This window comes from Myotis myotis, unplaced genomic scaffold, assembly GCF_014108235.1.
Source record: "Myotis myotis isolate mMyoMyo1 unplaced genomic scaffold, mMyoMyo1.p scaffold_m19_p_3, whole genome shotgun sequence".
Taxonomy (NCBI): domain Eukaryota; kingdom Metazoa; phylum Chordata; class Mammalia; order Chiroptera; family Vespertilionidae; genus Myotis; species Myotis myotis.
In genome coordinates this window covers 71,247,495-71,319,583 of record NW_023416335.1, presented here as the reverse complement: position 1 = coordinate 71,319,583, position 72,089 = coordinate 71,247,495, and the positions used below count along the sequence as shown (strand labels likewise).

The following is a 72,089-nucleotide window of genomic DNA, read 5'->3' as shown; positions in this document are numbered from 1 at the left end:
CAAACCGCTCTTTGGCCCCTTGAGTGTGTCTCTTCCACAAAATACCATGTGTGGGCGCGCACATACAGGGAACATTGTGGAGTGAAAGAAGATGTAGTGTCGAGGATTGAGAAAGGTATGTTGAGATGGTTTGGACATATAGAGAGGATGAACGAAAGGAGATAGACAAAACAAGTACGTATACAAGATGAGTGTGGATGGGAGAGTTGGAAGGGGTCGACCTCAGCAAATGTACCTCAATCAGATTGAGGATGTTTTTAGCAAAGGCCAGTTTAGGAGTACCCTAATTAAGTTAATAACAATGTACCTACCTATATAGTTTAAGTTTAAAGAGTTTGGCTCTCAAAAGAAATTTCAATGGTTGTACTGTTGATATTTGGCTCTGTTGACTAATGAGTTTGCTGACCACTGGTCTAGGTTCTTGGCTAACACCCTCTCCCCCCCATAATAAAAAGACAAATTAACAGGAAGAAAACAAAAGTTTAATAACATTATATCTCTGTATACACGGGAGAAACTCAGGAAAATGGAATCACTCCCTGAACTGGCCCACACCACCACCTTAAATACCATCTGCCACTGAAGGTCAATGAAGGGAGATTACCAGGAAAAGCACAGTAAACAAGCACAAGGTTGTTATGCAGATTTAAGTCATTGCCTTCTCCACTAATAAGAGTTTCTAGGGATATAGTTATCCTTCTTCTCCTGGTGCAGGGAGGAGATACCCTTAAGAATAGAGATTTCCCTTATAAATGTAAACATCTCTTACAAAAGGCTAATAACTTCTATTTGACTTTCAGAACCTTTTCTATATCTGCTGTGTTTTAAAAAATGAACAGCTCAAAATAATCCTTATGCCAAAAAAACATATTTCAAGGTGGCAAACCTTACTTCCTTTTACCTGCTTGTTTGACATAGCTGATAAAACTATGTAGGGCCTTTGCCTACTTTTATTGATTAGAACATTTAAAAAAAATTTTTCTAATGGGAACCAGAAGCATGGGTTTATTTGTTTGTTAAAACCAAACTGATTTTTTAAAAAATGATTCATGATATAAGAAATCTTTACTTGATATAATAAATATTAACAAGATGTCAATAAGATAAACTGTCAAGAAAAAAGAATCACTACTGTTAATTTCTGCTTAGGAACACTTTTTTTCTTCCGAAGGTAATTTTTTTGTATATACACACACCCTTGCAAACACAGGCATTTGTTATATTATTATTTTTATATTATGGTGTAAGTCAGTAATCTTACATTTTAGTTAGTTGCTATTCTTGGAAATTCCTCTGTGCAGAAGGACTTTGAAGAGAAATGAACATTTGAATGGAACTAAAACTGTAAAATCCCAATATGGTAAGACAAATTGAGGTAGAGCATAAATGAGGATGAAAAAGAAGGATCTGTCTGGGTTAATATTTTCATTTCCATGTAGTCAGTAAATGTGGGCAGGTGGTTAAGGGATGTTAACAGCAACTGACCAAGAGTGCCTTAACATTCCCCTCAGTTTGACTAAACTTTCAACAGGTCCCTGGCCTCTCTTTTCTTAGAGCACTTACTTTAGAAAACTAGTAATTGTAAATTTTTTCCCTTGCCTTTGTTCATATATGTAAATATTCTTTTAAAGACTCTTGTTAATTTTACAAGCCAGGAGTGTCTTTCTCAAGAACCTAGAAGCCATCCCATCAAAAGTAATCATCAAGGAAAACTACCATCTCCTAGTCTAACTTTAATGGGAGCCAATTAGCAAACACAGATGGCCTATCAGAGAAAACCGTTTGCAAACTCCACAATAACACAAAATGTTCAGCATATCCCATTGATCAACCTCCTCCTCCTAACATCTTTCTATTGCTGGCGCTTAAAACCCCTCTCACTTTTTGTTTTAGAGGAGTTAAGCTCAGGATGAGTAATGTCCTCTTTCCCCTGTTGTTATAGACTTGTGTCTTAGCTCATGCTATTACCAGAAAAGGGGCCTGGCCCATAGTGGGTCTGCCTAGGGCGAGTGGGTTCTTGACTTTATGCAGGAAAGATTTCACAATATGAGTTCAGGTGATTTTGAGGGTATTTTAAAGATGGGAACAGTGAAGCAGGAAGAAGTGCCTCGGATAGAAGGAGCAACAGGAGAGGGCCTAGGCAGGGCAGCTTCAGCTTTCTAGAAGTGTAATAGGGAAGAAATGAGCTCAGCTGAGGCTGCTTTAATTCACTGGGAAGTGGAAGAGAGGGGGCCTTGGAAACAGGTTCAGGGTGTTAGCCCGGGATGAGCTGCCGATGCCATTACTCTCCTGATTGCAAGTCTTGTGGGGTCCCTTAGAGTTTCGGAGATGTATGCCTATGGGGAAAGAAGAGGGGGAAGGGAAAGGTGGGGGTGAGCTCTCAGTACAAAAGGCTAATAATCTGCTGGGACCTTTGTTTTAAGGGTTTTTAAAGGCTGAGCGTTGAAGGGAGGTGGTAGGGGAGGATCTTAATAGAATATTCATCAACTTTATGCTGATGTCCCAAAATGAGATTTATTCTCTTAATTTGTCTGTCTTTGGGTATGGTTGGCACAAATGGCACTAATTAGATTTCTGCTGCCTATCTCCCTGAGGAGGGTGATTTAAGCTATTTACCTTCTGGTTGTGGAGAAGTGTAAACCATTTATTTGTAAGTGTCCTTGGTTTAGGAAAGATAGGATTTACTAAATGGCTGTAAACTGCTTGACCATTTAACTGTCTGTCACAGTTTTCCTTTTCTACTTGCCAAGGAATTTTCCTTGCTCCTTACTATCCTGCCTCAATGCCACCGTAACAAAATAACATAGACTAGGCAGCTTACATAGCATAAATTTATTTTTTATGTTTCTAGAGCCCAGGAAGTCCAAAATTAGGGTACCATCATAAGGGCTTTAGTCCTAGTTTGCAGATGCTGCCTTCTCACACGGCAGAAAAAGAGAGGGAGTAAGCAAGCTATGTTAGGTCTCCTTTTATGAAAAGGCTCCCTCATTAGGGCCCCTCCCTCAAGACTTCATCTAAATCTAATACCTACCAAAGTACCCATCTCCAAATATCATTACATTGGGGATTAGAGCTTCAATATAGAATTTGGGGGTAGGGGGAAAGAACACAATTCAGTTCATGGCACCTTGAATAAAATTTTTCTTTGACTGTTTAACTTTTTCTGGTGCAGTTTTTGCTTTGATAAAACCAACTGGCAAGAAAGAGTGATTTCATGGATGAAAATAATGTTTCACTCTCTGTTCTTGATGTCACATTGGGATAAGAGTAGGCAAAGGAAAGATGCACTGTGCTTTTTTCAGGCATTTTATATTTTCCATAGGTAAGGCGATTCTTGATAAAATTATGAAGAATAACTTTCTTTTGTGCCTATCCATCTCTTTTCTCTTTTATTCTACTTCTCTCATGTATTCAGTTCAGGGGAAAGGAGATGAGAAGTCATGGAAGGCCTGGAAATGATGACATTTGAGTATAATGGAAGAACAGGATACATCATATAGCAGCAGTTATGAGGGAAGAATCTGCTGAAATAAGGAAGATGGGTGAACTAATAATGATAATAGCAATAGAAAATATTTATAACATTTATTTAACATCTGCTATTACTACACTAATGGGTTATGTTTGCCTGGGCACATCAAAATGCAATCAAATACAAACAGGAGTTTGCAACCAAGAAAGTAAAAGTTTATTAGTTGAGGAAATGGCACCCAGCCTGGAGTCACAGGTAAACTAGTACTCAAACCCTGTATCCCTATGGGTTCTAGTGGATGGGTCATATAGGGGAAAAATCATTAATCATGGTGGCTGAAGGAGCTGGAGTCATGGGTTCTAATGATTGATTGGGGCTGGGTGGGGAGTAGTTAGTTGATCATTGTATCAGGTCCTGATGTCAACCATGGTGGTCCATAGGATCATTCTGCTTTCATGGGCCTGATGCTGAAACACAAGTGAAGTTAAGATGTTATCTTTAGTTAGACCAAAACTCTGTTTCTGTGGTCAACAGATCTGAGACTTTGTTCTCAAAAGAGTTTGTTACTGACAAAAATCTGATGTGCCCAGGGCTTAATGATTAAGAAAGGGAGTGGACGGACAGAAAGGAGAAAAGATCATGTTAAAGAAATGACTTTCTACATGGTTACACTACTATGTGCCAGCCTCTGTTCTAAACACTTACTGTGTATTAATTCATTTCATCATCAGAGCAACCCTATGAGGTAGATACTATAATTATATCCATTTTACACATAAAGACATTTAAGTGTAGAGAAGTTAACAAATTTGCTGCAGGTTGGAAAGCTAATAAATGACAAAGCTAAAATTTAAATCTAGGCCTTATTGTCCCAGCACCTATGCATTTAATCTTAAAACAGCACTGTTACTAAATATATTTCATCTCTCTATGGATATACATATTTAACCTTGGATGGTGGAACTTTGACCATGAGTTCAAGTTAATAAGGGAAAATTGTTTTTGGCAGGAGTGGGGGTTAAATTAGTCTTTCAAATTATAGAATATTGTAACTACCTGTTAATTTTGAAGGAAAGATCAGTGCTCATAGGAAAATTCATAATAAAATACATACTGGTTATATAGTGCTTTAATCTGTATATTTTCTCTAAGAGTTTATCAGTGACTGAAGAAGTTACTGTGACTTCTGAAGAGGTTATGTGACTTTTCAAAGATAATGAAACCATTGTAATTTAACCTACTTATGAGTAACTGGAAAGGAGCAAAGGGAAGGTCATATATTATGGGCATGCCACCTGTGCAGCTTTGCCAGGAAGCTACAGTTTAGACACATGCCCAATAAAGTCCAGGTGACATAGGGAAGGTACTTGTCTGTCAGTCACACCTGGGAGCAGGTTATTGGCCAGAGTAGGCATGTCCATTGCAAGCATGGGAAATTTGAGATATTTCATTTCCTAAACAAAGGAGTTTTCTCTCTTGCTTCTTTTGTTACAGAATTTACCAGACGGCTGAAAAATACACAGGGAGTACTCGGAGATTCAGGAAAAACTCATTTATTTTCAGATGTACTAGCACAGTGACTCAGGGGAGCCTGTTTCCAAATCCTGAGTGAGTGAATATGGAGGAAGCTTTCCCTTTATACACCTTGGTTTCTTTGTCCCCCAAATATGGATCAGGCTTCTGGACCTTCCATGGGCTTTGTTAAAAGTCCCTTGTGTTGGGATGGGGGACGTGAGACCACACCCAAAATCCTGGCCTGGCACCAGTGCTGATAACCCCTCCAGGGTTTGTGTATGGTTCATGTTTATGGCCTCTGTAAAATGGAAGTATTCTGGGAAACAGGTTCTGCAAGACAGGACAGGCATCAATGGAATAAATTATTGGCTAGCAAGAGTGTGTGTTAGAAGGCAGGTTATTGGCATAGATTTAGATTGCTAGCCCCACAAAAAATGTCTTATATTTCCCATCACTTTCTCTTGCTCCCTTGCTCTCTTGGGACTTTTGTTGCAGTAGATACACTCTCCTGGCTCCCCTGAATTCGTCCACATTGCCCAAAATGATGTGGACCCCACACCCAATGGACTAATGGACTGTAAATAGCCTAATGCTATTACCAGTCATAGCTCTGCCATGGAATGGAAACTGTGGACACTTGCTTTGCTTCTAACTCTACTGAATCCCCAGCTGTACATCTTCAAGGACTGGATTAAAGAAAATGGGACTTTGGAAACCCAAGGATATAATTTCACAAAAATAAATCTTTCCACCACATCTCATTCTCCAAAGGGGGCCTCTGTAAATGTTTATTTCAGCAATACCCCAATAATCCTACTCCCACTAACAACAGAGAAAGACCATCCATGTATTTCTCTGATAACAATATAACAGCTAATTAGGATGTAATTCAAGATTTGAACATAGACTTCCTGATGATGTCTAATGACTTAAAGTTTTCACTAGCTCATTTCAATAGAGATTAGATATAAATGTAGTTGGAAAAAAATGAGACTTGAAGGTTAGAAGAAAGTGGTTAAAATATACAAATATATATACCTACTATTTTTAATATATCTTTATTGATTTCAGAGAGGAAGGGAGAAGAGAGATAGAAATATCAATAATGATAGAGAATCATCGACTGGCTGCCTCCTGTATGTCCTCCACTGGGGATCAAGCCTGCAACCTGGGCATGTACCCTTGACCAGAATTGAACCTGAGACCCTTCAGTCCACCTGTGGACTGAAGGGTCTCAGGTTGACACTCTATCCACTGAGCCAAACCAGCTAGGGCTACCTAATACTTTTGAAAACACATATTACTTACTATTCAATATAAGACCTGTAATTGTGTTACTGAAATTTGTTTTTGGAAAATTCCAGTCAACAAATTAATTACGTCAAACCACAAGTGTAATTGCTAATCAAAGGATATTCTGGGAAAAGACCCAGCCACTTGTATTTTAATTAGGGACAATCAGCATGAAATCAAAGAAAAGAGATCATAACAAACATTTGAAGAAAACACATTTTAGAAGTAAGAAAATAGTCATGAATTGACTCCTATATTTTCAAAGCTCCATGAAGACTGCTGGCTCAACTGATATCCCTTGATATTGATGAAGTATTTTCTAGTTAAAATGTTTCTTTCTTGAAATTTAGAGATGAAAATACCTAAATTGAAACATTCAATTATAGGAAACAAATTATTGTGAGTGGACTTTTTTATTGTTATAGATAGAAATGTAAGACTAGAGGGTAGAATTAAATATTTAGTCAGCGTGGGAGGATTTCATAGCTAAGAAATGTGAGGCAAAAGAAATTTTTTTCTCCACTTTGCATATTGAAGACCTCCAGGAAAGAATGTGCTGTTTATTGATAAAGCACTTAGGGCAACAGTAGTTAAACTCACAACAGATAGCCCAAAGTAGTTTTGAAAAATACATGGCTGAGAACACTTTTGAATTTTAAAATATATGCAAATTTACAATGCATAGATTAATGACAGGAAGAGAGGGATCTGTAGACTTCCTCAAACTTCATTGGGGGGGGGGGGGTAACTATTTAAGAGAAAGCAAACTGCAAAGACCAAAGTTTTGCCACTCCCAACACGTGCCTTTTAAAATATTGATTTTAAGCTACTTATTAAGAAACAAAAGACTTAGAAAGAACCTTTGACACCCCCTGCCCCCCCCCCCCCCCCCACGTTTCCTGCCTAAGAGATTCAGATGGAAAGGCCTGCTTCAGGAAGGAAATCTTAGCCACATTTACCTTAAGGATTTCCACTTTAGCCTAATTTGAATTAAGTATGGTAGATAGGAAGTCTCCAAGCTGGGGCCTGTTAACTAAAATCCTCCTCGAGTCCCATTTTTCCTGGTTGTTTAGCAGGAATTTACCTGCCACTGGTGTTCAGTTTCTTTCTACATATCCATAAATTATCTATTTTCTCCTTCCACAATCCCATTGTTATCGGAGAATTGCATGGGTGAAATGGCTCCATTGCTAATGGGAGTGGGGTTCTTACAATATCTTGAGAAAAAGAATTTTCTAAAACTATCAGGGACGCCCTAACCGGTTTGGCTCAGTGGGTAGAGCGTTAGCCTGCAGACTGAAGTGTCCCAGGTTCGATTCCAGTCAAGGACATGTACCTTGGTAGCAGGCACATTCCCAGTAGGGAGTGTGCAGGAGGCAGCTGATCGATGTGTCTCTCTCATCGATGTTTCTAACTCTCTATCCCTCTCCCTTCCTCTCTGTAAAAAATCAATAAAATATATTTTTAAAAAATAAAACTAGCAGGGAGGATGTGTGATTTTTATTTGCATAGAGTTATATTCCTTGGTTTGCAAAGTTCCATTTCCCTACATCAGTCCTGAAAAAAGTGCAGGTGAGGCTTCAGAAGCAAAGCCATTGTCCAAAGTTTCCATTCCATTGTGGAGCTGAGTCTGGCAGAGTATTAGGCTACTTCCAGCCCATTAATCCATTGTGTAGGGTCCATATGCCTGTGGGCGAACACAGGGGAGTGCTCCCCCTGCAATAAGAGAGCTAGGAGTGCAGGAGGGCCAATGTCTGGTATTCGCTGGCACCCTGCCCCGGGGGCGAAAGGACCCCCTCCCTCTCTTGGGCTGGTGAGAAGCTGACCTGTCCACACTGACGTCTGGAAACCACCCCACCCCGGTGAAAAATCTCTGCTGGACAAACGGCTCCGGAAAATGACCAAACCGCAGGACAGACCGCAGGTTTCACCTGACCCTGGAAAGCCCCGACTGCCACCAGTTTCGGCCAGCAACAATTGCCTCAGAAAAGTATAAAACCTTGCCCCTGCCCAGGTTGGGTGCGGCTTCTCCTGCTCCCCTCTCTGAGCTGGTGAACCCGCCCGTGTGCTCCCAATAAAGCCTGTTTAATCTGGTCTCTGTTTGGACTCACGGTTTTTCCTTGCGGCGGCGTAAAACCTAAGAGCCAAGAGATGGAACTCCCTTTGTTTGGAGTTTATGTATCTCAGATTTTGCGCCCTTGCAGTAGCCATGCCTATTCTGGCCAATGTCCTGTTCCCAGGTGTGATCGACAGACAAACACCTTCCCACATCACCCAGACCTTACTGGGCATGCAACTATTGTCCAGCCCCTTTCCCTAGTGATCTGCACGGAGTAAACATGGAGAATGTTAAACTGCAGCTTTCTGGCACAAATGGCATGCCTTTATTACCTGGCCTTCCCTTTGTTCCTTTCTTGTAAATTAATAACTGAATTAAATATAACAGTATCACAATCACTTCTCCTTTTATCCTTTGTACATGTGGCATTTGGACCTCAACTGCCAATGCCTCTTTTGGTCTCATTATGGTACCTCTGAATATGCTTTCATATAATAAATTTTGGACATATTCTTCTGTTAATCTGTCTCTGTTAAATTGATTATTAGCTCAGCTAGAACTTCCAAGGTAGGAGGAAAATTATTATTTTTTGTTTGCCTTCTTTTAGTTTTCTAACCAATTCTCATCCTGTTAGACTGTAAATATGAAAAAAAAATACACATAAAATGTACAGCAAGACAATTTCTCTGCCTCTATCTTTGTTTCTCTCTCTCATTATCTCCCTTGCTTTCCCATTTGATTATCCCAAGTCTCTAAGAATGGTAATCTTTCCTAGGCCAGAAATAAAGAGGGCTTTGTTGTGTTCATTGCCAGGGAGGGCTGTAACCCAATAAGGTCAATGTGTATGAGGAGGCTAAAAAGGGCTAATTTCAATGTAACCCTGATATTTGGGGGGCTCTTAATCTGAATCCATGCCAGCCAGCCCAGTGTACATTCTTGATAACCTATAATTAAGTCACTATCTCTTTCCTAGAAACTGGTCTTGCAGAAACTGTTACAGAGGCCATAAAAATGTAAACAGTGCACTGCCCCAGAGGGAGGGTTATTAATGCTGGCGCCAGACCAGACCATCAGATATGGCCTGGAGACCCCCAACCCCTGGGGGCCTACTTGCAAGGCCTGCGAAAAGGACCAGAAGCATAATCCATATTTGCAGGACAAAGACCCCAGGAAGATATAAAAGAGAAGCCCCCTGCATGTTACTTTACTCAGATTTGGAAAGTTATTCCCTGGGTCCACTTGAGTAAATAAACAGTGTCACTCCTTTTCTCTAAAGCGTCACTTGGTTTTTCTCTGGTCTTCTGCAATATATCTATATCTATATCTATATATCTATATATCTATATATCTATATCTATATCTATATCTATATCTATATCTATATCTATCTATCTCTCTCCCCCTCCGTCTCCCTCTCCCTCTCCTCTTCTTCATCCCCTCCCTATAGAGCATGGTTCTCACCCTTGCCTGTAACAGAATCAAGATGGGAACTTTAAAAATTCCCAGTCTGTGTTCTAGGCCAATTCTGTCAGAATCTGTGATGGGGGAAGAGGGGTAATCAGTGATCCCATGATCCTGATAAGCAGCTAAGATTGAAAAAGCACTACTGTAGGGTAGCCAAGTCCAGCAATTCTTACCTTTTACCCTTTAAGAATTTACCTGGGAGAGAATGAAGGGAACAGTAATTAATCCAGTTTCCATTATAATAGAATTTAGCATTTTGATGAATAGCAGTGTGAATATAGGTAGTTAGCTAGTTATTAATAAAGAGGGGGTGCAAAGGGAATCAGAGTTTGAGCTTAATAAATTAGAGAGCTGAATCAAATATTAAGCTGAATAAACTGGGAAGCTGAATCAGATATTAGGACAGCATTCCATTAAGCTGACTAGGAAGCTATGGCATTTACAGACTAATTCACACACTCCAGGGAACTGCTGCAGAGGAGACAATTCTCCAGTTAGGCAGGAATGTCTCCTTGGGGTTGTTCCAGCCGGATACCAGATTATTGGAGGGAGGAGAGGGGACATTCCTCTGCTGGGTACATATAGACACTATTGTTCCACTTCGGGCATGTGCAATAGAAGTCAAGTTATGCAAGCAGAGGTGCTTCTATGTTTGTTTCCAGTGAAAAAGTGAGTTCCTTGCCATGTCTTGAGAAAAATTGATATGGGATTTTTGGACTGGAACACTCAGTGTTCCCCTGGGCAGGATGTCTTCCCTGGATTCTTTGTCCAAGGGAGTCCAAGAATGAAACCACAGATGGAAGATGGTATAGCAAAGGTGGAAATTTATATATTTTTAATATATTTCATTGATTTTTTACAGAGAGGAAGGGAGAAGGAGAGGGATAGAGAGTCAGAAGCATCGATGAGAGAGAAAGATTGATTCAGCTGCCTCCTGCACACTCCCTACTGGGGATGTGCCCGCAATCAAGGTACATGTCCTTGACCAGAATCGAACCTGGGATCCACTGAGCCAAACTGGTTAGGGTTGTGGAAATTTATTGAAGAACAAGTACAGACTCCCATGTGGAAAGGAAGAAAGAGTTCCACCAAGTTCCTTTTTCCCCCCAGTTTATAAAGGCTGCAGTTTTTTGTGCCTCGATATCCCCTCTGACTGGCCACTATTCCCCTTTGATTTGGTCACTATAGCAACTCCTGAGCTCAAGGTCAAACCTCATGGGATGTGTGAGGCCCTCCTTCTTTATTTTGTAAATATAGGCTTTGGCTACTCCCAGTTCCCTTGTCTTATGGAAATGTAATTTCTGCCCCCCTTGTCTTATGGAAATGTAACTTCTGCCTCCCCCAATTCCCTTATCTTAAGGAAATATAATTTTTGTAGCTCTGTAGCCTTTTGTTTCTTCCAGGGACCCCTTAATTTTAAAAATTCCCTAAACCTGCTTATTTCAACCCTAAAAATTTTTATTTCAAAATCATCTCCATAAAGGAGGATGTGGTTTGGTAGTAAAATTTATTTGGGTAAATAGAAGCAGCTGCTGAGCCGTAAATGTCTCATCTCTGTGTGTCCTCCCATGGAAAATCAGGGCCAGAAGTAGAGTCAATGTTCAAAAATTCTGTGCTATATTGAAATGTAGTCCTCTCTAGCCTTTCTCACCATCTGGCTAGCTTAGCTTGTATTCCCAGTTGTGATATGTTGCTGTTCCGTGGTACCCAGGCTGTTGCCATGCCTGGAGCCTGAATTTGGAGTTTGTGTGGCTCTGGGCACACAGCTGCTAAGGCCACATGGCTATGGAGAGTGCACTGGGTGAGCATTTGTTCCCAAGTGAGAGAGACAACTCTTTGGTCCCTGAGATTATATTATCTCAGGTTTGGATCGGAACAGGTGCTTTTTCAAAATAACCAATCAACTTCCCAAGCTTTCTCAGGCTTGTACTAAAGCTCAATCTAAAGCTTCCTTTTAAAATTCCAGCAAAGCCAATTTGAAAGAGCCTATAGGATCAATTGCTATTCTTGTGTGTATGAAAATAATTAGGCCAAATTAAAACAGGAGTTAATGCAGTCTCTTTGATCAAAATGAGGGTGATTTTAGGGAGAGAAAAATGTGTTTCAATGGAACTCACAATGCCCAATTCTGGATGTGGACTCTAGTGCAGTTTATTGTCGTCAAAGTTTAGTTTTATTTTCTCTTATGGACTGAACTGGTTCCTGGATTAGTCCAATTTTCTGCAACCCTCCAAACTAATGTTTTATTTTTCCTCCCATCTTTGGACTAGGAATTATTGGGAACTAAACTTTCTTGTAAGGATGTGTTTATTTGTGCCATACAGAATTTCTCTCAGCACCTGATTACATCACCAGAGATGTTCAAACTACAAGCAAAGAGAATCTATCAAATTGTCACAGCTTAATTTCATTCCAGCTACAGCCTTACATATGGAAGTTTCTCAACTGACAGTCTTGCAGACTCAGAAACTGCTATACTTTGCTGTGTTCATTAACCTTTGTGTTTTTCCTTCTGTTTTCATAGGGTGTATGCCTGTGACCTTATTTACCTGATTGCTTATTTATACCATATAGGCCTCACTTTAGAAAACCATCCGAATCACCACCTCCTGAAATGAGATTCAGTGGCTTGGCTGAATGACTTGTTGTCAAGACTAGGTGGTTGAGTTGGTGAAGTATGGAATAGTCTATTGGCTTCCCTTTGAACTATTTTTTCCTTTCTGTTCAAGTGGTTCAGACAGAAGAGGCCCAAAGGTCTTCAGGGGGAAAATCTTAGAATTTCATTTTCTCAAAAGGATAATCATATGCCCAGAAATTCCTCTATATATACATAATAATTAAATAAAAACATATATCCATGCAAAATTTATACTTGAGTGTTAATAGTAGCATTATTCATAGTAAGAAAGATGTTGAAAACAACCCAAATGTCCATCAGCTGATTTATATTCATACAAAGGAATATTATATCTATATTAATAATCTATACTAATAAAAAGGTAATATGCTAATTAGACCAGACATCTTCCTGACGACCATCCAGATGTCCTTCCGGACAAAGCCATGGTGGCAGGGCCGAGGCAGTTAGGGGTGATCAGGCTGGCAAAGGAGAGCAATTAGGGCAGTGGTCGGCAAACTGCGGCTCGCGAGCCACATGCAGCTCTTTGGCCCCTTGAGTGTGGCCATGAAGTTTCAATCACACTGTACGTGTGTGCCCACAGGTGTTATTTTGTGGAAGAGCCACACTCAAGGGGCCACAGTTTGCCGACCACTGAGTTAGGGGGATCAGGCTGGCAGAGGAGAGCAGTTAGGGCAATCAAGCTGGCAGGGGAGAGCGGTGAAGCAGGAATTTGGGGGGAACATAGGCAGGCTTAGGGATTTTATTAGAATTGGGGTCCATGGAAAAGCATGGGGCTGCAGACTGGGAGAAGGTACATTTCCATAACACAAGGAAGCCAGGTGCAGTTACATCTCCATAAAACAAGGGAGCAGCAACAGTTGCATTTACATAAGACAAGGGAACTGGAAGTAGCCAAGAAAGGTCTATATTTACAAGGAAGCCCTTCATTCAGATGGAAAAGAAGAAAGCCCAGTGGGAATAGGGGAATAATGGGGAAGGAGGGGGGAAAACCTCACATGTCCCATGTGAGGTTCAACCTTTGAGCCCAGAAATTACTATAGTAACCAACTAGAAGGGGAATATTGACCAATCAGAGGGGATATCAGGCACCAGGATCTGCAGCCTTTATAAGCCATAGAGAAAGGAACCCAGTGGGACTCTAACCCATACCTACATGGGAGTCAGTTCTATGGGACTCTTTCCCTCTCCCATGTGGGAGTCTATACTTGTTCTTCAATAAATTTCCACCCTTGCTATACCACTTTCCGTCCGTGGATTCATTCTTTGATTCCGGCAGACAAAGGATCTGGTTCCAGTCCAAAAATTCATTATCAGCAGTTAGGGTGATCAGTCCCAGCAGGGGAGAGCAGTTAGGGGTGATCAGGCAGGCAGGCAGAGGTGGTTAGGGGTGATCAGGCAGGCAGGCAGGTGAATGGTTAGGAGCCACCAGTCCCGGATTATGAGAGGGATGTTCGACTGCCAGTTTAGTCAGACATCCCCTGAGGGGTCCCGAATTGGAGAGAGTGTAGGCTGGGCTGAGGGACACTGCCCCCCCACCCCCGTGTATGAACCCCCATGTATGAATTTTGTGCACCAGGCCTCTAGTACAATATAAAAGCCTAAACCAGTGGTCAGCAAACTCATTAGTCAACAGAGCCAAATATCAACAGTACAATGATTGAAATTTCTTTTGAGAGCCAAATTTTTTAAACTTAAACTATATAGGTAGGTACATTGTTATTAACTTAATTAGGGTACTCCTAAGCTGGCCTTTGCTAAAAACGTCCTCAATCTGATTGAGGTACATTTGCTGAGGTCGGCCCCTTCCAACTCTCCCATCCACACTCGTCTTGTATACTTGTTTCATCTATCTCCTTTTGTTCATCCTCTCTATATGTCCAAACCATCTCAACATACCTTTCTCAATCCTCGACACTACATCTTCTTTCACTCCACAACATTCCCTAAAATTAATTTAATAAACTTTACTGAAAGTTTTAAGTCTTATTTAAACTATAGGTACATTGAATAAAACTTGATATCATATTTAAGAATGATATTATTTATTGATAAAATTAAATTCCTTACAATTTACCTTACAATATCCATAAAATTAAATCATGACAATGACTGACAAACACTAATGTGAACAATGGCCTTGCATCTCCTTGTAAAGTTTGGGTAAGTCAGGTTTGTACGTGTTGTTTTTAATTTTAGGCACGATTCCAGGTTCTCATTAATAAGACAACTTCTCAATTTACTCTTGATAAGGTTCATGCTTGAAAATGATTGTTCCCATAAATATGTAGACCCGAATAAGGAAAGAACAGCAAACGCTAGTTTTTTCAGTTGATTATATGAGTCAGGAATACTATTCCAGTTGTTAAAAATCAGCATTATCTTCCTTCTCCAGGTCTTTGAAAGCAGATCACTTGTGCTGTGAACTAAGTTCACATTTGTTTTTCTCCAATATTTCTATATCAGCACAAAGATGTTCAAATTTTGAGCTCCACAGTTCTTTGTTTTTTAAATCCAGCAATTGCATTTCAAAGTTGCCAATGTCAATATTAAAGGGAGAAAAATTTAATTCTGTTACAGTAGCATTGAGAGGTTTTTTAACAAAAGCTAACGTCATTTTGCTGTTTCTGAATTCCTGAAACCTGTTGAGAAAAGCTTCCCTCATATTTAAAAGTGTTGTTTTGAAATAGCAAATGTCAATATCAGAATTATTTTTTTGGCGATGTTTCAACTGGCTTGGAAAGTGAATTAAAGTTTCTCTTTCAAAATCTTGAGCAAAAAGAGATAATTTGTTTTCGAATGAAATAACTTCTTCTAACATTGAAAAAACTGTGTTTCCTTTCCCCTGTAGTTTACGATTAAGCCGATTTAGATGAGATGTAACATCTACCATGAAATAAAATTTTTGGATCCACTGATCGTTTGTTAGTTCTGGATACTGAACACCCTTCTCAAGGAGAAATGCTTTAATTTCTGTTAATAAGGAAGTGAAACGTTTCAAAATGTTTCCTCTTGATAACCAACGTACCTTGTTATGCAGCAGCAGATCTGTGTACTCACTCTCCATTTCAACTAAAAAAATTTTAAATTGGCTATGATTAAGAGCTTTAGCTATAATGGAGTTGATCATCTTAATCACCAGTTCCATAACTTTGCAAATTTCTTCTGGAAATGTCTGCGCACAAAGCACTTCTTGATGAATGATGCAATGGTAAGTAAGTATCTCATGGTTAATTTTTTCTTTCAAAATAGCGACAAACCCGTTTCTTATGCCGGTCATACTTTTCGACAAATTGAGACAATTTTATCGAGTGGAATATGATGTTTTTCAATGCACTCAATTACAGCATTTGCTATATCCTCTCCACGTGTTTGACCTTTGAGTGGCAATAATCCTAAGAGTTCTTCTTTAGGACCCGTAGATGAAATAAATCGTACAAAAAGTGAAACTTGCGCTGTATTATTTATGTCACAAGACTTGTCAACTGCTATTGATAAAGCTGAAACCAGTTTAAGATCTTCGACTTGCTGGTTGGTTATATTCGAAGACTTTTTGACTGTTCTGTCTTTCACTGTTTTAGCAGACAATGGTAACTCTTTAATTTTTTATAGAATATCTGCTTTGTTCTTAAAATCCTGAAATAGCTCTTCGGATGCATTTATAAAACAACTTTTTATGTATTCGCCATTTGTATATGGTTTTCCTCTCTTAGCAATCTCTTGACTAACAATAAAACTTGCAATATTAACATTGTTGGGAGATAGCATCCAGTAATTAAATACAGAACTTGATTTTTCTTGACTCTTCTGAAGTTCCTCAACTGCTTTCTTCCTTGCATCACTGACAGGGTATTTAGTACTAAATGACATGTGTTTAGTTGTAAAGTGTCTCTCCAAATTTGATTTCTTGTTATGCGCCAATTTTTCCTGACAAATAAGACAGGTCGGAAGGCCATTTAAGTTTTGAATAAATGCGAAAGTCTCAGTCCATTCAACTTTAAATTCACGGTTTTCGTCTTCCGTTTTTCTTTGCTTCTTCTTTGTAGCCATGTCAAACAGGGCACCTAAAAAAATGTTTCATTTTATAATAATAAAGCCACCAACACAAAATAATTACAATACTTAATTGATGACAAAAATACCTGTAGGATTTGCAGCTGGTTGGAAAAATACAGGTAAGTTTATGCTTTGAGTAGGTACTTTTGTCACCTGCGCATGATTTGCGGACGCGACTAGCACTAACCACTGCACAATGAGACTGCTGACTGCCTGGCTCACTCAACTCATGCATGAATCGCTCATGCCTCCCCCGCGCTGCGTATCCCATGGCCCACCTGCGCTGTGTCTCCTGTCGCCCCACTGACCGACACCCCCCACTTCTAACGCCACTTCTTCAAAATAGACTCGCCCAGGCAGAAAACCGACTTCTGCGCATGGGCCACGAAGTTTCAATCGCACTGTATGTGCGTGCCCACACATGGTATTTTGTGGAAGAGCCACACTGAAGGGGCCAAAGAGCCGCATGTGTCTTGTGAGCTGTGGTTTGCCGACCACTGGCCTAAACGACCATTACGACCATCCACCGCATGCACTTACCACCAGGGGGCAGATGCTTAATGCAGGAGCTGCCCTCTGGTGGTCAGTGCACTCTCACAGTCAACCACCTGTGGCCAGCCAACCTCTCATGGTCCCTTCCCTTGGCCCTGATCAGCCCGATCAGGACTGGGATAGATGGGCCCCCATCAGCTCCTATCTCCAGCCAGGCCGAGGGACCCCACCCATGCACAAATTCATGCACTGGGCCTCTAGTCTCTATATATAAAAGCTTAAGTGACTGAACGACTGAACAACCAGTGGACCAGTCACTATGATGCGCACTGATCACCAGGAGACAGATGCTCAATGCAGGAGCTGCCCCCTGGTGGTCAGTGTGCTCCCACAGTGGGAGCACCACTCAGCTGACCAACAGGTGCCAGATGCCAGGCTCATGGCTGGCAAGCGCACCTGTGGCGGCGGGGGCCTCTCTCGCCTCTGCAGCAGCGCTACCCAGTGGCTGCGGCAGCAGGCATAGTGGGCCAGGATGAGCAGGAGCGGCACAGTGCCTGGCCCAGGCTCGGGCTCCTCCCTGGCTGCCTGCCGCTTTGTGCACTACTACATCCCTCGGGGGATGTCAGACTGCTGGTTTCTGCCCAATCCTGCAGGGATCAGGCCAAAACTGGCAGTCTGGCATCCCCCCAGAGGTCCCGGATTGCAAGAGGACGCAGGCCAGGCCGAGGGACCCCACCGGTGCCCAAATCCATGCATCGGGCCTCTAGTTGAGTGATAAAATGAATGAATTGCTGATACATGCTACCTAATGGATGACCCTTGAAAACATTATGCTAATTGAAAGAAGCAATCATAAAAAACCACATATATTGTATGGTTCTATTTATATGAAATGTTTAGATTAAGCAAATTGATAGAGACAGAAAGTAAATAATGCCTAGGGCTGAGGCAGGTATGGGGAGTGAATATAATGAATATGGAGTACTGGGGTAATGAAAATGTCCTAAATTGAGATAAAAAAAACAAGTCGCTTGCTTTCTTATGTAACAGAAATCTAAAGGTTAACAGTCCAAGGGGTTAATACCAGGTGGTTTCATGGTGGTAGCTGTTGCCCCACTATGTCCTGTTGCCGGGGTTGTGCACTACACAACCCCGGGAGATGTCAACCATATGGACTATGATGCTAAACTATACATAGTGACATTGACCAAGGTTCCTTCTGTCTTTCTATTTCTTCATCCTTAGCATATGATTTTTTCCCTCAGTTTTGCCTCATGGCACAACTCTGTTAGTATACTAAAACTATTTGAACTACACACTTTATTTTTTATTTTATTTTATTTTTAAATATATTTTATTGATTTTTCACAGAGAAGAAGGGAGAGCGATAGAGAGTTAGAAACATCGATGAGAGAGAAACATCGATCAGCTGTCTCCTGCACATCTCCCACTGGGGATGTGCACGCAACCCAAGTACATGCCCTTGACCAGAATCGAACCCGGGACCTCTCAGTCCACAGGCCGACGCTCTATCCACTGAGCCAAACCGGTCTCAGCTTGAACTACACACTTTAAATTGATGGATTTTATGAATTATATCTCAATAAAGATATTAAAAATGTCCCCATTTTTAAAAATTTATTGTTGAAAGTATTACAGATATCCCCCCTTTTTTCTCCATTGACCCCTTCTACCCCACACTCCCCTCAGGCCTTCACCACATTATTGCCTGTGTCCATGGGTTATGCATATCTAATCTAATAAAAGACAAAAGGGTAATTAACCGTAGGTCCGCTATGCTCCCCATTGGCTAATCAGGGCAATATGCAAATTAACAGCCAACAAAGATGGCGGTTAATTTGCATAGGTAGGCATAATGATGGGAGGTGAAAGGTGAAGGATGGAAGAAGCCACCTGCCGCTGATGGAACCCAGGTGGCAGCCAAGAGCCGGAGAACCAGGCCGCCTTTGTGATCAGAGAAGCTGGGCCGCCTTTGTTGGCCCTGGGCCAGTAATTGGAGAAGCCAGGTGGGGCAGGGAAGAGGCAGACATCTGCCTCTTCCCTGCCCCACCCGGCTTCTCAGATCACTGATCACCAGTGATGGGAGAACACCCAGAGGCGGGGCCAGAGGCCGGGCTGAGTTGCTGTCTGGGGAGGCGATCCGGTTGAGCCAGGCCCCAGAAGGAGACCCAGGGGCCTCCAAAGAGGAGAGTCTCCCTGGTCAGATGGCGCGGTGTCGGGACAGGAATAAAGACAGAGGTGACTCAGATGCCTGGCTGAGGCATTAGACCAGTGAGCAGGGCCTTTCAGCCAGAACTCAGGTGAGGGTGGGGCAAGGGAGGCGAGCAGGAAATAGAGAACTACAACTCCCAGGAGGCTTAGTGGCCGGGGCCTGGGTGCCTGGCCTAAAATTGGATGGGGGCTGTCGTTTTGCACTTGAAGAGGCTTGCAATGTTGGAAGTTCTGCCGGGAGCCAGGGCGAAATGGAGCTGGAGCAGAGAGAGGGGTCCATGGCAGCCGTGGGCTTTGAGGAGTTCTCAGCACCTCCCGGCTGGGAGCTGGCACTGCCTCTGCTGTTTGGTGGTCACATCCTGGAGAGCGAGCTTGAGACCGAAGTGGAGTTCGTGTCTGGGGGTCTGGGCAGCTCCCGCCTCCAGGAGCGAGAGGAAGAGGAGGAGGCAGCCCAAGGCGGGCGGCAGCAGTGCCAAGGGGAACTCAATCACAGGAAGTACCAGGTGCTGGGTCGGCGCTGCAGGGAGATCGAGCGGGTCCTGAACAAGCTCCATCAGATACAGAGGCTAACACGGAGACTCCAGCAGGAGCGGAGGTTCCTCATGAGGGTGCTGGACTCCTACAGCGACGACTACCGGGCCAGCCAGTTCACCATCTTACTGGAGGACAAGGGCAGCCAGGGTACAGACGCCCCCACCCCAGGCAATGCTGAGAATGAGCCTCCAGAGAAAGAGGGGCTGTCCCCGCCCAGGAGGACGCCAGCGCCCACAGAAGCCAGCAGCCCAGCCCCTGGCGAGGGGCCCAGCAGTTGGAAGAGGCAGCGAGTGCCACAGGAAGGCTGCCGGGAGGGAGTCCCACTGACTCTGGAGCTGGCCCCTGTGCAGACAAAGGTGGAGGAAGACTTTGGCTTCAAAGCAGTTGAGGATCTGGACTCAAGTTGGGTTTCTCGGGGGCCAGACAAGCTGCTGCCCTACCCGACCCTAGCCAGCTCCCCCTTTGACCCCCCAATAAACAGACCCCATGCTCTCCTCAGCAAAAAAAAAAAAAAAAAAAAAAAAAAAAAAGCTTATAGAGGCATGCTTATAGGACCAAATAGTATAAATATAGATATAACAGGGCAATAAAAAGAGAACCTGGCTATGATGATCACCTGAACGCTGCCTCTGTGTCATTCCTTCTTTGCGGACTCCGTCCACACCTTTGGGAACTTCTGGACCTGCTGGGGCTAGACCCCAACATTCCTCTTCTTATAAGGACTTCAGTGAGATGAGCTAAGGGTCCCACTGGAACTGCCTCAATTTAATGTAATCCCCTCTTTAAAGATCTTATCTCCATAGACAGGTACATTCTGAGGTTCTGGGAATTAGGATTTTAACATACATTTTGTTGATTACCCAAATCAGCCCTTAACAACCAGCATGTTTCAGAAAGTAGATTCCTACAGGGTTATTTACCAAACATTCAGAAGTATTTTTAAAAGAGCTAAGCCCCTTGCCCACCGCGCTGGCCCCTCCCGGCAAAGAGCGAAGGCCTGGGTTCCGGGAGCCAGAGGAAAACTGGTGCCAGCAGCCAGGGGAGGGGGCCCCAGATTGCGAGAGGGCACAGGCCGGGCTGAGGCACCCACCCTAGTGCACAAATTTTTGTGCACCAGGCCTCTAGTATGCATATAAGTTCTTTTGTTAACCCTTTGTGGTCGTTTGTCTACTCTCAGCCACTAAAGCTTTTTTACCATTCCGGTCGTATGTCTGCTCTCAGCCACCACAGCAAGGAACCATAGAATCTTAACTCTGTTCATTCATGTATCAGTTCATAATTTCTCTGAAAGCTCTTACGTGTCTAAGCGACCTTGTCACGAACCAAAACATTGCCCCAACAAATCGGAGATATCGAAACTCAATATAAACAAACGCCGTCATTCCACACTCGCCATGCAAAACACCGTGGCAAGTTAGTCGCCTTTTGAGAGTGAAGAAATCGACAAGCTTTGGAGATACTTCGCAGAATTTCAAATAAAGCTTTACAAATTACGTTTAACTGTAATTAGGCATTCTCTCTTGTTAAGATATTTCAAAATAATACTCCAAAATGGCAAAAAGAAAGTTACCGAAAGAAGTGTACTGCGAATCTGAAAGTAACGGTGAAGAGTTTTATTTTGGCACCCTGAATACTGACTCTGACGTAGAAAGTGATAACGTTTGTAGTGATTCTACTAGTTGTGACGTAGTTCCAAAAAAGAATTAATAAATCTTGTTTATCCTTCATAATCTTGCATGTTATGTATCACTGTTCTTTCAATGGAAATTAATTCCGACCAGTACGACACCCATGTCCAAATTTAATACGACCGCAAAGGGTTAATCTTTTCCCCTGACCCCCACCCCTGCCTTCTCTCTGAGATTCATCAGTTCCCATTTTATAATTCTTTAATATTTAAGTGTTCCTTTTAATCCCAATAAAAAGCGATTCTTCAAAAATATTTTTCCAGTCTTATTGAAATATAATTGACATACATCACTGTATAAATTTAAGCTGTACAGCATAATGATTTGTATAAAATATATTATGAAATAATTACTGCAATACATTTATTTAACATCCATCATTTCATATAGATTAAAAATAAATAAAAAGGAAAATAGTATTGTTTCTCCTTGTGATGTGACATCTTAGGATTTACTCTCTTAACAACATTTATATACAGCATACAGCAGTGTTAAATATAGTAATCCTGTTGTAAGTTATGTCCTAGTACTTATTTATCTTATAACTTGAGGTTTGTACCTTTTGACAGCTTCCTCCAATTTCCCTCCCCCATCTCCATCTCTGGTAACAACAGATCTATCTATTTTTCTATGAGATTTTTTTCTGCCCCCAAAATATATTTTACTTAAATGATTTTACTAAGATAAAAATTTAAAGGTAGTAGTTTGGCATATTCAATTTGAAAAGTGTAACTACTTTAGATTATATATTTTTCTTCAAATATCCTTATGTGTGATGAATTTTTAGCTTTTACTAATTTGTAGGAGGGATTTGGCAATTCTAACATACTGGTAAAAGCGATAGAAATAACTTCTTTGAAAGATACTAAAAATATATATTTTACAGTATGTTATTCAGACTCAAATTCATTTTCATGCATAAATATCTACCTGATAGTTTTCACACATAGCTTCTTTTATGTTCAGACCACCAAATCTGACCAAATGATCTGTCAACATTTTAAAATTATGGGAGACTGTTTTTGAAAACAAAATTTTTGGCAAGCTCTATTTATATCTCATAATTAAAATAATTATGTCAGTCTTGTAACCCCATTAAAGCATGTGAATAAAAGAATATATTTTTTTCCCTTTTCTTAACTGCTAACCATTTAAGCAAGTGAGTTTAATGAGAAAAATTAAGATGAAATAAGGAAGTTCCGGTGGTCTATGCTAAAAGTGTCAAGTTAAAATTTTAATTCCTCATTCACAGAAATGACTACAAGTAAAGATGAAAATGAAAATTGATTTATGCGTCTATGGAAATTTAAATACATGGCTAAACATAAAAGGAAAAGAATGTTGAAAGAATGTGCCACAAGGGAGGGATCAGTAAAGGTATTGAAGATTGATTAAAAATATATAATTGGAAGGTTAAATTGTGTAGATAAAGTACAGTAAGGTTTAAGGATGGATTTAATTCCATTTTGAAAATGTTATCAGTGAAATTGTCATTTAGAAATATGCTGATTGGATTTCTTATATGAACATCCACGTCCTCTATGATTCCATCCCTGCTCACCTCTTGGACTTTATCTCATTTTTCCTCTATATGAACAGCAACAACAATCAGAATGACAGTGTTGACCACAACTGTTTGCAATTATAGAGTAATTTCCATGTGCCAGAAACTTTGACAAGTGTTATAGCAATAAGTTTAGTTAGTATAAGATAGCATAATCAAATTTCATTTCTTTATTAGAGTGAATTTTAAACTTTACTTAGAAGAGGAACTTAATTTGTGTGTGTGTGTGTGTGTGTGAGACCCTGATAAGTAACTTGTAACGCCCTGCATGATAACTCCTGACAAATAACTTGTAACTCCTGATCAACAATTCCCTGCATGTTAACCCCTGATAAGTACCTTGTAACCCCCCTGCATGTGTATCTGGATGAGCCTAGAAGGCCACCGGAGCACACTGATATGAGACACTGAAAAAGCCTGTTATAGTAATAAGTTTAGTTAGCATAAGTAGACTACATTTTGTATTAGCATAAGTTAGCATAAGTAGACCCCATTTTATTCTTAGACCAAAACTTGTAAACAACTCCACAATAAGATGTGTGTGTGATTGATAAGCTTTGGACATGTACACAACTTTCCTGCCTGAGTGTATACCTAGATAACAGGGCAGCACCCGTGTATGGCACCCGATAGGAGACACTGAAGACGCCCAGCTTCAAGGATTTAAGGAGAGCAAATCTGCTGCGGTTCAGACACCTGTCTGCTCCTCCACAGCCAGACATTCTCCTCCCCCCTGGAAACTGCCAAACTGCCAAACTGCCAAACTGCCAAACTGCCATTCCTGCTCTGCCTTTGAGCCCAGACTGTTAAGAGGCCCCTCTTCGAGTCAAGAGACCGAGCTCCTGCTGCGGCGTATTGGACCTCCATGTGTCTCTGTCAGCGAGTGTCTCCGGGTGGCCTGCCAAGGACTGAAACCCATCAGCTCTCTGGTAAATAAACCTGTGTGATTTCCTGCATTGTTTGATTCCTATGTCTTCTCTCTTCATAGTTTTTGGTTAAGCTCGGCCATATTAATAGTAAGTTCCCCTTGAGGTCTGTATTGGTATATCCAAATGAGGCGCTTTGGGACACCAGTGCGTAAGTTCCCAAGAATTGGAACAACAAGACTCTATAAAAGGCCACACTTTATTTAATCCTAAAAAACAACAACAAACTTGTAGTGAATATTATTATTCTCATTTTTCAAATGAGTAAAACTGAAGTGTTGATAAGTCACAGGTAGTAAATGTCAGAACTAAGTTCAAATCAGCTTTTCTGACACCAAAATCTGTGGCTTCTAGGACTCTCCAAGTATGGGGGACTATTTACAGTTCCCTGAACAAGCCTTGTTATTTCATTCCTTGCATAAACTTTCATTCTGCCTGTAATGTTCTTCCTTATTGTTCCCCTGATAGACTCTAAGACTTTCATCCTGCCAGACCAAATCTCATGTGTGTTCTCCTCTGTTAAGCTTTCCCTTACTCAACCAACCAGAATTGATTACACTCTCTTTTTTACTCCCCTTGGTCCTGGTTCAAACTGCTAATCTGCCCTTAGCCCAGTGTAGTGCAGTGATTTATATGCATACCTGTCTGGAACATAATAAGCATACAATATTTGTTATTAAATGAATGAAGGGATGGATGAATGAATGATCTGCTACCATAAAAAAGCATGTTATTTGTGGCTGGAATATGAAATCACCACAGTATGCAATAAAACTTTGCTAATTTTAATTTAACTAGAAGGTTTTAGGACAGGCAAAAAGAAAAAGGGTCACAGGAAAGATTTATTCACATTATTGCGGGCTTAACTTATTAGCATAATTTTCTTTTGCTGTGTTTTATTACAAGTATTCTTTTTGTCACCTTGTCTGACTTCTTCCCTCCTCTCAACTCAGTGTCAGTTATTAATAGGAACATAGTTTAAAGACAAGAACATTTTAAAATAGAAGAAACAACAAAAAAGCATCACCTTGAGTGCATTATGCATAGTAAAAAAGAGATGTTTTCAGTTTGAGACTAACCTTCACCCACATGTGTGAGCTTGGCTAGAAGAATGCATGAGCTGACTAAAATGAGCGTTCTGGGGTGGGGTGGGGTTATCCTAAGGAAAGACAGGGTCAAACCTGGATACATGACAGTTGCTCCCATTGCAATGTTCAATATTCAGATGAGAGAGATGGTTATGATGACAGAACACTAGCATTGAGATTGATCACAGTTTGCCCCTATTGTCTTATATGTGTGTCCTTGGGGTAGTGAGGGTGGTAAATACAATGTGGAAAGGAAATTTCACTAAAATACTCTGGTACTTGAAGTACATGGCAGATATTTAATGAGAGCCAAGTGATGCAGTAACATAAAGGAGAGAAGAAGAAGTCATTCTCTCCTCTTTGGCAGAAAGCACAACAGTTTGGTGTTTTGTTTTGTTTTTACATGTCACGGGCTCCTAACACAATCATACTGTGTTGTAGCCACCAAATCTATACTAATAAAAGGGTAATATGCTAATTAGTGTGGACGTCTTCCAGATGTTGATCCAGACATTCATCCGGACAAAGCCACAGCGGCTGTGAGGGCCTAGGGCCAGGGGCAGCACAGGAGAGGAGGAGGCGCCTCCATGGGAGCAGGAGCAGAGGCAGGGCTGCCACCGCGGGAGTGGGAGCCTCCGCCTCTACTCCTAGTCCCAGTGCCACGCCTCCGCAGAGGCTGGATGGGTGTGACATGCTGTGCCTCAACCTCCCACAGCCCCTCCCCAGCCTGCCTGGCCCCAGATCGCTCCCAATCCACCAGTGAGCAGGGGGGCAGGGCCAGTGCTAAGAAGCAAGGACCTGCTGGGGCCAGCAGTGGAAGCAGCAGTGGGGTGATAGGGGTGATGCCTTCCCATGATTGGTCCAGTCGCCTCCTGCAGAGGGAGGCCAGACTGCAGCATAGGCCCACTCCCCACGGGGGAGCGGGTCTAAGCCATCAGTAGGACATCCCCTGAGGGCTCCCGACTGTGAGAGGGGGCAGGCTGGGCTGAGGGATACCCCCCACCCCAGTGCATGAATTTTCACGCACTGGGCCTCTAGTCCTATATAATAAAAGGCTAATATGCAAATTGACTGAATGGCAGAACAACCAGTTGCTATGACACACACTGACCACTAGGGGGCAGATGCTCAATGCGGGAGCTGTCCCCCGGTGGTCCGTGTGCTCCCACAGAGGGAGTGCCACTTAACCAGAAGCCGGGCTCACTGCTGGCAATTGCAGCGACGTCCCAGGCAATTGAGCCTGTCCCACCTCCGCAGTAGCGCTAAGGACCCCTTGGGGTCCTAGACTGTGAGAGGGGCATAGGCTGGGCTGAGGAACCCGCACCCCCCCCCTGCCAAGTGCATGAATTTTATACACCGGGCCTTTAGTATTATAATAAAGGTACAGTGTTCCTTCAGTTGAGGAGGTAACAGTAGCCTTAGGTGCCTTTAGTATACAGAGTGGATCTCAAGATTTTAATAGGATTCAAGGTTTCATTGTTTGTAAGAGTTAAAGCCAGTACATGGAATTTACTTGGAGACTTTATTTGGAGGGGATGACCAAACTCCTGGATCTTTGAAGGGGGTGGACATTAATAGAGTTCAAGCAGAAAAGAGGAAAATGATGTGAGTTTATGAACTCTTTTTGTGGGGGAGTGCACCTTAAGAGTTAGCTTAAATAAAATAGGATGCCACATGGAAGCAGAAGGGATTTATTAGTGTGGAAACATGGTCACCTAAAGTACCTGTGTGTGGGATGGAAGGGAGATGAAAGCCGCAATTTCAGGGATTTAGTTCTGACCAGTAGCAGGTAACTATGGATGATCCAATTAATTGTGATAATGTGAATGTGGGCTGAAAACACCATTTTCACATCGCCCCTCTCCCTATTCTGTATGCACTATTTATTATTTAATTTCAGAAAGAGGTCATATGTCTGGGTATTTTAGTGCAATCTATAAAATCAAGAGCTGCAGATGAATTTATTGATGTAATAATAACAGTAGTAGTAATAAATACTAATAATAAACCATTGCCATGATTAACATCTATTTTACATTTATTAATTGTGTCAATGGCTTTCCTTCGGAAAGAATTTTATCTAAGCTCCCTTTTCTCCCATATTTCCTCCCTCATGCATTGGTTTTCTGCAATGGAATGAAGTAAAGTATTAGAGTTATGATGGGAAAAGTCCTAGTAACAGGCTTAGGAAGTAGTCGGGTACTGTACCACACCATTTTGTTCCAGTGACTGAATTCTGCTTTGGTGGTACATTAAGTTCCAACAGAAAGATTGGTATGTCTTTAGGTCTCCGGATCCTAACACTCCTGAATTTATTGTTTACTTGAAGGTAATGATAGAAACCAAGTAATAAATATAGATGAGAGGAGAGAAGCACCTTAAAATATTCCCATCCTAGATTTTAGGCAATCAGATATCCAATAGTAAAATTTATGTAAAAGAAAAACAAATGGCATATCACATTCTTGAGGTTATATTGAAGATCAAGGGCTTTTAAGTCACTAAAGCTCAATAATTCATTAGAGTTTTGTTCTAACTTGAAAGCATCTCAAATTAGCAAGTACTTTCTACATATTATGGACTGTCTGCTTTCCAAAGACACCCTCAAACAGAAATGTTCATGTTAGGTGGGTGGGAATTTTTATAGTATGGTAATACTGATTTTCAGATTAAGGAGCTAGATTTAACTAATACCTGAAATTCTAATGACAGGAACCCCTTGAGATTAAAGGATGGAAATCAAGTGAATTATTTTTGTATTGCTGTGGATTAGGTATCTGCATCTTGACTGATCATACCCTTTATCATCTTTCTATATCAAATTATGTATGTTTCAGTTCAGAAGCATTGTTGATTAAAAAGCAGGCTGAAAAATTATGGAAGTACATTTCTTTATTTCATTTACATATTGTCTTATTTTGTCTGTTCGCTTATTTAAATAAACAGAAATCTATTTTTTATAACTGGTTAAATATAAATTCCAGATGACTTGATACTCTTTAAAAAAATGTAATCATAAACTTAGAGAAAAGTTAAAATGTATTGTACAAAAAATATTTTCCTGAGCCATTTGAAAGTTAGTTTTTGACATGGTTCCCTATTATCCTGAATAGACTAGAGTATATTTCCTTTAAAAAAAAGGACATTCTCCTTAATAACCCCAATATCTCAATACAACCAACAGATTAACAATGATATATTGCAACTATTTGATACTCAGATCCCATTTAATGTTCATTACTTGTATCAGTAATATCTTTGAGGGCAACAAGTTTAAGTTCACATGGATTTAGTAGTCATATCTCCTTAAGCAGCAGTTCATAATCCTTTCTTAATTCTCCTGACTAACTCTTAACATGATATTAGCACAAGTTACTTTGTATAATAACCCTTAATTTGGGATTGTCTAGTGCAGCTGTGGGCAAACTACAGCCCACAGGGCGGATCCGGCCCGCGGAGCCAAAAGAGTGGAGGGTTCTCTTGCTTTCCCCTCCGCTCCTTCACCAGCAGCAGTGTTAACATGGCAACATCGGGAAACACTGCCACAGCTCCTACTTCTGAGTCCAGTTTAAGAACCCATTGTGGCCCTTGAGTCAAAAAGTTTTCCCACCCCTGGTCTAGTGCCTCCTCATGATGCACTTCAACAGGTTATGTAGCTTAACATGAAGTAATGTTCTGTTCTTCTCTTTGCATCCTATTGCATAGTATATGATTTGGTTCATTACTGGTGATGTTAATGTATTTACTTGGTAAAGGTGGCCCTGCCAGATGTTTTTATTTCCCTTAAAAATTAATTAGCTAGGGGTGCCAGAACAACAGAAAGAGGAACAAGACTTAGAAAACCTATTTGAAGAAATAATATCAGAAAACTTCCCTGAGGTGGGGAAGAAAAAAGTCACACAAGCACAGAGAGTCCCGAACAAGGTGAACCTGAAAAGACCCACACCAAGAAGACACATCATAATTACCATGGCAAATGTTCAGGACAAAGAGAGAATCTTAAAGGCTGCAAGAGAGAGACAGAAAGTTACCTGCAAGGGATCTCCCATTAGATTATCAAATGATTTCTCAAAAGAAACACATCAGGCCAGAAAAGAATGGATGGAAATTTACAAAGTGATGCAAAGCAAAGGACTGAATCCAAGAATACTCTATCCAGCAAGGCTATCATTCAAAATTGAAGGGGAAATAGGATGCTTCACAGGCAAAAAAAAGGCTAAGGGAGTTTATCACCACCAAGCCAGCAATGCAAGAAATGCTAAAGGAACTGGTGTAAAAAAAGAAGAAATAAAAAGCTCAGAAAGAAAACAGCCACAAAAAATAGAAATGGCTACAAACAAGTACCTTTCAATAATAACTTTGAACGTAAATGGACTAAGTGCTCCAATCAAAAGATATCAAGTGGCTGAATGGATAAAAAAACATGACCTATACGTTTGCTGTATACAAGAGACCCACCTCATTAGAAGGGACTCACACAGACTGAAAGTGAAAGGATGGAAAAATATCTTTGAGGCAAATGGAAATGAAAAAAAAGCTGGGGTACCAATACTTATATCGGACAAAATAGACCTCAAAGTGAAGGCCATAACAAGAGATAAGGAAGGCCACTTCATAATACTAAAGGGATCAATACAACAAGAGGATATAACCCTGATAAACATATATGCGCCCAATGCAGGAGCACCCAAATACATAAAAAAACTCCTGGAAGATATCAAGGGGGAGATCGACAACAATACAATCATAGTAGGGGACTTTAATACACCACTGACATCACTGGAAAAATCCTCTAGACAAACAATCAGAAGAGAAACTGCAATCCTAAATGACTCACTAGATCAGATGGACCTAATTGACATCTTCAGAACATATCCCCCCAAAGCCACAAAATATACATTCTTCTTGAAGTGCTCATGGGACATATTCAAAAATAGACCACATATTGGGTTACAAACAAAGTCTCCCCAAATTCAAGAAGATTGAAATCATACCAAGCATCTTCTCAGACAACAGGGCATAATATTAGAAATAAACTACAATAAAAACAACTCAAAATACTCAAACACTTGGAAGCTGAATAGCATGTTACTAAATACTAGAGGCCTGGTGCACAAAAATTTGTGCATTTGTGCACTCGGGGGGGAGAGGGGGGCAATCAGCCCAGCCTGTGCCCTCTTGCATTCTGGGACCCCTCAGGGGATGACCACCTACAGGCTAAGGCCCGCTCCCCGGGGTATTGAGCCTAAGATGGCAATGAGACATCCCTCTGGCAGCCTGGCAGCCCTCGGGGGATGTCCACTTGCCAGCTGGGAGCAGGCCTAAACTGCAGTCGGACATCCTTAGTGCTGCTGAGGAGGCAGGAGAGGCTCCCACCACCACCACTGTACTGGCAGCCATCAGCCTGGCTTGTGGCTGAGCAGAGCTCCCCATGTGAGAGTGCCCTGACCACCAGAGAGCAGCTCCTGCATTGAGCGTCTGCCCCCTGATGATCAGTGTGTGTCATAGTGACCAGTCATCCCCAGTCCTTCTGCTGTTAGGGTCAGTTTTCATATTACCCTTTTACTATATAGGATAGAGGCCTGGTGCACGGGTGGGGGCCGGCTGGTTTTCCCTGAAGGGTGTCGCGGATCAGGGTGAGGGTCCCACTTGGGAGCCTGGCCAGCCTGGATGAGAGGATGATGGCTGTTTGCAGCTGGTCACACCCCCTTCAGGGTGGGGGTCCCCACTGGGGTGCCTGGCCAGTCTGGGTGAGGGGCTGAGGGCCATTTTCAGGCTGGCAGGTGAATGAAGCTCCCAACCTCTCCTTTTTTTCTTTTTTTTATTCTGGGATTTATTTACCTTCTATGGATGTCATGGAGCTGAGAGCCGGCTCCAGCTCTGAGGCCCGGCTCCAGCTCTGAGACCTCCACTGCTGAAAGCAGGTATCTGGTTTGTTTGGGTTCTATAATTGAAACATTGTTGCAGCTCCAGCTCTGAGGCCCCGCTGGCTGAAAGCAGGTATCTGGGTTTTGTTTAGCTTCTATAATTGCAACATTGTTTCTTAGAGTGCAGCTCAGAAGCCGGCAGTGGCAGGCGGGGAACCTTGGCTTCCTCCATCACTGGAGCAAGCAAGCCTCCTCTTCGCTTCAGCTGCCTGGCTGCTAGCCCCCATCTTGGGTGGCAGTTAATTTGCATATCGCCCTGATTAGATAATGGGAAGCTTGTCAGAGGTACGGTTAATTACCATGTTTGTCTATTATTAGATAGGATTGATTGGGTTACCAATGAGATCAAAGAAGAAATTAAAAACATCTTGGAAAATAATGACAATCAAAACACAATAATCCAAAAACTATGGGACACAATGAAAGCAGTCCTGAGAGGGAAGTTTATAGCTCTACAGGCCTATCTCAACAAACAAGAAAAAATGCTGGTAAATCATCTAAATCTACATGTCAAAGAATTAGAAAGAGAGCAACAGGAAAAGCCCAGAGTGAGCAGAAGGAAGGAGATAATAAAGATTAGAGCAGAAATAAATGACATAGACACCAAAAAAACAATACAGAAAATCAATGAAACCAAGAGCTGGTTCTTTGAAAGGATAAACAAGATTGATGAACCTCTAGCCAGGCTCACCAAGAAGCAAAGAGAGAGGACCCAAATAAACAAGATCAGAAGTGATAGAGGCGAAATAACAACAGACCCCACAGAAATACAAATGATTGTTAAAAAATACTGTGGACAACTCTACTCCAACAAACTAGACAACCTGGAGGAAATGGACAAATTCCTAGAAAAATACAACATTCCAAAATTCAATAGGGAAGAATCTAAAAATCTCAACAGGCCAGTAACTATGGAAGAAATTGAAGCAGTCATCAAAAAGCTTCCAACAAACTAAAGCCCAGGACCAGATGGCTTCACAGGGGAGTTCTACCAAACATTCAAGGAAGAACTAAAACCTATCCTCCTCAGACTACTACAAAAAATTCAAGTGGAAGGAACACTTCCAAGCTGATTCTATGAAGCCAGCATCACCCTAATACCAAAACCAGGTAAAGACAACACAATGAAAGAGAATTACAGGCCAATATTCCTCATGAACATAGATGCCAAAATCCTCAACAAAATCTTAGCAAATCAGACCCAGCAGTAAATCAGAAAGATCATACACCATGACCAAGTAGGATTTATCCCAGGGATGCAAGGATGGTACAATATCCAAAAATCAATAAATGTGATACATCACATAAACAAATTGAAAGAAAAAAACCACATAGTCATATCAATTGATGCAGAAAAAGCGTTTGACAAAATTCAACACCCATTTTTGATAAAAACTCTCAGCAAGGTGGGAATAGAAGGATCATACCTCAACATAATAATATCCATATATGACAAACCCACAGCCAACATCATACTCAATGGACAAAAACTAACACCATTTCCCCTAAGAACAGGAACAAGACAGGGATGCCCACTCTCACCACTCCTGTTCGACATAGTACTGGAAGTATTAGCCATTGCAATTATACAAGAAGATAAAAGGCATCCAAATTGGAAAAGAAGAAGTAAAACTGTCCTTATTTGCAGACGACATGATATTATACATACAAAACCCTAAGGACTCCATCAAAAAACTACTAGACTTAATAAATGAATTCAGCAATGTAGCAGGTTACAAAATTAACGCCAAGAAATCTATGGCATTTCTGTACACCAATAGTGAACTTACAGAAAGAGAGACTAAAAAAACAATCCCATTTACCATTGCATCAAAAATATTAAGCTACCTAGGAATAAACTTAACTAAAGAGGTAAAAGACCTCTACTCAGAAAACTACAGGACATTGAAAAAAGAGATAGAGGAAGACATAAACAGATGGAAGAACATACCATGTTCTTGGATTGTTAGAATCAATATCATTAAAATGTCCATACTACCCAAACCAATCTATAAATTCAATGCACTTCCTATTAAAATACCAACGGCATATTTCACAGACCTAGAACGAACTCTCCAAAAATTCATCTGGAATAGAAAAAGACCCCGAATAGCTGCAGTAATCCTGAGAAAGAACAAAGTAGGTGGGATCTCAATACCAGATATCAAGCTGTATTACAAAGCCACTGTTCTCAAAACTGCCTGGTACTGGCACAAGAACAGACATATAGATCAATGGAATAGAATAGAGAGCCCAGAAATCGGCCCGAACCAATATGCTCAATTAATCTTTGACAAAAGAGGCATGAACATACAATGGAGTCAAGACAGTCTCTTCAGTAAATGGTGTTGGGATAATTGGACAGATATATGCAAGAAAATGAAACTAGACCACCAACTTACACCATACACAAAAATAAACTCAAAATGGATAAAGGACTTAAATGTACGACAGGAAACCATAAAAATTCTAGAAGAATCCAAAGGCAACAAAATCTCAGACATAGGCCGAAGCAATTTCTTCACTGATACAGCTCCTAGGGCACTTGAAATTAAAGAGAAAATGAACAAATGGGACTACATCAAAATAAAAAGCTTCTGCACAGCAAAAGAAACCATCAACAAAACAACGAGAAAACCCACTGTGTGGGAAAACATATTTGCCAATGTCATATCTGATAAGGGCCTAATCTCCAAAATTTATAGGGAACTCATACAACTTAACAAAAGGAAGATAAACAATCCAATCAAAAAATGGGCAAAGGACCTAAATAGACACCTTTCAAAAGAGGACATTCAGAAAGCCAAGAGACATATGAAAACATGCTCAAAGTCACTAATCATCTGAGAGATGCAAATCAAAACAACAATGAGGTACCATCTCACACCTGCCAGACTGGCTATCATCAACAAATCAACAAATGACAAGTGCTGGAGAGGATGTGGAGAAAAAGGAACACTTGTGCACTGCTGGTGGGAATGTAGACTGGTGCAGCCACTATGGAAGACAGTATGGAGTTTCCTCAAAAAACTGAAAATGGAACTCCCATTTGACCCTGTGATCCCACTTCTAGGAATATATCCCAAGAAACCAGAAACACCAATCAGAAAGGATATTTGCACCCCTATGTTCATAGCAGCACAATTCACCATAGCTAAGATCTGGAAACAGCCTAAGTGCCCATCAGTAGATGAATGGATTAGAAAACTGTGGTACATCTACACGATGGAATACTATGCTGCTGTAAAAAGGAAGGAATTCTTACCATTTGCAACGACATGGATGGAACTGGAGAGCATTATGCTAAGTGAAATAAGCCAGTCAATGAAGGAAAAATACCACATGATCTCACTCATTCATGGATAATAGAGACTAGTATAAACTTTTGAACAATAATAGATACAGAGGCAGAGCTGCCTCAAACAGATTGTCAAACTGCAGCGGGAAGGCCGGGGAGGGTTGGGGGGCAGGAGGGAGGGGGGTAAGAGATCAACCAAAGGACTTGTATGCATGCACATAAGCATAACCAATAGACATAAGACACTGGGGGATAGAGGAGGCTAGGGGACTGTCAAGGGCGGGGGGAAAAAAGGACACATATGTAATACCCTTTGTAATACTTTAAGCAATAAAAAAAAACCAAAAAAAACCCTAAAAATGGAACTCCCATTTGACCCAGTGATCCCACTTCTAGAAATTTGTTCCAAGAAACTAGAAACACCAATCAGAAAGGATATATGCACCCCTATGTTCATAGCAGCACAATTCACCATAGCTAAGATCTGGAAACAGCCTAAGTGCCCATCAGTAGATGAATAAATTAGAAAACTGTGGTACATCTACACAATGGGATACTATGCTGCTGTAAAAAAGAAGGATCTCTTACCATTTGCAACAGCATGGATGGAACTGGAGAGCATTATGCTAAGTGAAATAAGCCAGTCAATGAAGGACAAATACCACATGATCTCTCACTCATTTATGGATAATAAAGACCATTATAAACTTATGAACAAAAATAGATACAGAGGCAGAGCTGCCTGGAACAAACTGTCAAACTACAGCGGGAAGCCCGGGAGGGTTGGGGGGCAGAAAGGGGGAGGGGGGCGGTAAGAGATCAACCGAAGGACTTTTATGCATGCATATAAGTATAACCAATGGACATAAGACACTGGGGGGTAGGGGAGGCCAGGGGATTGTTAAGGGCGGGGGGAAAAAGGAGACATATGTAATACTCTTTGTAATACTTTAAGCAATAAAACAATAAAAAAAGACCAAAAAAATAATAAAAGATAAATTAATTAGCATTTTGAGGGGTTATATTTGAGATTGTGTAGTTCACTGCTCATTTAACAGTCTATTTATTTATATCAGTAAGTAATTTCAGATTTCAATTTTAGTCAATGAGTTATAATCCATTTCTATTGCTCCCAATGCTCAAAGTTTCTGAGATACAGCCAGTTCTTTAAAATGTCTTTTTGTTCTTTTCACATTTTATATCATTTTCTTAGCACTTTCTTAGTTTCAGGCAGAAGAATTTATCTTACACACTTTTTGCCTTAACCCTGAAATTAGCCATATTTTCAACAACCCCTTACTTGCCATTGTGGATTACACTGAGTTCCTTCCCTTGTAAGTACAATTGATGAAACCCTCCTTATTCTTTTTGGGGTTCAAAATCCTGCAGAGAGTTACTCTGTCCCCCAAGTGCAGATGTTCTCTTCATCCCTCTTGGGTCTGACACTCATGCCAGGGCTACACCCCGTGGCTATCCTCTTTGCCATGCTGGGCTCTAATATCTGACTCAAGGCTGCTAGTATCCCTACACCATACTCCTCGTGGGCTCTGACAACTGCTCTTGGCCAGTGGGTTTCCTGGCTTTCTGTGCTGCAAGATGCCTACTTGCCTGTCTCTCCCTAATTGTGTTTGTAGTGAGTTGAAGAAGAGGAGGGTTAATTTTTTAAAGGTAAATTAAATAAACAGTCCTCAAATGATAAATATTAGATTTATAAATTGTTTATTAGAAACAAAAATTATAAATAAAAATCTATCAATTATTCAACTAGAACACAAAACACAGAAGATTCTTTCAAATTCCTATTTTACAGATGCCTGCCTTGTTTCTGTTATTTGAGAAAAACACATATTGCCACTTTTTGTCATAAAGTCTTAGGAGAAAATATAATTGATATGATGCTATAATTTTGCATACAAATGATTTTGGCCAATGTAATCTGATGTTATTATGTAAGGAACATGTCAAATTCTTTTTGAAACTTCTACTAGCATTTATATGAAATACTAGAGGCCCGGTGCATGAAATTCATGCATGGGGGGGGGTGTCCCTCAGCCCAGCTTGCCCCCTCTCACAGTCTGGGAGCCCTCAAGGGATGTCCTAGTTATGGCTTAGGCCTGCTCCCCCCCGTGGGGTGGGGGTGGGGTGGAGCAGGCCTAAGCTGCAGTCTGGCCTCCCTCTGTGGGCTGATCAGAGGAAGGTGCCACCCCCATCACCCCGCTGCTGCTGCCACTGCCAGCCACCAAGGTGTTTTCATCAACATGGATTCCAGTCTCTTTACCACAAAAAAATGACAACTTTCTTTAGGCATTTTCAAGATGTCTCTTTCATAGGATATGACACTTCTTTCTTTCTTTTTTTTATCTTCACCTAAGGATATTTTTCCATTGATTTTTAGAGAGCATGGAAGAGAGAGGAAAAGACAGAGAGAAACATCAATGTGAGAGGGACACTTCGATTGGTTGCCTCCTGCATGAGCCCTGACCTGGGCCCCAGCCAGGGAGGAGCCTGCAACCTAGGTATATGCCCTTGATCAGAATTGAACCGGATCCTGTAGTCCATAGGCTGAGGCTCTGTCCACTGAGCCAAACCAGCTAGGGTAGGATATGACATTTCTTAGTCCTCTAGCAGCAGACCTTCATTTTTTCCTCCAGGAGTAAGATGGAAAAACTCTAGATCACCTTCTTGGATTCTTATTACCCAAGTTATCATGAACACTACCAGTGGTGTACAGGGAGCTTAGCCAATGAGCAGTCAGAAAAGGTGTTTCCTCTGCAGCTCATGAACAGAGGCTGGGGCCTGGTGGCAGTGGTGGCTTGGGCACGCCCCCCTGCCTCTGCTCCAGTGCTGCGCCATCTGTGGCTTGCCTCACAGTGCAAGCAGTCACCTCCCGCCCATCTGTGCGCGCAACCTCCTCCTGAGCTGGTTGTGACTATTACGGAGTCTCGGCTAATTTACATGTTACATATATATATATATGTATATATATGTGTGTATATATATATGTATGTATATATATGTGCAGTTTTATATTTGCACAATTTGAACCAATTTATTTTTTGTCTTATAATATTGTTGATGATTTCTTAAGAACTAGCACGTGTTTCACAAATATGTGTTAAATACCTAACATGTGCTATGCTATAGGATATAGAAATACATGAAATATAACATTTGACCTGAAAGGTCTCACAATTTCTGGAACCTAATAAAACACTGCAGTTAAAATTGTGGTTCGCCCACTTACTAGCTGTGTCAAGTTATTTAATTTTTCTGAACCCCAGTTTCCTATGAAAAGGAGACACTAATATCTGCTTCATGGGACTGTTGTGAAATTAAATGAAATAATGTTAAGCACATTCTATGCAGTTTGAAATACAGCATGGGACAAAAGTAGGTTTACAGTTGTTTGTAGGGAAAATAATACAATCCTACATAATAAAAGCATAGTATGCAAATTGTCTCCTCAACCAGAGTTTTTCCAGGAGTTCGACCAGGGGGTGGGCCGGCCAGGATAAGGGAGAGGGGCCCCGGCCAGCAGCCACTAGGGACCCTCCCAGTGCATGAAGTTTGTGCACTGGGCCTCTAGTAGTTAATAAATAATAACACAAGAATAAACTCTGTTTTGTGTACTCACAACTGTCAGCTACATTCGTCCCACCCTATGCTGTAGGTACTCAATAAATATCAGCTTCATTATTGCTACCATTACTTTTCAGAAATATCATTATTATTTACCATCGATAGATTTGAAAGTACTCTAAGGAATACAACTAAACGTCCATTTCATGAGTAAGTTTCTTATTACTTCCCTTTGTTTATTGAGTTGTGTTAAAGTATGAATTAAAGGAATAAATTGTTTTGTAGCCTTAAAAATAAAAAGGGGAAATAATGAATTAAAGGAACATAATTATGGTGGGATCAACCATAGAAAATTGGGTATGATTGTAGGGATTCTAGAAAGTCCAGGCAGTCTTCCAAAACCTCACTGAAAAAAAAGTATATTGAAATATGATTTACCTATAATACTGCTGGGAGAAATAACAACCAACTAGTTGTTGCAGATGATGATTTTTAATGTTTTTTTTTCTTTTCAATTTCTAAACCTTACCAAATTCATGCTACATATTTATTAGAAATTCTCTCAAATTCCTTTTCTTAATTTAATTAAAACCACAAATTTTAATGAAAAATGCCCCTTTTTATTTTTAAGGCTACAAAACAATTATTTATTTATTTTCTAAAGTTTATAACATAATTATAGCAGAGATAATACCTAACATGTGAATAATAATTCACAAATGAGAATAATTTGAGGTATTATTTTTCATGCATCTGAAATTAATAAGCCTATTTAGAGCCACAGCTAATGTTTTCTTGATGTTTACTTTTTTGCTTTTAATTGTAAAATCAACTTTATTAAGCTATAATTAGCATATAATAAAACGCATCCTTTTAAGGTTACAGCTCAATGAGTTGAATTATAACCCATGTGTGCAATTATTTACTTTTAAATTACAATAATGGAAAAACAAAATTTTTTAAAAAGTACTGACATGAAGGAAAGGCATAACTTAAAATTGGAAAATTAAAAATAATAGTTATTTTTTTATAAGATAGTGATCAATATTGTATAGAGAGACTGATTTACTTTTTGCTATTTATAGTTGCAAGGCCATCTTGTTTTACATGCCTCCCCTCTTTTAAGCTAAACTACCATCTGTAGAAAGAAATAAGTTCATTTTTTGATTGGAATTTATGGGAAAACTACAAATGCTAGGCACTCTGTTGGGCTTTTAGGATACAAATCAGTATTTTATTTACTCCTAGACCTTGAAAAATCATACCTTATTGTCTGTGTTAACATTGTTATTCCACTGTCTTTATTAGCATGTCTTAAATTTTTCCTGGAGTTTCTTACTCAAACCATTGGCTTGATTGTTCAGCAATGGGACTTTTTGAAAGTCTCATCAACTATTCAAAGGAAAGCAGTAATAGATAGTTTAGACCCTGAGATAGTCTGAATCACTGGACTCAAAATGCTGTTTCTACCATGCCTGGTCTAGTTTACTATGATCCTAACCCACTCCTAATCAAGTACCCCACATGGGTAGAAGTGCCTTAAACCAAACTTCCAATTCTCAATAAATTCTAACCTTGCATTCTTCCCTCTGATAGACAGTCACCGTGTTGAAGAGGTGGTGTTCTCCACTATCTCAGTAACAATGAACTTTGTCTTATCAACAAGTCATATATGTGTTATTCCGGGAGACAACATTTGGCAGTTTAATGCAATCAGATAGTTTGTGTTTAAAGAAAAATTGTATATTGAATAAGCCAATAAATAGCAATAAGAGAAAAGATAATACATTAGATTTATAATATTTGAGAACAGAATAGCTTTAAGTATTAAAAACAAGACTATACTATAGATATCATTTTGAGGGAAGCATGAATAAAATTCAGAATCAACAAAGAAGATTACATCATAATAAGAGTGTGTGGGGGTCAGGGAAAAATAAAGGATATAAAGAAAGTTACCTTGAAAGCACTCAATCAAAAAATCAGGATATATTGCTTAACTGAATGTTGTGAATAATATAATACCTCATTTAATTTTACAAAATTCCTTTCTCTCTTATGGCCTTTTCATATATCACTCTTGCTCTTTGGAATATCTTTCATTAGCGATTTACTTGCATGACCTGATAATAATTTTAGGTTTCAGTTTAGCATCCCTTCCTTCAGAAAGAAAGCTTTTCTGAACCTTCAATACTGATTTAGATAGTTCTATATGTTCCCTTGGATCAGAGTATTTACACTGTCGGGCAATTCAAGGCAAAATCATAAAGACCACTGCTTGGGGTAGAAAATGAGAGAGCAATATAAGAGATGAAGCCTTACAACTGATAAATGCTAAATTGGAGGATATGACCTAGTGTAAAAGCTGAATGGACCTGCTAACTGAATCTCTAATTAGCCCGATTTAGTCACCCAATCACAAGCAGCACTAGACCAAGGTATTTTTCCTGCCATCAGTCTGACAGCAAGGAGGATCAGAGGAAACCTCAGTCTCTTCCAAGTGGGAATAAATGGATGAAATTGAGCTAAACACACCCAGTTTATTAAAAAAATCTATCAGTTAGGTTAAGCCCCTCCTGTAGCAGAGGAGTATAGGGACACAGAGGCCCAACCCCTGACTGAGTGTCTCCACCAGGAAGGAAGTAATGGGAGCGAGGAAGAAGCATTCCCCTACAATATCCCTGATCATAGCACCACTGTTTTGTAATTGCCCATTTACTTGTTTGTCCTCTTAAATTGTAAACTCTCTGAAAAATTATATCTCATTCCCATTTAAACTCAGTTCACAGTTCTTTTTTCACTGAGGTTGCTTAGTAAATGTTTGATAAAATAAATCCCTAGACATATTAATCATACTCACAATTTTAATATTTATCTATTTTTCCTTGATCATAACAATTAAATCTTTTAGAAAACCTAAACAGTATTATGAACTTTAAATATTTATTTATTTTCGTTGAAGTTTAAAATTTTTTTAATTTATTGTCTAAAGTTTTACACATGTCTCCTTTTCCCCCGATTGAGCCCCACCCCAGCCATTCCCACCCCATACAAGTCCCCACCGCCTTAATGTCTGTGTCCATTGGTTATGCTAATATGCATGCATACAACTTCTTTGGTTGCTCTCTAACTCCCCACCACCCCTGCCATTTGTCTCTGGACCTATTCTTGTTCATCAAATTATGTTATCATTATATCCCACATATGAGTGATATCATGTGACAGTTATCTTTCTCTGACTGGCTTATTTCACTTAGCATAATGCTCTCCAGTTCCATCCATGCTGTTGCAAATGGTAAAAGTTCCTTCTTTTTCATAGTGGCGTAGTATTCCATTGTGTAGATGTACCACTGTTTTTTAATACACTCATCCACTGATGGGCACATGGGTTGTTTCCAAATCTTAGCTATTGTAAATTGTGCTGCTATGAACATAGGGGTGCATATATCCTTTCTGATTGGTGTTTCTGGTTTCTTAGCAATATTTTTACCGACACAGCTCCTAAGGCAATGGAGACTAAGGAGAAAATAAACAAATGGGACTACATCAAAATAAAAGGCTTCTGCACAGCAAAAGAAACCATTACAAAACAACAAGAAAGCCCACTGCATGGGAGAACATATTTGCCAATGCTATCTCAGATAAGGGCTTAATCTCCAAAATTTACAGATAACTCATACAACTTAACAAAAGGAAGATAAATGATCCAATAAAAAAAATTGGCAAAGGACCTAAATAGACACTTTTCAAAAGAGGACATACAGAAGGCCAAGAGACATATGAAAACATGCTCAGAGTCATTAATCATCTGAGAGATGCAAATCAAAACAACAATGAGGTACCATCTCACACCTGTCAGAATGGCTATCATTGAAAAATGACAAGTTCTGGAGAGGATGTGGAGAAAAAGGAACCCTCAAGCACTGCTGGTGGGAATGCAGACTGGTGCAGCCACTGTGGAAGACAGTATGGAGTTTTGTAAAAAGTTAAAAATGGGACTCCCATTGACCCAGTAATCCCACTTCTAGAAATAAAAATTTATTTTTAAAATTAAATTCATTGGTGTGACATTGGTTAATAAGATTAAATAGGTTTCAAGTGTACATTTCTATGATACCTGATCTGTATATTGCTTTGTGTACCCACCACTCAAAGTCAGGTCATCTTCCATCAGCATATATTTTGCCTCTTTTACCCTTTAGTACCCCCACACTCCCCTTTCCTCTGGTAACCACCATACTGTTGCCTGTGTCTATGAGGTTTTTTTGTTTCTTTATTTGTTACTTTCATATGAAAATGCAAGTGAAGATGGGAAGCTACATTTGGTCTTTGTATGGTTCGTAGAAAGGAATGGCGCAGAATCTTTTACAGAGCTTTTTCATTTATAGGTTCTCAGCAGATGTTTATTAAAGTAAAATGAGCTCCAGAAACAGCAGTCAATAGCAGTGGAACATAAGAGAGAAAGGATTTTTTTTTTCATTTCCAGAATAAAAGAAATTCCTGAGAATGATTTACCTTTCCCAAGTAATGACATTGGTCGAAATATCTGACCTTAGCTCTGACCTTAGCAATCTAGTGTACAAGCCCATCCTTTGTTGAATACCGTATCTATAGGTTTAGCTCTACAGGTCTACTCAAAAGGCAGGCACTGGAGTGATAGGAAGATCCTGCTCCAAGGCCGTGGCAATGAGCATTTTCTTGGTATCCCAAATTGAAATCACTGAATATGTTTTCCTATGTGAAACATGTTTTCTTCTGGTTATTGTGTTCTTTAACACTTGGGTCAGTAACATATTCTCTATATTAAGAGTTTAAAAGGTTTTAGTGAGCTTCTTTTGGGAAACCATTTCCACAGGAAAAGTGTTCTCCATTTTAAACATTGACCGTACTGTGTATTTTTGGAACTCTTTCTGTTCTTAATTAGGAACTGGCTGTATTCTGATTCTTAATTGTGAGTTGGGGTACTTTCCTGCTTTATTTGGTTTTAATCATTTATGTTTTTGTTCCCTCTTCTATCTTGGAAATTATTTTATAGCTTTTAAATGTTTTGCTGTAAAACTTTAAAGAGTTTCTGCATGTTATCTTCTGCTTTCCAGGAAATGCAAACACATACATTTTATAATTCAGTGGGAATAATTTAAAATGGGGAACGATACCCCATTCATCACCTGCTTTTAGCTTTTACTTTTGTTCAAGGAAGGGTAGAACTTTCATGCAACACTCTAGGTCAGCAGTTCTCAACCTGTGGGTTGAAACCCCTTTGGGGGTCGAACGACCCTTTCACAGGGGTCGCCTAAGACCATCGGAAAACACATATATAATTACATATTGTTTTTGTGATTAATCACTATGCTTTAATTATGTTCAATTTGTAACAATGAAAATACATCCTGCATATCAAATATTTACATTATGATTCATAACAGTAGCAAAATTACAGTTATGAAGTAGCAACGAAAATAACTTTATGGTTGGGAGTCACCACAACATGAGGAACTGTATTAAAGGGTCGCGGCATTAGGAAGGTTGAGAACCACTGCTCTAGGTATTCCCTACACTCTGGGTACTAGTTAGACAATTATGCCCCCTCAGTAGTTATTTGGTTGCTGCTTTTTTTTGGGGGGGGGGGGGCAGAAAGTTTCTATTCTGGAGAGAACATGGCATTTGTTGACACATGTTTATTAGAAGGAGGATGTTATGACTTAAAAACTGAATTCCATGCTTTTCCCTCCTCTGTCACGTCCTGTGCAAAGAAATGGAAGACCCCTTTTATTTCCTTTCTCCATGTGGTAGCACATTCTAGACTCTTAAATTCTCAGGAAACAGGCTTCTCCAGGGTGAAGACTTTTAAGTAGAAGATATATTGGGAACAACATATTAGGAATCAGGTTGGGCAGAGGGAGATGTGAGACTGATGTATTCATCACAGAAGCCTCACCTGATCCCATGGCAGTGCTAGAGCTGCACATGGTTGTTCTTCAGAGTTGTCTGCAAAGCAAGGTTTTCAGGCCTTTGCACCTCTGTGTCAGTCACACATTGGATGCAGCTGCTAAGGAGAAGGCACAGTCTTTTTATTTAGTTACTAGAGGCTTGGTGCACGGATTCATGCACTGGTAGGGTCCTTCAGCCTGGCCTGAGCACTTTCGCAATCCAGGATACCTCGGGGGATGTCGGACTGCTGGTTTCAGCCCAGGCCTGCGGGGATTGGGCCAAAACTGGCAGTCCAACATCCCCCAAGGGATGTAGTAGTGTGCAAAGGGGCAGGCAGCCAGGGCAGAGCCTGATCCAGGGCCAGGCTCCTCACCGCTCCTGATCATCCCAGCCCACTGCGGCTGCTGCTTCTGTTCAGTAGTGCTGCCCCAGAGGTGGGAGAGGCTCATCAGCCATGAGCCCGGCTTCTGCCTGAGAAGCGCTCCCACTATGGGAGTGCACTGACCACCACGGGGCAGCTCCTGCATTGAGCGTCTGCCCCCTGGTGGTCAGTGCACGTCATAGCTACCGGTTGCTTAGCCATATATATATATATATATATATATATATATATATATATATATATATATATATATATAGGTTGGGATGACATTGGTTCACAAAACCATACAGGTTCCAAGTGTACAATTCAATAAAACATCATCTGCATGCTGCATTGTGTGCCCATTGCCCTAAGCAAAGTCTCTTTCCATCCAGATTCCCCCCTCGCTTTGCCCACTTCCACCTAGCCACCACCCCTCTTCCCCTCTATCACCACACTGTTGATTGTCTCTATGTGTTTTGTATATGTTTTTGGCTAATCCCTTCACCTTTTTCCTTTTTTTAAAAAAATATATATTTTTATTGATTTCAGAAAGGAAGGGAGAGGGAGAGAGAGAAACATCAATGATGAGAGAGAATGATTGATTGGCTGCCTTCTGCACGCCCCCTACTGGGGATCGAGCCTGCAATCTGGGCATGTGCCCTTGTCTGGAATCCTTGTCTGAGACCCTTCAGTCTGCAGGCTGATGCTCCATCCACTGAGCCAAACCAACTAGGGCCCCTACACCTTTTTTCATCCAGCCTTCCCTCTCCCTCCCCTTTGAGAGTTGTCAGTATGTTCCACGTACCAATGTCTTTGTTTTGATTTGGTTTGTCAGTTTATTTTGTTCATTAAATTCCACATATGAATAAGATCATAGGTTATCTGTATTTCTCTTACTGGTTTATTTCACTTGCACAATAATTTCCAGGTCCATCCATGCTGTCACAAAAGGTAAGATTTTCTTCTTCCTTATGGCCATGTAGTATTCCATTGTGTAAATGTATCACATTTTCTTATCAACTCATCTACTAATGGGCACTTAGTAAATGACTTTTGTCATCTTGACTATTATAAATAATTCTGCAATGAATGTAGGGGTGCATATATTCCTTCAAATTAGTATTTCGGGAGTCTTAAGATACGTTCCCAGAACTGAGATCACTGAGTCAAAAGGCAGTTTTCCATTTTTAATTTTTTGAAGAAACTCCATAATATTTCCATAGTGGCTGCAACAGTCTGCATTCTCACCAACAGTGGAAAAGTGTTCCCTTTTCTCCATACCCTTCCCAGTACTTGTTGTTTGTTGATTTATTGATGATGACAGCCATTCTGGCAAGTATGAGGTGATATATCATTGTGGTTTTAAGTTGCATATCTCTGATGATTAATGACTGAGATTTTTTTCGTATGTTTTTTGGCCATCTTCTATATCCTCTTTGGAGAAGTGACTATTCAGGTCCTTTGCCCATTTAAAAAATATATATATTGTTATTGATTTCACAGAGGAGGGGAGAGGGAGAACGAGATAGAAACATCAATGATGAGAGAGAATCATTGATTGGCTGCCTTCTGCATGCCCCCTGCTGGGGATTGAGCCTGGAAACCTGAGCATGTGCCCAACCAGGAATCAAACAGTGATCTCCTTCTGGATCATAGGTCAACGCTCAACGAGAGAACCATATCACCCAGGCCCTTTGCCCATTTTTTCAACTGGATTGTTTGTCTTCCTGGTATTGAGTTGTATAAGTTCTTTATATATTTCAGAAATTAACCCTTTATCAGATGCATCATTGGCAAATATGTCCCCCCATACAGTAGGTTCCTTTTTCATTTTACTGATGGATTCTTTTGCCGTGCAGAAGCTTTTCAGTTTGGTGTATTGCCATTTTTAAAAAAGTCCTTTGTTTACCTTGCCGTAGGACAGTGATGGTGAACCTTTTGAGCTCGGCATGTCAGCATTTTGAAAAACCCTAACTTAACTCTGGTGCCATGTCACATATAGAAATTTTTTGATATTTGCAACCATAGTAAAACAAAGACTTCTATTTTTGATATTTATTTTATATATTTAAATGCCATTTAACAAAGAAAAATCAACCCAAAAAATGAGTTCGCGTGTCACCTCTGACATACGTATCATAGGTTCGCCATCACTGCCTAGGAGCTATATCAGCATAAATATTGCTATGAGAGATGCCTGAGATTTTACTGCCTACGTTTTCTTCTAGGATTTTTAAGGTTTTTCAACTTACATTTAAGTCTTTTATCCATTTTGAGTTTATTCATGTGTATGGCGTAAGTTGATGGTCTAATTTCATATTTTTGCATGGACCTGTCCAATTTTCCTAACACCATTTGTTGAAGAGGCTGTTTTTACTCCATGGTATGCTCTTGCCTCCTTTGACAAATATTAATTGACCATAAGGTGTGGGTTTCTTTCTGGGCTCTCTGTTCTGTTCCATTGACCTATGTGAGAAGGCACAATCTTAAGAAAAATGATTCTTTTTGGCTGAGAGCAATCCCCAGAGAGGATCTAACTGTGAATTTTCTGCCAGAGACACTCCTGGCAGCAAGAGGAATGAGTGTTTTAGTTCCGAAAGGAGGATTCTGCCCGCTCACCCCCTCATCGGATACACTCACTTCACTAGAGGCTTACAGGTCATTCTACTGTCTCTTTCTTTTTCAAGTTTGACTCAACAAGTAAATCAAGCTTGCCATCTTCTCACATGTGTTTGGTTGAAAAGATGGATTCTGATCTTGTTGTGTGAACTTGGTCATCACTTAGTGCACAGGCAAACCTAACTATGAGCATGCCAAGATTTAGTTAGAATAGAAAATGTGATATTCAACTCAAACTTTGAATCTAACTCGCTTTCTTCAATTTACACTTTGTCAAAAAGTCTTGCACTTTGAAATTAGTTTATCATTTTGAAATGGGCATAAAACATATTTCATAAGATGGTTCTAAGGGAATTATGAGATTGTCCCTGTAAAATGCTTCTTGACACATAGTTCCTCACACAATGTTGTTCAATAAATATTGGCTATTGTCTCTATCGTATTCTGAATCAGTTTCTTTACTGCTACAATATAGTTACCAAAAAAAAAAAAAAAATCAAGTGAGAAACCCTCAAAACATTTCAGTGGCATTTCTTTAGATCATGTAGCTGTCAGTTGGCTGGTGGTCAACTGAGATGGGGCTTGGCTGAGTGGCTCTGCTGCTCTTGGATGGTCTCCTCAAGGATCTGAGGATTCTGCTCCACGTGTTTCCTATCTTCCTCCATGAATCGGAGGGCTTGCCAGGACTTGGTCTTCTCCTGGGGACGGTAGTAGTATAAAAGAGCTAGTCCAACTACTTAAATGACTCTCAAGCCTTCCATTACACTTGCTAACATTCCATTAGTCAAGGTAAGTCACATGAGTAAAACCAAAGTCAGGAGTGGTGAAATATACCCCACAACTGTTGTGGGGGGACTAAAAAGCCATATAACGAAGGGCATGGATACAGAGACAGTTAAAGAATTGGGGCATTTAGGAGACTCACGAATCGTCAATGACAACAACACAGAGCACTCAGGTGCTATCTCACCCATAGCTTCATCCTGACTAAACTCAGCCTGAGCTGCTCCTATACCCACTGTTTGTAAGGAACTCTGTAACCTCTTATATTGTAACATGTGAGCCATCTCCTCACATTAACAATTGCTTACAGCCTTCAACCAGTTTTTCCTACATGATTCCCTGCAACTGACACTCGGCTTTCTCCTAATGTTGCAAATTCCTGTTTTAGGTTTTCCCTTTGAACTCATTTGCTGGCAAGTTCAGGCAGTATATTCGTTATACTCTTTATACCTTTATTCAGGATCATTGTTCTCTCACTATGACTCAATAGCATTTTTATGAATTGACATTTTCCACTTGTCTTATTCTCTTTTCTACTTAGCATCTCAAATTCACTTTGTTCCCGATCCAGCTTCAGAGTTCCAAATCCACTCACTCTTTTGTATTATGGCTATTGCCCTTATAATTTCTTGGAACTCCTTTCTGGGCTTCCAGAGTTAGGTGTTACTCAATTTTGTTTCCCACATCTCGGTTTCTCCTTTGCCTCATGTCCTGGAAACTTACTTCCTCTCACCCCATAAATATAAGCATTCTTTAAAGTTTTGTTCTTAGCATCCAACTCATTATTTTCCCCTTGATAATATAGTTTGTTCCCACAGGTTAAATGATAATCTCTAGTGGGTGAGTCTCAACTTCATGCTTTCTACATTGGCTTCCTTCCCAAAGTATGGTACTGAACTTTCAACAGCCCACTGCACTTCTTTACTGTCCACAACTGATCTGCATCTGTTTTGATGACCTCTATTTTCTTTCTTTGTTTCTGTCTCAATTCTCCCAGGATGTAGGATCAAGATTTGATATATTCAATTTATTTTAATATATTTAGTCCTTTCTATTCTAATACAATTAAAACTTTCCCCTGTATCATAGTGACCTGAAACCAATTTTACAAGTATCTATTTCCTGTGTAGATACTAAGCTCAGTAGATAAAAGTATAAATAAGACATGATCTCAGACTTAGAGGAACTCTATAGGAAAAGGCAGAAATTTAAAATTTGGCCATAAAAAAGAAGTAAATACTATTCTAGTGACATAAACAAATGCTATGGGACCACTAAGAAATGAAAAACTAATTCTGATATGGGGATATGTCAGAGTAGCCTTCATAGAGGAGGTAGCATTTGAGATGGCTCTGAAAGATGAATCAGACATATAGCATCCTTGATATTTAAAGATTTACAGTTTACAGGAGGGAGGTTTCATATATTCAATTTATTTTAATGTATTTAGTCCTTTCTATTCCAATCTAATTAAAATTTTCCACATCCCTATGTATCATAGTGACCTGAAACCAATTTAACAAGTATCTGTTATCTGCTTCCTCTATGCTAATCTTGGAAGGCTCAGTAGATAAAAATATGAATAAGAAGATGTGGTCTTATATCTGAAGTATCTGAACATCAGTGTTCATAATAGATGCTTGCTTGCCCATGCGAACATCAGTGGCATTCCCTCTCCCTACCTGAAGAAAAAAACAAAAAGATTCCTTCCCTAGTGCACCAATGTTTCAGGAAAACTTGCCTGGTTCTGCCTCCTGAGTCTATCTCTTATTCTGAGTCTTGGTATCAACCTTTAGATAGGTGCCTTGGACATTTTTCTTCTTCTTGTGTCCACTGTCACTTAATAGATTTTAATTCCCTTTGCTTCATGTCCTAAAGATGCTGACAAGAACAGGCTCCTGGAAATCCAGCCATTTGCCAAGCCTGAGACTTCTCACTTTGGTTTAGTATTCAGATAATTTGGGGAATAAGACAGATAGGTAGATAATACAAAATTATATGGCAGATGTCATTAAAGAATTTCACAGTGCCATGGGGATTTAAAAGGAAAATTCCTCACAAGTATGCCAATTTCTTCACAGATAACTCTGGATAGTCTTATGCTTATAGATTACTATTTTTGTATAACTATTATCTTTTTCTTGCCTTCCTCTTGGATATCCTAGAGGAGACTTGTGGGTGTATAAATAAGAACGTCTATGTATGTTTCTCTATGAAAGTATGCGAGTCTATCCTTCTTTTAATCTGTCTTTTGAACAAGTTGTGTGGCCAAAGATAATGTATGAGCCAGTCCTAATATTAACTGTGACACTGTGCACACACCTATATGAGTCAGCAATTCTATGGGATCTGAGTTTGTGCTTGATGCTCATGTTTCTGTGACTGGACTGGGCTAATCTGAATCTGAGCTTGCTTCTTTCTGTGTGTGAACGGGTCTAGTCAAATGCTAAAGGAAGAAGAGTAATGACTACTTTAGGTAAGCGGCGTCTGTAATAGAAAAAAAATAAAATAAAACCAGGTTCAGTGTTAAGAAATGGTGCATGTTGGTGAAATGTATGGGCAGAAAAGCCTGGAATAGCTTTGAGTTCACACCAGAATGGATTTGAAAATGGAATTCCCTATTGTCCAGGAGCCAAAAGCAACAGAACTAGGCTAGGGTTGAAATGTGAAATTTTTTTCTGTGTTACAAGTTTTCTCATGGACTCAATATTAAAACAGGTAATTAGATTTTTTTGTTTTGTTTTGTTAGATCTCAAAAGAATTGCTTTGAATTGGATTTCCTAACCTATCATTTTCCAGGAATGCATTTTTCCATTGCTATGTTGTAGTAAGACTACATTTGAAGTAAATAAAGTATGTGTTTTATCCAGAAATTGCAATGGTAAGTGCCTGGTCAAAATATATATTAAAGCTTAAAGCTCCAAATATAGAATGTTCAATGTAAAAAGAACTGGGCTGATTTATAAAAAAGTTTGACAATAGTCTAGGATCATGAAGGCTTTAAAAGTAATAAGGATAAGTAACAAATATAAATATCATTACATTTTCACAAATTTGAAAAATTTGTAAACAGAAAAACAACAACTTCCATAAAGATGATACTAGAGCAGCCGTGGGCAAACTACGGCCCGAGGGCCGGATCCAGCCCGTTTGAAATGAATAAAACTAAAAAAAAAAAAAAAAAACCGTACCCTTTTATGTAATGATGTTTACTTTGAATTTATATTAGTTCACACAAACACTCCATCCATGCTTTTGTTCCGGCCCTCCGATCCAGTTTAAGAACCCATTGTGGCCCTTGAGTCAAAAAGTTTGCCCACCCCTGTACTAGAGTAATTAAAACTACTGGACCCTAGTTTGTCATTTTTGTTGAAAATAGTCCTGACATAATCTTCAAAGCTTTAAATGTGCCTCCCAATCTCAATATTTGCACATATTTAAAAGAGCAGCAGGATTACAGGATTATATACTCCAAGGACAGTTTCTATTATGTAATTATTTAAATAATTATGAGCTATTTAGAGAGAGAAGCATTTTTGGAATATAATTACTAGTAGAACAATATTGACATATGGCAAAACAGAGTTCACATACATTAGAATGTGTTAAAAATGCCGTTCTTAATGAAGCATTTTAATACAGTAATGGAATTATTTAATGAAATAAATTTTAATTACATGTATTACTATAATTCTTTATATTTGTTAGAGAAATCAAAATACTAAAGCTATGTTTAACCAATAAAACTAACACTTTCTTTAATCTCTTAACTAGAGGCCCGGTGCATGAATTCATGCACAGATGGGGTTCCAAGGCCTGGCCGGTGATTGGGGCCCATCAGGGCCATCGGGGCCAGCCAGCCAGGGGGAGGGACTATAGGAGGTGCTGTGGGAGTGCACTGACCACCAGGAGGCAGCTCCTGCATTGAGCATCTGCCCCTGGTGGTCAGTGCTTGTCATAGTGACTGGTCGACTGGTCCTTCAGTCAACCATCCGTAATGGTCACTTAGGCTTTAATATATATAGTTGTGTTTTAGGAATCTGAGAGAACAGCTGTTAAAAATTTTAAAGCCTAGGTAAATGGCTAAAGAGTAGAAACAGAAGGATTACTTTCTGATATACATATTTATTTAACACTAGCTATGTTTTTCTAAGGATACAATTCTTAACTTTGAACTTTTGGGAGGCAATAGATTGTAATTGGACATGAGCAGCTTTAGAATTGAACATAAGTTGGTTTGAGCTGTGAGCTTTTGGTAAGTTATAAAATCTGTTCAAGTCTCTCTTTCTACATCTAAAAAATGGGGAAACTAATATCTAATTTTTGGTGTTAAGGTGTTTCATATAATATCAAATGTTGTTTCTAGTACACAAGATGATCAATATAAATTGTTCCAATTCTTTCTCCTATAAATAAAGCAAAAATATAATTGATTAGTAGCATTGTTACTACTTCAAATACTATTATTAGCAATAATTTTCATTTATTGAGCATCTGTTATATAATTTGAATTGGGACAGTGGCTTTATATACACCTATTGAGCATCTACTATGCACTTAAGCTATTTGATCTGGCTACTTTATATTATACTAGAGGCCCAGTACACGAAATTTGTGCACTCAATGGGGGGGAGGGCCCTCAGCCCAGCCTGTGCCCTCTTGCAGTCTGGGAGCCCTCAGGGGGTATCTGACTGATGGCTTAGGCCCGCTCCCCACGAGAAGCGGGCCTAAGCCGTCCGTCGTACATCTTTAGCACTGCCGCGGAGGTGGGAGAGGCTCCTGCCACTGTTGCTGTGCTCACCAGCCATGAGCCTGGCTTCTAGCTGAGCAGCGCTCCCCCTGTGGGAGTACACTGACCACCAGGGGGCAGCACTTGTGTTGAGCGTCTTCTCCCTGGTGGTCAGTGCGCGTCATAGCAACTGATCATTCCGCTGTTGGGCCGAAACCAGCTCTCTGACATCTCCTGAGGGGTCCTGGATTGTGAGAGGGTGCAGGCCAGGCCTAGAGACCCCACCGGTGCACAGTCAGGTCTGGGAAGGGATACGGGATGTTGGCCAGCGGGGAGGGACTACGGCAGGGCTCCGGCCTGACTCACTCAGTCCCCATTGGCCAGACCCCAGCAGCAAGCTAACCTACCAGTTGGAGGATCTGCCCCCTGGTAGTCAGGGCACATCATAGCGACTGGCCGACCAGTTGACTATCTGCCCCCTGGTGGTCAGTGCATGTCATAGCAAGCAGTTGAGTGGCATTAGCATATCATTAGCATATTACTCTTTGATTGGACAACTGGACACTTAGCATAGTAGGCTTTTATTATATAGGATTCTTTAGATATGATTTTAAAATCAACTTTTTTGGAAAGGAAATTTTAATGCAATTATGTAGATGAGAAATTCATATTTGGCTGGAATAGTACTGGCTTCTATGATGGAAGACTTAAAGTGTAGTAGACCTTTGGAAGCTTTATCACTTCCACTATCTCATTTGAAATCACATGCCTTTGTAGTAACTAATAAATATTTCAGTAGTCCCAAGTAACAGCTGAGAGAACAAAAATTAAGTTACATTGTGGCTTCCTTGGTTTGGTTTATCTCAGTAATTGTTGGAGTCGTGACTTTAGCTTTGTTTAACCTTAATTCAAGTTCTTTCTCTTATATCATATTTTCTCTCTATGTTGATGAAGGGTAAAAACATATTTTAAGGATAATGCTGACTAATTTTTATCTGCTTTTCTAAAGATCAGACAAAGGGGTAAGCCTGTAAAGTAGTAAAGAAGGATTTTAGGGCTTGAGATAAAAATTTTGTTTTTACCATCTGTGAAACATCATGATGGAACTATGATGGGTTATTTTCTGAAGATTTAAAAACATGTACTAATAAAAGTATATAACTATGTTGAAAGAAGATGTGATGAGAATAGGCAAAATGATTCATCCAAGATGTTTTCCTGGCTAAAGATTATAAGATTTTCCATCATGTATATTAACTAATATTCTTAAACTTTTCTCCATACCCATGGATACAGGTTTTGTTTGCCTTTCTCTCCTACATGTTGTCCACCAGAACTTGTGCACCTGCACACTACACCACAGATACACAAACAGCACCTTTTTAAAAATGGGTAATGGTAAACCATAGCAGCTCCTAGATTGTAGGTCCTGCGTTAGTGATGTTTACCCATTATTCAGAACAGTGCTCTCTGATGAAAAGATGATAGAACAGATGGGCAGAGAAAAATTGGACTGCTCAAATACTTAGAGAATGAACTTAACAAGCTTAATACGTGTGCTATGATTTCCACAGACTCCTCTCAGCTAAAGCAGGAGTTGGCCACTTTGTTTCTCTTTCATTCAATAAGGTAGAGATTTTAACTCTTGGCACACACATAGTAGGTAATTGAACCACTTGGGTCACAAGATGGAATGGGAGTTTCTATTAATGCCATCCTTAGGTTGTATTTTCCTCTGTATCCTGTGGACTGAAGTCAATAATTTTCTAAAAGAGGTTGCAAGTTTAGCTATTACTTTCTTGATGACTTGACTTATCTCTATAAGTTATCAACTCACCTGCCTTAAGTGTGATTATTAAATACTAGAGGCCGGATGCACAAAATTTGTGCAAGGGGCTCTGCCCTCGCAGTCCCAGCTTCATCTGGAAGGTTGTCCAAAAGGATGTCTGGAAGGACATCTGGAAGGTCATTTGGTTGTCTAGTCTAATTAGCATATTATACTTTTATTATTATAGAGTTCCTATACCGATCAATTTCTTTGGAAGATACCATTTGAGAGTTTGGAAAGGATAATGGACATTTTAAAGGTATTTTTTTATTACTGATAAAAATTTCTATTTGTTGACATAATAGTATATTTATAAAAACAAGTGAAAACTATAAAATGTGAAGAGGAATAATTATTCTGGCAATATTTTATGTTAAATGCTACATCTTTTTCAGATGACTATTAGTGATAATCCAGGGTTGGTATATTCTCAGTACTTATAGGATCTGCTTAGATTCTCTACTAAGTAGAAATTTGTGGCATTTAACTACTACATTCCAAAAAGAGCTTTTGCAAAAAATGAAAACTGAAAGTTTTGTGTTTCATAGATATATCTGTTTTGAGTTGTTACTTTTCACTGGAGGGGATTTTCACATTACATTTAGTTAGCTCTATCTTTGAAAATTTACTTAGAATTCAGGACATAGTGTTTCTGGCAGTGATTATGCCCAGAGCGTCCTGGAGTGATTTAAAAAAAATGTTCCCTCCTACTTGTAATCTCAAGCATTTAATTGATTACTCACACCTCCTTTTCAACCCTGATACAAGTTCTGTCTGATAGAGAGTAATCTGAATATTGATGGTCTTAACAGACTTTAAAGAATACACATATCTCATCTTTCTAGTTTTTGTCCCTGTTAATATCTGCTCCATTTATTATGATTTCAATGTGACAATTAGTTTCTTTTAATAATTCGGTTCCATTGACCTAAATGTATACACATACCCCTTCTGTATGTGTTCTTTTAGCTTTATTTTGTTTTCAGTTGCTTTTCTGTTTACTGAATATTTAATCAAGTGTAGGTCAACATTATTTGTTTTCTGTAATTTTGAGCCTATAGGGCAGTGATGGCAAACCTTTTGAGCTCGGCGTGTTAGCATTTTGAAAAACCTTAACTCCGGTGCCATGTCACATATAGAAATTTTTTGATATTTGCAACCATAGTAAAACAAAGACTTATAATTTTGATATGTATTTACTATATTTAAATACCATTTAACAAAGAAAAATCAACCAAAAAATGAGTTCGCGTGTTACCTCTGATGTCATAGGTTCGCCATCACTGCTATAGGGTCTACACTTACATAAGGGAACACAAACTATTAAAAGATATTGAGAAATTCTAACTTACTCAAAGAAAACTTTAGATAATTTTAACCAACAAGGCTCACAGCTAGCATAAATGACTTCAAGTCAACCTTAATTTACCCAGTGTTGACTTTAACACAAGATGTATTTGGATTCTATTTGACCCTTTAGGAGTCTATTATATTTCAATTTTTTATAAAAGAAATAATCATCTATAGATTAGATACCATTCTTTTAAGAATTATAATGAGTTTCCAAAGAGCCTCTATCATTCATAAATTATTCACTCTGTGGTGCTTTACTAAAATCATATGTCTGTGTCATATAGGTAACTTGGCATTAAAATGACAGTACTGCAGTTAATGCTGTGTATATGTATGCAGAGTGAACATAACCAGGAAATATGCACTCTAAGTGATGTGCTCAAATGCAAAACTAAGAAATATTGTCCTGCAAGCTTGTCAGTGTTGTGCAGGACGCAGTCTCATTTTTCTAATTTATGCTGCTGGTCTATAGCTTACATTGGAGTTGACAGTATATATTTCAGAGAATATAACATAAAACAGTAAGCTATTTCTCTTTATCGGAACAATTTAACATTTTAGTTGGCATAGGTGCTGAAAAGTCAAAGTTCTGAGCAGGACCAGGACAAAGGTAAAAATAGTTAAACTCAAGAATTGAGAAGAATCTGAGATTTTGCTATGCTTGCAAACTGATGGACAGCTTACCACAGGTTCACGGATACTGGCAGAAGTCATGAAACTCCTCAGCCAGAGACAAAAGACTTTATTACTCTTTGTAATAGCAGCAGCCAGAGAGCCATCATTTTTTGTGTCAGTGCCTTCAGTCCCAGTTTGCACAAGGAGATGTGAAGAGGGCCAGGTGGCACTTGTACATTCATTGTGTTGTATTATAGGAGAGAAACACCAAACCAAATCTCTTATAATGGCCAGTAAGCAGCTGTGGAGAAATATATTCTTTGTATTATCCAAGATTGTTTGCTGTGCAAACATCCTTGAAAAAAAGTCTGGAACATAGAGCAGTCAGTGCCTCTGTTTTTAAGACATGTAGAGATGGAAGAAATCTATGGAAAATTGACACCTTCAAATATAAAACCATAAGTCCTTGGTCCAGAAGAGTAGCTACTTCTTACCTAGGTTTATTAGTTCCAGTATCTTTTCTGAAAAGAAAATTCCTCTGAATAGTACCTGGTAAAAGAACTCACCCTTATTCCCCCATCTCCCACTTACTCTTTAACCCATCTCTGTTGGAACTGATTTCACCTGTACCAGAAATGACCTCTTTGAGAGTGGACATAGTATTCAGGACTCATCTTTCTTGGTCTTCAGTAACAATTGATAGTACAGAGTAATTCTTCCTTTTTGAAACAAAGTCTATTTTTGGCTTCTGTTAAACTACACCTCTCCCTCCATGACTACATCTCAGTTGCCTCTGTGGCTATCTTTTCCCTTAAAAATATTGGTAACTTTTGGAGTTCTCTTCTTTTGTTTACACATTCTTCCTTATGTGACATCACAGACTTGATAGAGCTGATTGCATTCATATTTATATCTCAAACCTAGGCCCTTTCCTGAATCCCAGACCCAAATTACCATTTAGATATCTTTTTTGATATTTTTATTTATTTATTTATTTATTTATTTATTTTTTATTGCTTAAAGTATTACAACGGGTATAACATATGTGTCCTTTTCTTCCCCCCGCCTTTGACAGTGATATTTTTATTTAGATGCCCACTGGCATCCACATTCATCAAGTTTAAAATTCAGCTTACCATCTTTCTTGGTCCCCTAAACCTACATCTCCTCATGTGCTACTGTCTTATCAGTTGATAGCACCATTCTCCCAGTTTTCCAATTCAGATGGTGCTATCCTTGATTCTACTTCTCCTGTATCTTCTGTGTGCATATTTGTCCAAGTCCTGCTGATTTTGCCATCCAATTACCTCTCCGTATATTTCTATCGTCCTCACTGTAACTACTTTAACACAAGCCACCCTCATTTACTGTTGCTAACTCAAATATGTTAAGATTCCTCACATTCAGTCTCTTTGACTCCAGGATTACCTTGTTCAGATTTACTCCCTATCCATAACCAGAGAGATAAAATGCCAATTTGACCTTGTCACTTACCTAATTAGACCACTTTCTTGAGTTCACTAGGGCTTGAGATAAAATTCAAATCTTTTCCCAAGAAATGAGATAAAATAACTTGAAATTTGACCCTGATGATCTCTTCTGCCTTGTTTCTGACCACTTATTAGTAAATCTGTATCTATATTCTCTCTCTGTTCCTAAAAAAAAAAAAGTCACTTTCTGTGTTTTACCTTAGGAGTTTTACACATGCTATTGCCTTTGCTGGAAACTGTCTCACTTGCCTATTGAACCAAATATTAAGTCCTTAGGGGAATATTTGCAGATTAATCTTCACTGGCCTAGGTGCTCCCATAGCATCCTTTACCGCCTTTCTCTGAACACTCATCCTCCTAGAACACTTGTTGCTAGTTTAAATTCTGCCTCTCCCTCTGCGCTATTAGCTCCATATTCTATTCTCTAGGACTGCAGGCTATTCTGAGCTGATAGAAGACTCTCAATAACTATTTTTGAATGTATGAATAAATGAAAGTAAGATCAAGCTCTCTTCAGTGTGAATTATATCTTTATCTTGACAGTCCCAGATATCTCCATTTTTAGTATAATAGAAAATGATACCTCTTATATAACAGGAATTATGCACATGTAAAAATGGAGGACTTTTTTTCACAGAGTTTTATATATTTGTATGTGTACGTGTTTGACTCAGCTAAACAACATCAGTAATATATTCTGGCATTATGGCACACAGAAAGCTCTCAATAAATATTATAATTTTAATGAATGAATGAAAATGAGAGCTAGCTTTTGTCACAGTGAATTATGTCTTTTTTATGAAAGACCCAATTGTATCTGCTTTTCACATAATGCAATAATGATAGCATTTCTAGAATAGAAATTACACACATATAACAATGGGGGCCATTTTCTCAAGGGCTTTTGATGTGTGTGCCTGTACTTTTCTCAGAGCTACACAATGCCAATGATAGAATTAGGAATCATATAGGTAGATAAATGGATATTATCCATTGTATACAGTGCTGAAATTATGTAACCATTTTCTCTTTGAGGGTATTCATGTACATACTTAATGGAGACTTGTTTTTTCAGGATAAGGTTCTGCTAGGGTAGGACATTCCTAAATAGAAGTTGCATTTCCCTTTGAGTATATCCTCAGTGCCTTACAAAATGAAGTATAACTTCATCCTCTCACAGAAGAGTTAGCGATCTTATTTTTTTTCTGCTGCTGCTTCCTTCTCTCTCTGATGAGTCTGTTGTTCTTGTAGTCTTCTTATGTGTAGAGTAGGGGAGTAGTGAGCCTTTCTTCATCATTGATAGAGAGCACCTGTAGTTGTATCATACAGTGGAGCAGAACCTATGGGGGTGGGAGGTGAGGTGTTCCCGAAGAGGCATCCCCTAAGCTCACAAGAAATTGCCCTACAGTAAATGAAGTACTGATATAAAAGGTTATCGTTATGCCTATAGTATTCTGAAGGAGAAACCCTTTGAGATGATACCAATTAAGAAAGCCTTTAGCTAGTCTCAGTGATTGGAATACATGTGATCTCTTTGTCATATTTCTTTCTGTTTATTGTAGATTTCAGTGCTGTGTATTCCTTGGGAAGTGTGCCTTGCATTTTCAGAGGATCTGCTTATTTGTTTGGTTCTATTCCAGAGCACATTCTGTGCTTTCCTTTTTAGAGACAGTGGCAGTATTTGTTACATTTGATTATTATTGCTTTGTAGATGTGCTTGGTTCAAAAAAAAAAAAAAAGTGCTATTATTGCCTCCCAACTTTATTTTTAGCTTAACAGTGTTCTTGCATCTTGCCTAAAGCCTTCTTTCAGTGCACAGGCTTATATAATGTTAAAAGGCAAATAAAGCTGAAAAACTCCTCCTATATTCTAAGTGGAATATGTCTGCTATTAAAAGAATATAACTGCTATTAAAAGACTAAAGTGTCTTTTGAAAATGTGCGTACAATAAAACCTATTGATTCTCTGAGGGGACTATCACAGGTAAGCTTTCGAATATAATAAAAAATGTGTGACATTACATAAATAAAAATACTTTTCTTTTCCCTACAATAGTTGTTGCTTTTATTTTAAAAATTGTGTTTTATCAAAAAATTATTTTTTCTTTACATTTTACTTATTTTTCACTTGAACCTCTCTTTTTCTTAGTTTCAAGCTTACTTTATAGAATGAAATTACTTACTACTCTCCCTCTAGTTGTAGTGATTGTAAATTTTGGCTTTGGAATCTGGACTTGCCCAGCACAAAGGGCTGATTTTGTCTTTCCATCGCTCTAGTATGAAATCACTTCTATAGATTGTTTTTATGGAAAAATATTTAGTTAATTTTTTATTTATTTTTAAGAGAATAACAATGTTTATTAAGGATCATTTTATTTCTCATTTTCTTTTTTCTCGGCAATTTATTGAACTTGATCATTTATGAGGACCTTGCATCTGGAGTTCTGGTTAGTAATTACACATATTCAGCATGATATCCTTCAAACTAATAGAGAGTGGTCACATAACTCTTCCTAATTGGCAAGAGAAGAGTGAAGAAAAACAAGTAATATTAATAATAGCAATACTTATGCATATAATATTTACTGTAAGATATATTTTTCTCACTTAAAAATACAAGCACTACCTCCACTTTATAGATGAAGACACTAAGGCTCAGTGAAGTTAAATGACTTTTATAAGTGCGCAGAACTATAGAGTGGTGTTATAAAGAATGGTGAAGAGAATGACTACAACATTACACTCTTCAAGAAAGCATGAGAGCTTGTCCACAGTTTAATGATAGTCTAGTTTCTTTTTAAGAAGCAGAAATTACTATTCATTTTAGAAAAAACACATAGCAAAACTTTTAGTTGTTTACTAATTGAGATAAATATGGCCAGTTCTAATTTGTACCAATTTTAGCAAAGTATTTTGTGAACGATGTTTATACAACTAAAGCATGAAACAGGTTTTTTGGGGGGCAACTGTTAAAGTATTATAGAAGTTCAAACTTTAATGTGAAATACTGGCATTCGGATATAAAGCACTGAGTGTCTTTCAGCTGGCTGGCACTAAGCACTCAAATATGAGTTAGTATCCTTAACCCTCACATGTGTTTTCAGCCTGTACCGTTCTCTATTCATTATTAGGTTATCTATCACCCCTACACTTTCATTCATCTTTATCCTTCACTATTCTCTCATCACTATTTTCCCTTTGTTTACTTTAGTAGAAAAAGGCCCAGTTAACAAAACACTGCCTGGCATCCCAGCACTAACATGAATTTCTTTTCCTTTATGCATCATGGAATGATTTTGACTCTGGGGAAAAACACACACACTCTGGGGGAAAAACTCATAATAACAAAGCCAGTTTGGGCGCCTTTGCATTTACTTATTACAATAATGCTTGTGTCAGGAAATGGAAGATATATTCACTAACAAAATAAAGGGAATTATTGAAAATACTCTTACAAATTTTGGCTTTTTAAATCTAGAGCAGTGATGGCGAACCTATGGCATGCGTGTCAGAGGTGACACGCGAACTCATTTTTTTTGGTTGATTTTTCTTTGTTAAATGGCATTTAAATATATAAAATAAATATCAAAAATAGAAGTCTTTGTTTTACTATGGTTGCAAATATCAAAAAATTTCTATATGTGACACGGCACCAGAGTTAAGTTAGGGTTTTTCAAAATGCTGGCACGCCGAGCTCAAAAGGTTTGCCATCACTGAACTAGAGGAAGAGAGAGTTAAAAGTTTGTTGTTACAATGGAGAACTAATATATTAGTTATTAGAGTGATTTGGCTGGTCAACTATGCAATTAGACCAGTGATTTTCAACCTGCGTTCCACATGTTTTTAAAAATTCAATACCTGTTTAGTCAGGGGCACTGACCTCTTTTCCCTTAGATTGTCAAATTAAAAAGATGACAATAGCCAATACAATAGCTGTCTGGTATGAATGGGTCAAAATAATACCTATTTTTGTCAGATTGGCAAAAATATATTTTTAGTGTGCCACAGAATTTTACTAATTAGTTTATGTTTGCCACAAGATGAAAAAAGATTGAAAATCACTGGATTACAGTAACACTGTTTGATTAAAAAATAACAAAAACTTGCATTTAATGATCAAAGAGACTAATTATGGGGATAATTAAATCTAGCTATAGGAAAAATAATCAAATAATATCTCATCATATAATATCTTACATAGTACTTTAGTCATAAGTGCATGCATTTTATCTCCCTAAATGAATCATAACCCCCTTGAAGATAGCAATTATAATATTTAGCATCTATCAAATATGTCTTTTATACAGTATTCTCCCAACACATGTACACTGAATAAATGCATTCATAAATCTAGCCAGAAAAAACTTCAAACTTATTGTCATGAGAGGATTAACCTAAAGAATTCTGTTTAGATTTATCAAGCATCTAATAAACTCCAGCATGATATTAGACACAGGTAGTCCTTTTCATTTCTTATCTCTTTTGAATCTCATAATAATCCTACAATGAAAGCACTATTATCATCATTTTATATATTGGAACATTGAAGCTCAGAGAGGTTAAACAGTATGCCTGGGGCCAACAGATGAAAGAAAAAGAGCTGACATTTTTTACATAGGCCTTTGACTCCAAAACTTTGGGGTTTTTTTTCAGTCACACTATTAGATAGTGCAAAGAAAATACCACTAACAATCTGGGATGCTTAAGCCTTTAAGGGACTGTGTGTGTGTGTGTGTGTGTGTGTGTGTGTGTGTGTGTGTGTTTCTAATAAATTCTAATGACAAATTCACTTTGGCAGATCAACAAAATCTAATTTAGAAGAGTCAATCAAGTGTTATTTTCACTTGCTAATTAACAACTCTTTTGCTTTTTAGACAGCAGAGCCAAACCAGTGACTAGAAAGTTATTGGTCTAGAATACACCTGGACATGGCTGTCAGCAGCTTTCACTTTGAACACAAAGGACAATTATGGTGAATTTGTCCCTATCTAATTAACAACATTTTACAAAATGCATCTCTCTCAGTATTGCACCATCAACTGTCAATCACTTTACTAAAGAATTAAAGTATTTCAAGCACATTATGAAAATTATGGGTCGTTAAACAAGGTTTCATTTTTAACTTTCTGCCTTAGGTACTCATTTATTGTTAAGTTTTCACTTATTTACTCATGGATTTATTCAGTAGCTATTATTGTGCACTTACTATATATGTATTCAGTCTTCTACTCATTTCTTAATTAGATAGAATAAGAAAGCAAATAAATGTACCATTCTGAGGACAGATAGAGTAAAAATTGTTTCTCTAGAAGGGACTAGAATACTTGGATGAGGACTACTAACTCCACAAAAGAATTTGAGAAGGTTAAGCAGTCATTAATATTCTCATGATTTTAATATGTTCTAATTTGATTCAGGCTATTTTTATATCCTCCCCTCCCTCTTTGTTTTATTCCCTATGTGTCTCCTTTCCTCCCTTTACTAATATGTTTTGAGTGTTACTGTGTCCTAGGCACTGTGGTAAGTGTTGAAGCTATACAAATAAATAATAATACTCCTTGTTCTCAAAGATCTCAAAATCTCTTTAGGGAGACTTGACAGATGAGCAGATAATTACAATATAATGAGGAAAGTGGGTAATAGCGATATGGAAAGATATGAATAGCTTTCTGTAGGAGAATAGAGTAGCAAACACCTACTCTACTTTGGGGAGATGGAAACCAGAGGGGTGATGCTTATGATGGATCTTGTATCTAATGATTATTCTTTAGGAAAAGAAAGATGATAATGTCAATCTGCACTAAGAAGAAATATATGCCACTGGAAAGCAAGCCTATCATTAGAAGTCTTATTTTGTCATTACCATTAGTAATTGCAGTGTTTCCTTAAAGGCAGGTTTGAAAATTCTGTCTCTTGGTCAACTCATTTCTCATTGTACTTCACAAAGAAAGTGTGATAGCAAACAATGACACCTCATCCACTGTAGCAGTTTTTTTCAGAGATTACATCAAAATGAGTTTTCCAATTATTGTGGATAATAACATGCTTGTGGAAGCTGCTGAGCACAGAGACAAAATAGTCCTCTAATTGACATGTGTGTTTATGGTAGAACAAATGTATTAGCTGAAATCTTATGGCAACAGCATAGTCATTCCAAGTATAAGAAGTAACATCCAATCCAATCCAATCCAAATGCCAGCTTAAAACAGGGTTAGTAATGGGGGAGTAAAGGGGACATATGTAATACTTTCAATAGTAAATATTAAAAAAATAGGGTTAGACTAGTAATTCTGAATGTAGTCTCTCCAAACTTTTTATTATGATCCCTTGAAAACTTAAAAAAATTAAAATGTGACAATAATCTACTGTAATAAGTTATTGATTGCCAGTCTTGGAAGGTTTATAAACTAGAGAACATAAATATAGAGCAATGAAGCAACACATTGTCATTGTCAACACATACACACACAAAAACAAGCAAACAAAAAATCAAACCATGACCTATGCACAATTTGCCCTATGAAATAAAGCAGCACACCCAATCTGAAAGTTGGCATAGAGATACTCCAAGAGTCTGCCTTCTTTTCTTAGATCATCAGATGAAGTAGAAGACAAACAATGCCAGTATCTCTCACATTCAGCCAACATTAACATTTTCCTCACAGCAATCCCTTTGGGTGTATTTACTAGCAACCAATGCATTTTTCAGCACTCATCACCTTTCTAGCCCTCACTCTATGACCACCTCTTGGACACTTCCCTTAATTCTTTTGTTTTCAAAATAGAAACACAGTTAGGTTCTGGGAATTGGTGGTGAACAAAGCATATATCCCAATAGCTATTTTTATAGAGCTAACAGCAGAGTGGGGAAGACAAAATAAGCAAGTGAATATGCTAAGAATTATGTAACTACAATGATGAATGCTCTGAAGTAAATTCACTTGGTGAGAGGGAATAGGAGTGGCTATTTTTTTATCTTAATAAGTTGACCTGAAACATTTGCATAGATGATCAATAGAAATTATACAGACCATATTTTATGACCAGAATGCAGTAAAATTGAGATTAATGAAAGTTAAATTGGCAATATCTAAACTATAAAAATTTAAAAATATATTCCCAAATTAATACAAATGGTCAGCTATACAAAAAATATTGACATGAAAACAAAGTACCTCATACCCAAAGCTATTCTAAAAAGTAAATTATTTATTAGAATGCTAGAAAATTCATAAATTTGACTTTCAAATAAGGATTAAGAAAAGGAACACCTACAAAAGGCTTAAAGATATAAAGAAAGAATGAAACTATAAAATTAGAGCTGAAGTGAATGAATTAGGAAACATGTGAAAAGAGTAGGTTGAATAAATATATAGCTCATACCACACTCTCTGGAGAATTCATCAGAGTCATATTAATATAAAAAGTAAAAATCATTTGTCACTGGAAGTTATCAAATAAATTTAAGTTTATGGAACAAGATATTATGTTCACTCATCTAATCAGAAAAATGTAAGTGGGGACATGCATAAAGTTGATGGTTTGGTAGTTGGGTATTTTGTACATTCCCAGTGAGAGTGCCTTTTCAGGACACAAGTTTAATATATATAACAATAGACTTACAAAGGGGGAAATACTTTGTTGCTTGGTTTATTAATTCCACACTACTAATTAATGTTAAAGACAAAAATCAGACAGAAGGACCATTTTCTACATTAAAGTTTTCACTGGTTTTATTTACACCAATGAAAAATTATCAACTTGATATTCAATAATAATGAAATAGCTAAGAATAAAATATGATGACATTCATATTTTTATAGGAGAGTTTAATCTAAAATATATATTTATAGTGAAAAATTTGATTTTAGTTATATGCAGTAGTTTTAAAATAAGCCTTTTGGAATAATTTCTTATTGGTGAGATTCTTACTAATGATTTTCTAAAATTATTTTCACTTTTTTAGTATTTTCAAAAAATATTTATTAAGAATTATTGACAGCATTATTGTGAAGAAGTGCTATTTAATGAGTTTATAGATCCTTAAAATCTTATATATAATCCAGAGAGGAACTAAAGCTTCATTCCATCCAGATAAGAACCTAGCAAAAGACAGGTGTTTAATATATGAGATCCAAAGACAATGAGGTAAGAAGCAGTGGCCCATGCTGAGTGTAAGCAGTGGTGAGACCATAGTACCCACATATAGTCTTGTCTGCAGAAGAACTGGAAAGGGCCTGCAAGGAATCCATTTGACACTAATAAGACTTCTGGAGAAGTCAAAGTAATTTTAGAACAATAGGGAAGAATGATGTGTTTGACTAGAATATACCCTGTCTACTGAAACAGGAATTTTTGGGGTGAAAAAGACCGATTTTAGGAAATTTTAGAAATTAAGGGGACAATAGAAGAAGCACAGGGCTGCAGAGCAGCAGAAGGTATATTTCCATAGAATAGGGAAGCTGAAAAACTGCAACAGGTGCATTTCCATAGAATGAGGGAGATGGGAACAGCAAAAGGTCTCTATTTACAAAATAAGAGAAGGAAGCCCTTCATCCAGAAGGAGATGAAGAAAGCCCAAAGGGAATAGAAAAACAATAAGGAAGGAGGGGGGGGGAACCTCACATGTCCCATGTGAGGTTTAACCTTTGAGCCCAGGAGTTACTATAGTAACCAGTCTAAGGGAATAGTGACCAAAAAGAAGGGATATCAAGGCACCAAGATCTGCAGCCTTTATAAGCTGTAGGGAAAAGAAACTCATTGGGACCCTTTCCCCGTCTCCACGTGGAAATCTGTACTTGTTCTTCAATAAATCTCCACCTTTGCTATCTCATCTTCTGTCCGTGGATTCATTCTTCGATTCCAATGGACAAAGAATCTGGGTTCCAGTCCAAACATTCTGTATCACTACCATTCTGTTCTCATCCTGAATTGGGTAACTTAGTCATATAATGAGGAATCTATAATTAATGTGAAAAAAATAAGCAAGTGTTATTTTTGTCTCCAGTATTCATAGGGCAGGTGGATAAATAGACGATATGGACTTCAATAACAACTCTGGCAGTAGAATTTATGGTGGGCACATCATTGGCTAATGAAACATGGTCATTGTTTAATTTCTGTTAATTCTCTGGAATATTTTGCTATACTGCTTCATAGTTAAATTTTTACTCTATGCCAGCAATTTATTTAGATGTCTTGTTTCCCTGATAAGGTGTGTGTACTTGAGGTAGAAGAAATATGGTATTCCATGTTTTACTGTTTGGTAATGATACTACTAAGGAATAGCACTAAAATTCAGTAGTTAATTGTGATTAAACATTCCTTAGACTTGAAGGTTTCAAATTGATATTTGTTATTGCTTATTAACATGGCAACTGAAACATTGCCATTACCTATAAGATGGCATGGTTGTTTCTTTTTGATATTTCTTTAGAGGTTTTTCTTTTAAAGCAGATTTTCTGAAATATCTACAACCCAGTATTGGTCATAGGTATTAAATATTAATTTTTCAAAGTTCAGAAATAGTAAGAGTGTGAATTCTATAAATGTTAATCCTACTCTTTCATCTTTTGAAAATTCATGGTCCTAATATTTTGGAGATAGTATTGCATGTTGTTCAGGATCATAAACTTTGGAGCTAGATTTCCTTGGTTTGAAACCAGGAGCTTACTATGAAATTGAACAAGCCACTTAATCACTTTGTCCCTCAGTTCCCTCATCTGTTCAAAGGGAAATTAGTTCCTGTGTTATAGAATTATTATATGTATGCTGAGTTATGAAAAGCATCTAGAATATTGACATATCTTCACATTGAATGTCATTATTATAGTTATTATGCAGTGAAATCAGTTAATTAATTTTTCATGCTGCTGAGCTAATTTTTAAATTTGTACAATCTGAACTTTGGCCATTTTCTCTGAATATTACACATTCTCTGCTTTCTTGACAATGTGTTTAAAATTCATGTGCTCTTTCCATTCCACTTATACCTGTGAAATTGGCAAAAACTGTGAAAGTATCAGATGGATTTGAATATTCATTCATAAGAGCTTTGGCCTTGCCTTGAATTAAAGTAGCTTCTCTATATTGATCTACTAACTTGGTTGCCCCAATCAAACTACATCCTTCCCAGTGGATCTGCTTGTTTGTATGCATTCTATCCAGTTTTGTACCCACTAAACTTTCATGTGATGCTTGTGTACCCTGCCTTGTGGTAAGTATAGGCTCATGTGGGACTACCCCCTCTATAATCATATTACTAATGGTAGTAATAATGCATCAATTAACAAAGAATAACTTAAAAAGTCAAGTTCCTACAGTGGGAATAGGAATTGAAAGAGAAAGTTATATAAAACACTTTTGATCATAAGATTCCTAATTCTTTCTTAAATAATAGTTCACATGACAGAAGACATGTATTAATTTGTTATGTAGGAATTAAACTTTTATTTTGTTTATTTACTGTAATTTGGGAATTTACCACAGAAGCCGGCATTACTCTGAACTATTGCCCACAGTATTTAGAGCCATGGGGTCAGATGTAAACACATACAGAATGAATGTGGGTAGAGAAGAGATTTAAGGATTGAATCCAGGAAACTCCAGCATTAGGGAATACAGTAGGTCCTGGGTTATGTCGCAGATCCATTCCTATGGGGCGATGTAACGCGATTTTCACTGTAAGTCAGAACCCACCTACATAAGCACCTACGTCACTCACATGGAGCACATACACAGCAGTAATGAAATGAAACAGTAAAAAAAATTTAAAAGAAAGATAACAATTCCTGACCTTTACTTGTGGTAAATAAATAATAAAAAACATAAAGCACATATGTACATACGTCGAAATGACGGAACTTTTTTTTTATATAAATAAACGGGAGATGGCCACATAACCACAAAACCACGTACGCCGGAGTTCGACGTAACCCGAGGACTGCCTGGTTGGCAAAGAAAGAAGATCCAGTAGAGAAGGCCAAGAAGATGCTACTACAATCAGATAATAAGTGTCTTAGATAACATGGAAGTCTAGTGAAAAAAGTGTTTTAAGGATGAGGAAATGGTCACTAACCTATCCAATCCTGTTGAGCAGTAAAGAGAGAGGAAGGCAGAGAAGTGTCATTGGGTCTGGCAATATAGTGGTCACGGGTGACAAGAACAAGAGAAGTAATGGGATAAAAAGTACACTGAAGTGGATTAAAGAGAAAACAAGAAGTAAGGAAAAAGCGAGCAGAGAAATGGGATGGTTTCTGGAGGGATGTGAGAGCAAGGGAAACTGCTTTGAACACATAGTTTATAATTTTTTTGTTAGGATGCCGATGAAATTAATCTGTTGGAGAGAAAAACTGATGCACAAGAGAGTACCAAAATCGCTCCCTATACAGTGAAGGCTACATTTCTATGGAGTCACATGGTTCCTTTAGGCAACATTATTAATATTCCTGACTCAGCTTAACTAAAGGAAAATATATCCATGTGTAGTTCTGTGTTTTTCCTTCTGTTCTCTCTAAAACAAAAGCATATAAAGGAAAAAATATAGATCTATCTGACCTCTCTACATACCCAATATTACTTTACAAAGGTAACTGTGATTGACAATTTATTGTGTGTTTTTCCTTGTGTTTTTTTCTATGTATGTACACATATTTTATTTATATACTTATGTACACACACGTAATATGGAATTTAAAAAACAACTCCAATCTTTTATACATTGTGTTTTACAACTTGCTTTTTCACTTAAACTCTGAGCATCATTCCACATTAATACATATAAATAGGAAATATTTTCTTTATGGACTAATATTCTATATATTAGTGTTAATTTAAATGTTCACCTACTGATAGATTTTTTGCACTTTTGAACCAATTGAACTATTAATTTAACTATATTTTCTCATTTTTCTTCATAACATTTTTTTAAACTCTAAAACACAAAAAATTACGGACTGCAAACATGAATATATTATTTCAGTAATTAATTGTGAAGGTTTTCCCCCTCTTCTGCTATTGGAAATTATTGAACGGTGTGATAATGTGGTATATCCTCTAGTTCATTATTTCCTGTGTAATGAGAGACTTCATTTTATTCTCCATCCTTGCCCAACATCTCTCTAGTGGGTTACTTTTCTATTGTGTCTTTGTGAATCTCAGGTTGAATTTCCTGACACAGATACACATAATATAGTAAACAGAGATCCTCCTGTTGGAAGAAAGTGGGGTTATTGGAGACTCAGAACAAGGCATTGTACACAGAGAGAGGAAAAAATGAAGGTGAGGACTCACTGATGCTTCCAAGCTCCTGTGCCTCCTCACTAGGAGCACTTGTTCCCTAGACACTCTCAAGGATAGAGGTACCATAAATACTAGATGCAGGATTATAAATGCTTTGAGGTGCCAGTAGCATTTCCTTAGCTTGGTTAGCATCAATGATGGGAGTTGGGTTTGTCCATAGTGGGTCTTGGAGAGGAGGTATTTTCCATTCCCAGATCTTGATACATGTTGTTAAGGGAGAATAGTGTACAAGAAGGATAAACATGTTATTGGGGTTGGATTGGGAGTGTAAACTTCCCAAAATTTCTGTATGTATGTTAAAGAAGATGAAATTCCTCTATCTGGTCTCCTACCCATCTCTCTACCCCTCTCACTTGCCCTCCCTTCTTACTTCACACACACACACACACACACACACACACACACACGTGCACACCATGCTTTTTAGAAAGAATATGCTTGAGGTTAGGAGGGGGAATTTTTACACTCATCTGCTCTTCAGTCCAGTGTATTTAAGAACTCAAGGAGACAAATTAGGAGCACGACTTTTCTTTCGAGGCCCTGCCCTTCTCAAAAGCAGCTCTCTTAGGCCCTTCCAATTCCCACCTGCACTAACTGTACCAACTACTGTGAACCACCTTCTTGTTCTGAGGAGATTCTACAGGCAGAATCTGCTTTGGCAGAACACCTGGCTAAGCTGAACCAGGCAAATAGAGAGAGGAGAGAGCTTTTGTTTAGCAACTGACCCCACTAGCTGGTGGTAAGGTCCTATAATTGAAGGCTCTCCTCCGTCTCACCAGATAGTCACATCTTTTCTAGAGAGGAGTAGCAAGATTAGAGGGAGAGAATAGAAGTGTTTACTCCCATAATTCTCACTCAAGAATTTGTTGGTGGTTTATGTAGGATGTAGGAGGGGATAGAGAATGAGGATTTCACCTAACCCTGTTGGGGAGAATGAAGGCAGCTGGCCTGTGACTCATTCACTTCCTTCTCTTGGGGTGCTGATCTTAGGGGAAGGAAAGGAAAACAGATGGTGTGGTCAAAATTAATTGTCAACTTGACCTGATAGACATGATATTTGCTAGAGTAAGATACCTTACTTACAGAATGCGGTCATCAAGATGCCCCTGCCTAAAGGATTTCTTATCTATATATATAAAAGGCTAATATGCAAAGTGTCCCCTCGATAGTTTGACCAGGAGACCGGGATTTCAATCGCTCGCTACGAGGTTTGCTGACCACCAGGGGAAAGCTCAGAATGAAGCAAGGCTCGGGCCGGCAGCCGGAAGGAAGGCCCCAATTGGCCCTGGTAGATGGCCAGGCCTAGGGACTTAAGCGTGCATGAATTTAATAGTCCAGAATGTTTGGGTTTCTGAGACAGTTTATGAGACTATCATGTAAGCTACATAACTCTCTGCATATAAATAGAGATGTTTCAGAATGTAAATGCTCTCACCAGAGAAGCAATAACCCATAAATACCTCTTGGAGGAGTCTGTGTTTTTTTGTGTTTGAAAAAAGACTCATTTATTATTTTGGTCCAGAGAACGTGTTCCATGTGGCAAAGGAGTTATGAATTATGTCCCAGACTTCTTTTTCACTTGTGTATTTTTAAAATTATTAGTAAAGCTTGACACTAGAAAATATTTCTGATTTCTGTGGGCGTGATTTGACAGTCTAATCCTGTGTACCTCACCTGTACATAAACTTCTACAACTTTCATCTTTCACTAAATAGTATATAGCCTTGCTGCTTAACTGTGTTGACCTGTATGTATCATGCATCTCAATGAGAAACTTCTTAGACATGTAAAATCTCCAAGCTACAGAATCATAATATGAGTTGTCACAAGAGTCCCAGGGGATTTATTTGCACACTAAGTACAAGATGCACTGGAACAGTGACTCACGCTTCTTCTGTGGTTCCATTTTTCAGTGGCAAAACTTCTTGACATGTTACACTATTGGCATCTAATTACTTTCTTATCTTCCCTTTTCTTTCTTACACACTGTAATCTGGCCTTGTTTTCTTCTTGTCAAAATTTTAGCATAAATTGACCAAATTTTTTTTCAAATCACTTTTATTCTCTCTCTCCAACTCTTATTTGTGACATTTCGTTTGCCTGCTTTTCCTTCTACTTTTTTTTTAAAATTAAATCTTTATTGTTCAGATTATTACATTTGTTCCTCTTTTTTCCCCCCATAACTCCCCTCCTCCCAGTTCCTGCCCCACCCTCCGCCCACACTCCCCACCCACTGTCCTCATCCATAGGTGC

The 72,089-nt window shown here is 38.8% G+C and overlaps 1 protein-coding gene and 1 long non-coding RNA gene across 4 annotated transcripts; both read left to right on the top strand.

The window, feature by feature from the left end:
• Positions 1-19,472: 19,472 nt before the first annotated feature.
• On the top strand, positions 19,473-22,730 carry LOC118650446 (TCF3 fusion partner-like). Its single transcript, XM_036298909.1, has 2 exons — positions 19,473-20,253; positions 22,696-22,730. The coding sequence occupies exons 1-2, from the start codon at positions 19,473-19,475 to the stop codon at positions 22,728-22,730; spliced, it is 816 nt and encodes a 271-aa protein (XP_036154802.1).
• Positions 22,731-23,354: 624 nt separating this feature from the next.
• Positions 23,355-69,809, top strand: LOC118651472. 3 transcript variants are annotated; one of them, XR_004966255.1, is made up of 5 exons: positions 23,355-23,936; positions 54,267-54,338; positions 59,963-59,983; positions 62,411-62,508; positions 69,696-69,809. It is a non-coding gene; the product is annotated as an uncharacterized LOC118651472 (long non-coding RNA). The 3 variants fall into 3 exon arrangements; XR_004966253.1 differs by lacking the exon at positions 69,696-69,809 and having other exon boundaries at positions 62,411-62,608; XR_004966254.1 differs by lacking the exons at positions 23,355-23,936; positions 69,696-69,809 and adding an exon at positions 50,295-50,403 and having other exon boundaries at positions 62,411-62,608.
• The last annotated feature ends 2,280 nt before the right edge of the window (positions 69,810-72,089 follow it).

Excerpts from the sequence above, each read along its gene's own strand:
- LOC118650446 (XM_036298909.1), top strand. The coding sequence starts at position 19,473 with ATGGAGCTGGAGCAGAGAGAGGGGTCCATGGCAGCCGTGGGCTTTGAG. Across the intron at positions 20,254-22,695 it reads CAGACCCCATGCTCTCCTCA|AAATGACTACAAGTAAAGAT; the intron begins GCAAAAAAAAAA and ends CCTCATTCACAG.